At 34.6% G+C, this 72,089-nt stretch overlaps 1 protein-coding gene across 2 annotated transcripts; it reads right to left on the bottom strand.

Moving 5' to 3' along the window:
• Positions 1-13,908: 13,908 nt before the first annotated feature.
• LOC145666600 (uncharacterized) lies at positions 13,909-69,676 on the bottom strand. Of its 2 annotated transcripts, XM_081734004.1 has the most exons (5): positions 69,512-69,651; positions 44,518-44,663; positions 36,109-36,257; positions 28,941-29,138; positions 13,909-24,503 (listed from the first exon to the last, which is right to left on the bottom strand). In XM_081734004.1, exons 2-4 carry the CDS (start codon positions 44,630-44,632, stop codon positions 28,953-28,955), a joined length of 450 nt encoding a protein of 149 aa, XP_081590130.1. In that variant the 5' UTR covers positions 44,633-44,663; positions 69,512-69,651; the 3' UTR covers positions 13,909-24,503; positions 28,941-28,952. The 2 variants fall into 2 exon arrangements, with proteins under 2 accessions (XP_081590130.1, XP_081590131.1); XM_081734005.1 differs by lacking the exon at positions 44,518-44,663 and having other exon boundaries at positions 69,512-69,676.
• Positions 69,677-72,089: the final 2,413 nt, after the last annotated feature.

Genomic DNA, 72,089 nt, shown 5'->3' with positions numbered 1-72,089 from the left:
GTGACTATCATCGCGATGATTAGCGATCTACAGTTACTCGTGGTACCAATTTTCATAAATATCTAGCTTGCTATCGACAGCGGGACGCTCATCGAAACAAGAAAATTAAAACGTTTATTTTACTAGTTTTCCCAACCAATTCTAGTGAAAAAGGACATGAGTTGGCAACAGTGAAGTGGTGAATACTTTCATCGGGTGTGGCGAATACTTTCTGATATAGCTAATAATATATCTTAGAAACTTAGTACTTTAGTAGATAAATAGTGCATGTTTTTTTTTCTGAATAACAGAAATTGGGAAAAGAGTTATTATATTTTAAGTATAAATTAAATATAAGTATGGATAAAAGTAAAAATACCTTTTGTTTTCAAAAATGTAAATACAATGGAAAGGACAGTGGAGAGAAAATGGTTGCTTGTGATCTGTGTGGTAATTGGTTTCACCTACTTTGTATAGGGATAACAGCTGAGGAAACAGAAAGTAGAGACATAAAAATGAAGAAAGTAAAACGAAAAATAGACGAAAATGAAATAGAAGGCTTTTGGAGCTGTGAAAACTGCAAACGGGAATGGATAGACTTTAAAAAGGGGAAATATAGTAAAGCAGAAGACGTACAAAACCTATTAACTGTAATACAGCAACTTCAAACAGAAATAGACAAACTGAAGAAAGTGATACAAAAAAAGAGATGCACGTGCGGAGATGAAACCAGTCAAACAAATACAGGTATGAACTTAGAAGATAAGAATTCAGAGACAGTAGAGGATAAGAAACAAGACAAAACAGAAATGAAGAATCCAGCAATGGAGGTGCCCAAGCCAAGCAACAAGGAACAAAATTTCCAAGAAGCCACAGAAGGAAGAAGCTCCGAAGTATGTGAAAATGTAAGTGAAAGGAGACAACAGAGAGAGAGCATATCTGGAAAAGAAACAGGTAAAAGATTCAACACCAGACAGAGTAATCTTGAAGAAATAACATACATAAAGACAATTGGGGAAAAAAGCGAAATAGGAGAAAATGAAGTAAAAGAGCAGGGAAAAGAAGAAAAAACCAGGGAAGAAAAACAGCAAGTTACACAAAATCAGAAAGAACAGGCAATAAGTGAACAAGAAGAAAAATACTGGAAAATAGTAAAAAGAGGAAAAAGATCAAATGCAAATATAGAAAGTAAGCAACAAAATCGAAATATTAAAAATATCTTACAGGAAGAAGATGTATTGGTAATAGGAGATTCAATGTTGAAAGGTGCAGCGAAATTCTGCGAAAAATATGGAGTAAAGACCCAGGTTTTCCCAGGAATTAGGATAAATGAATTAGAGAAAATGATGGAGAAAAATAAAAAAGAATATAAAAATCCAAAAGTAATTGTAGTGCATGTAGGAACAAATAATATAGGGAAAAGAAACAGAAACGGAAAGCACCTAATCCAAGAAATGTGGGAGTTCCTAGAAAAAGGTAAGGAACTATATCCTGAAAGTAAATGGGTCGTAAATGGATTAATATATAGAAATGATGTTTATGAAGATACTATAGAAAAGCTAAATGATGGCATAAATTGGGTCTGTAAACAGTTAGAAACGGTTTATGTAGATGCAAATAGAAGACTAACCAAATATGAAGCAGCAAATGATGGAATACACCTTAACTGGAGGGGAGGGTGTTTCTTAGGACAACAAATCTTGGAAGAATGTGAAAAAATCCTTGAAATAAGAATTATGGAACGGAATTATTGACTGGAAGGGAAAGCAAGATGGAGTAAGGTTGCCAGAAATGAAAAAGCAAATAAAAATAATTCTGTAAATATAAAAATAGGTTGTTTAAATATTCAGGAAGGGGGAAATCAAACAGAAAAATGGAAGGAAATTATCGAAAATATGGAGGAACTAAATATAAACATAATGCTAATTACAGCAACAAACATGAGGGGTGAAATTGCTCCACCTTTGGAAGATACTAAGTACATGTGGGAAGGAAGAAATAGAAAAAATGGAGAAATTAAAGGAGGAGGAGTTGGAGTTCTAATAAATAAAAATATAAGTATCATAGAAAACAAATTAAGATGCAAAACCAAAGATGTAAAGGATCACTTATGGATAAAGGTAAAGCTGGGGGAAAAGGAATTATATGTAGGTGTAATATATTGGAGACCTGAAAAAAATCTAGAGTGGAACACGGAAATATATAATTGTGTAAATGAAGATTTAAATGAAATTAGAAAAGAAAATGTAGATTACATAATAGGAGGAGATTTAAATGCGCATTTGATAGAAACGGAAGGAAAGTAAACAAAAATGGGCAACTTTTATACTCACTAGTAGAGGATTTTAATTTAGAAATAGTGAACATAAGACAAACACCAGTTAAGAAGACATACTTCAAAAGAGAGATGGCTACTACTATTGATTACTTTCTTGTTAGTGAAAAAAGCAGGAAAATGGTTAAAGAATTTGATGTTGATGAAGAGGGAATTTACAGTGTAGGAAGTGATCATAGATTAATAAAAATGGAGCTATTTGATCAAGAGGGCAAGAGAAATTACCCAAAAAAAAATAAATAAAAGAGATCAAAACAAACCTACTATTAGAAGACTGAAAAAAGAAGAAGATATAAAGAAATATAAAGAGAAATTAGAAAAAGAATACACAAATGAACTAAGCTATGAATCTTTAGTAACAAAAATTAAAAGTGCTGCAGCTGAAGTTACAAATGCGAAAGAAGGGAAGAAAGGTTATAGAGAAAGTAGAAAATTCAATTGGACCAAAGAAACAGAAACAAAAATGAATATAGGAAAAGAAAAAAGCCGAACCCATAGACTAATACTAAAGAAATTCAAGAAAGGAGAAATCGGGAAAGAAGAAGTAATTCAAGCATGGAACGAATATATAAACAGCAAGAAAGATGCACACATAGCTAAAATGAAAGAAATTAGAAATTCAATGAAGAAATAGCAGAGGAAATTAAGTCAGGAGGGAGAGAAGCAGGGAAAAGATTCTGGAGATATGTTAGACAAAAGCAAAACGAAACAGAAAAAGAAATTATTCTTAGAAATGAAAAGGGACAAATAATGAAGGACAGGACGGAAATTGAGGCATACTTAACAGATTGGGCGATGAAACAAAATTGTGAAGAACCGAAAAATGAAACAAATAAATTAGCAAAAATGAGTAATGAGAGTGCAGAAGAAGAAAGTCAGGACTTAACTAATGATATTGAAAATATGGAAATAGAGAAGGCTAGGAAAAAGCTAAGAAGAGGAAAAGCAACAGGAACAGATGAGGTGTCAAATGAGATGTTAATAAACTTAGATAATAAATATTTGGAAAATTTAAAGAATATTATGAATAATATACTTGAGTCAAGAACCATTCCTCCAAGTTGGAAGCAAACGAAGATTAAGTTAATATATAAAGGAAAAGGTAGGGATAAACATGACATAAAAAATTATAGACCAATAGCGATTACCAGCTGCGTATATAAGTTTTTTGCAATTATTCTAAGAGATAGATTAATGAACTGGCTAGAGAAAAACAAAATTTTAAGTGAGTTACAAAATGGATTCAGAACAGATAGAAGAACAACAGATAACATCTACATTATAACACAACTGATAGAAATATGCAGAGAAAGAAAAGAAGATTTCATAGTAGCATTTATAGATATTGAAAAGGTGTATGATACAGTCAAGAGAAAGCTATTATGGGAAGTAATGGAAAACATAGGAATATCAAAGAAATTTATTATGCTTCTTAAGGAATTATATAAGAACAACAAATACAGATATGAAATGGGAAACGTAAAATCAAAATGGATAGAAAGTAATAAAGGTTTGAAACAAGGATGTCCTCTATCACCAGTTCTATTCCTGATATACATACATGAAGTGGAAGAAGCATTGATCAAAACAAACAGAGGGTTAGAATTAAGATTGCAAGGAAAAGAAAAAGTAAGAAAAATCCCTGGCACTCTATTTGCAGACGATGTGGCTCTGATGAGTAATAATATAGAAGATATTAAGGAAATGTTAGAAACAGTAGTTAGGAAAGGAGAAGAAATTGGTCTAAAAATAAATGAAGAAAAAAGCAAGTTCATGGTTTTTAGTGGAGACATAGAGGATAAAAATATACAAGCAGGAAACAGAAATAAGCAGGACTGAAAAAATAGAATTTTTAGGAATCACACTTGAAGAAGGAGAACAATACTTAGTTGAACATGAAAAAAAAACTGAAAAATAAAGTACAAAAATATACAGCAATTATAAAAAATAAAGCAATGTGGTCATACAATAGATATGAGGTATCAAGAATACTATGGAAACAAGTAGCAGTACCGGCGCTAACATATGCAAATGAAGTAATAACTTTAACGGAAAAAACCAGGAGTATTTTACAACAAGCACAAAATCAAATAGGAAGGTTTGCCTTAGGAGCAAATAAATTAAGTGCAAATGTAACAATAACAAGAGAAATGGGATGGAGTGATTTTGAAAAAAGAGAAAGTGTGAGTAAAGTAAAATATCTTGGAAGATTAAAATTTATGGAAGAAACAAGATTAGTAAAAGTGGTGCATGAGGCCACTAAACATATGAGAAAAGGGGAGAACACGGAATGGTTTAGGAGAGTTAGGAAATTAGAAAGAAAGTATGATCAAACTACCCGCTGGCATAGAGAAGAAAATTATAAAAATTGGGAAAAAATCACAGAAAAAACATTTAAAGAGAAAGCGCAGGAAAAGTGGTATGAAGAAGTTGTTAAGAAGAGCAGTTTAAAAGGAATATACACACATAAAAAGCGTTATGAGAAAATAAATTACATGAACAATGATTTAGGAAGCATTTTACTTTTCAAAGCCAGGTCAGGGAGCCTTGAAACAGGGGTAAGACTGAAAAAATTTAAAGAAGTGAATGAAAAATGTCAATTATGTTTTAAAGAAGATGAAACATTAGAACACATATTGTTAAAATGTGAAGAAACCCAAAAAATCAGGGAAAAATGGAAATGGATCGATGAAATGAAAGAGGAAGGAAATTTGGTTAAATTAGCTTGGAGGCTAGGCTTTAATGTAAATGGAAGGGAACTAAGTGAGAAAGAAATGGAAAAAACCAAAGAACTTCTTGAATTTTGGTGGAAAAAGAAAATGGAAAACGTTAAATGAAAAAAAAAAAAAAACAGTACTTACCTTTTTTTTTCCAGGATCCAAACTTCCGAAGAGAAGGAAGGAAAATACCTTGAACCTGAACCTTGAACCTGAACCATCAGTTTCGACTTAAAGACACCAAAATTAACTTTGTCTTTATATGTATGTGTGCGTAGAACAGTAACTCTTTGTTCGAAAAGTCGCTGAGAGATTCTTTCTACTTCAGTTCCCATGAGAACGAAAATTACCAAGTCACCCCAGTTGCCTAAGTGACATCTAAACTAATTTTTGATTGGACAATGTTTGGTCATCAACCAATAGTGGACAATGTTATATACAGTGAGTGGTTGCTAGTCATGTGCCCCACGGTGACCAGAAAAAGCGTAGCACCCGAAAACATATGAAACTCGTGATTTGTTTACATACAGCGCAAGGTCAGATAAGGAAACAGAATGTTCTTCGCGTAATTTTCAGCGTGAACCAGACTTCTTGAACGTACACAAGGACACAGTGTTACCGGTTCTCCCTAGTTCAAAAAACAACCCGCGTTTAGAATTGAGCAAAACACGCATAGATTTACTTTCCGCTTCCGCATCGTCTTGAATTTAAATCGAAAACTACTGGCGCAGACAAGTTAATAGTTCTTGAAAACACGTCGTTCAATTCTCAAGTGCATGAATCGGTTCTTGAAGCCGTAATCAAGCAATACTATTCTTTAAGTGATTCGAACCTGGGAAGTTCACTCCCTGAGATAGTAGCTAGCATCGCAACACCCCTTTTGCATAGATGTAAAGAAATGTCTGCGTTATGTATTTGCACTACCACTACGGAAAACAATTATGTAGTTAAATTATGGAATTTCTCGGATAATCAGAATATAGGATTTGATTCCGTGAACAAAGTTAGAATTTGGGATCCCACAGCTAAGACTTATAACACGTATATTTTCCTGGTCAAAAAGAACTCGTTCTAGAAACAGATTGTTAAATTAAAAGACATTCCTTATCATCAATAGACACATGAAAAATCGTTACCTTTGATTTTCTCGAAGTAGAAATTTCCAGTCAGCTTGAACAATTCAACGAAAATAGTTCAGAAACAATAACAAAACAGACTTGTGCTAAAGTACAACATTATGATCGTTTGGATTCCTTTCTGTATAAATTAGGAGATTTGTATATTACACACCATTGCAGAAATTCCACGGAATGGTCTGACGAGTGTCTCAAAGTTATAATAACGAATTTCTCTAGTGGATTACAGTTACTTCATTTAAAAAATCCCACCAATCCGTTTGATTAGGAACTTCTATTACAGCATATCTAAGACGACTCTCCGGCCAGCCGTATCCCAAATCACAACATGAGGTACGTAAACAATGTATATGTTTAATTAAATTATATTTCAGGATTACTCAGGACTGAGGATGTTTGGAAGGAGGAAAGGATCAAAAAGAAACAAATAAAAGTAACAAAAAGGTAAAAATGGTTTAAAATAGATCGCGAAATTTTTCAAAATTTTGAAATCTTATGACCCCTTGACCCATTTCGATTACAATCATGACTCTTTTAAATATGTGGACATCACCGCATTTATGTAGTTTCGAATTTCTGGCATGTTTATTGTGTTTATTTCAGGATAAAGAAGATGAGTAGCTGAATAAAAGCTAAACCCATGATATTACGTGTCGTTTTATTAAAATATTTAAATGTGTAAATTCTCAAACCCGTAATAACCTCATTTGAAGCTGTTTTAGGAACCTTAGAGATTGGTTAGGTACACTTAAAGAATTTATACTATATGCATGTATATATGTATGTATAGGATGTTCATAAATATGCTGTTTGCTTTGATTGTCAGAAAAAAGCAAAATCATATATTTTTTTAAAAAAAGAAAAGAAAGTTATAATAATGTTACTTTAGCAATCCACGAATCGGTTCGATATGTTAAAATCCATTGTCAATAATAAGTCGAAATTTTCACAGTACTTATAAAAATGCAAAACCATGTTAATTTTCATTTTTTTCTTGAGTCATTACATTTTATATTTGACGTCAATATTTTTCTGATGAGATATTATTATGAAATTATATGCAAGTAAAAGGAAATAAAATGTATAGTTACTCATTCTTTTGGTGCAAGAGTAATTCTGCATGTGCAAAGTTTGTTAAAAGGTCATGGCACACAATAAGTTAGTTTCACTTGTTATCATGTTATTACAAGATAAAAAGAAGAAAGTATATTATTAATATCATTGTAAGTTTAAGGAAAGAATGGATCAGAATTTGGGCGTCTCATCAGGTCCCAAGTCCATGGGGAGAATTTGGCTTTATAATTCAATCTAAATTATCTAAATTCTATAACAATTTTACCTTTTCGGCCACAATTATTTTTTTTGGCAAATATAAAGTAAACCTTTTTATATTAAAGAAGTTAATGGAAATGAATGAGATCATGAAAAAATGTTAAAATATGTATGTAGTACGAAGATAATTATGAAATGTATAGATAAATAGCGTAATGACGTAATAAATACTAGATTGAGACTAAACTACCGGCTTAGACATAAATGAACTCGAATGAGACTTATCAAGGAAAGACAATGTACATTTATAGACTAGTGTCCAATTTTATAGAGTTGCTATTGTTATAGTACAGTCGTGCAAAGACTCAATTGCGTCCGCACGTATGGACAAGTCGCTTTAGTTCTTTGTGAGAACATGGTTATTTTAAGAATGAACAATTATTAGCTTTGGAGCTGTTATCAATTATCCTCCATTTGAAAGTGTATTGCATACGTTTCAGGGGAAAATATCTTCATTTTTTATAACGTCCTCTTCTATTTTTTCTAATAATGTCATCGCCTAACGATGTTTTGTTAACAGCTTATATGGGAAGGTACTAATTTATGACTATAAGGGAAAGGGAATTCTAGGATTTTTTTATAAAAAGGCCTTGTGTCCATCTTAAACATAAATTAAACATAACTTTTTTACAAGGCTGTCTATATTCTTTATTATAAATTAACGAGAAATGGTAACTGTACCATTTCTCGTTAATTTATAATAAAGAATATAGACAGCCTTGTAAGAAAGTTATGTTTATTTTATGTCTAGGATTTTCTGTAGGAGTCACTCAAGTCCTATGAGCGTCAGTAAAGGTCAGCGCAAAACTCCAGCTATGGGTATTACGAGTCTATTGTTCCTATTGACTTTAGAGGTCAACACACTAGCCTATGTTTTATTTTTACCAGACTCGACTTTTGCTGTAAGATTGAAGAAAAATGTCAAACTCATAGTACAAAGCGGCACATTTGAAACGTGAAACGAATAAAAAGGAAATAAATTTTAATAAAAATGTATAATAATAGTATATGTAGATATTAATAAAAATTTATATAAATAATGACATGCCCATTAAGGAAAAATGTTGATAAATGAATGTGCATGTGATAGTTTAAGTAATAGCTGTTATATTTAAGAAACGTGTAATAAGTATTGTTTGCATAATTTAGAATTATTATATTTGTCACACCTATATATCTTGATAGTAATTTCGTATAGTTTTAATAAGATATAATATTTTTATTCTTATGTAGAATATATTGTCAATTTAAGAGCATTTATGACAACATATTTTACTTATACTAACATGTTTAGTTGGGGCCGAAATATATCCATATATTAAAACGTTAAAAGTTTAACGTTAGGAAATTAATAACGATATTTGTTGATAACATTTTTTTGCTACTATGTTATAGTTTAGGTATGAAATATAATCTTTTTCAGTCGATTTGTTTTCCTTGTCCATTTATAGCTTGATTTGTGTATAGTATTTTAGGTTTCAATGAATCTATAATTCTTTATCAGTTCGTATGACTTATGTCAGGGCGTATATATACACGTCGTTTTAAAAAAGAAAATTACGTTTTGCTTATTACATTTTGAAAACGAGTAGAGAGATATTCTTGTATAAACAAAAATTTTTGTTTTCTTCAGTAATCGATAACTTTATAACTCTTGTCACCACAGTTAACGATATATTATATTTCTAGTGTGCATTTTCGATTTTTCTACATATGTTAATGTTATTATTGAAGATTTTGTGAAAAAAATATATGTATGAGTTACTGAAAAAGGCGAATAGGAATGCCTGAAAATATTTCGTTTAAACAGTCATTGAAGTGTTGTCGATTTAGATGTTTCGTTTCTTTGAAACTTATATATTTTAATTTCATTAGTTTATTAGTTAGTTGTGTATTGAAAAAAGAAAATGAATATTAAGCACCTGTTTTCAATGAATCAAAAGATTTTATTTTGTATTAGTAATATTATTACGTACATGTTTAATTATTATTCCTACGTATATTCTTCATATAACTTTTAGTCTATAATAAATGTCGTTGAATATAATTATGTGAAAAGAATAATAAGTCAAGTTAAACAATATTAGTAATCAAGGATGAGGAAAGAAATAATAATAGGAAAATTTAGTTGAATTTCGTACGGATCATCATTTCATTTAATTTTCTATTTTGAGTTGATTTCTTTTGTTGGATGAAGGGAATGCGAACCCAAGATTGAAAAAAAAAATAAATAAATAAATAAATAAATAAAGAAGAAAGGTAATGGAGACTCTTAAGTACTTAAGTAAATATTTTAATTTTTTATTATTATTAACAATAAAGGAATTTTGGAATAAAACCGACCATTCGGTAACCATTTAATGCCTATTAGCAAAATGCTAGTACGTTACGGAGGTTCTCCTTCAGAGGACAACATGGCCAGAGATATATGAATATGAATCTCTAGGTTTCAGCCATAACATATGAAGCACAGGATTTCTTTCGGTAATCAACATGGCCCACAGTCAGTGAGGTTTCAGCTGTTTCTAAGACAGATTATCAAGGCAAATTAATTTTTTGGAATAAAGTTGTAGTTTTTTTAAAAAAAAATTAAAAAGCTAGAAGGGAAAAATAAATAAATAAAATAAGCTAAGTGAGCAGTCATTACAACGAGTCAAATAACGAAATGAGTTTCATTTCATAGCATATTAATTAATTGATGATAGTAAGAACTTTTGATAAGTGTCGAAAATTTGAAAATTTAAGTCCTTTCAGTTTTTTAATGGCCATCTGATCTAGTTAGAAGAAACATAGTCATGTGTTGTAAATCAATGTCAGTAACCGAGATTTATGATTTGTGTAACAGCAATAAAGAAAGAAAATGAATGTTTTTGTGAAAAGGAAAAGTTAAGAAAACAGATCATATAAGGCAAAAAGGCGCTTGAATGATATGTATTCATGAATGGGTTAAAAGGAATATTGTGTATATACCCCGTTGACGATGCATGTCCGGAATGAATGTGTTGAGAAATGGTTAATGATATTAAGCTATGCTCAGATAGCAGTAGTGAACAAATGTCTTTGTGAAGACAATGAATTCCGAGGTAGCTGTTGTGCCCTCGATGTAGTTAGACGAATTCCGAGGTAGACGTTGTGCCCTCGATGTAATTGTATGTGCTAATGGTATAAAGGTTTTTAAGAGAAAAGTATTTGTTGCGAATAATATTTTCTGGATACACATATGAATGATGATGATGTTTATGAAACCATGTGTAGATGCTGTTGAATAATTTAAAACAATTGTGTTTCAGATTAATCTCGAGGTAACTAAATCACATGACAATAAAAATGAAATTATGCTGTAGTATGAAAGGAGAAGTAATTTGTGGAATTATGAGTTTCATTGAAAGTAGTAATAATTGAAATGTTTGAAGATGAATAGTTTCAAAACTTTGGAAAAACGAGATCTGTTTGGTAAAATGCTCGTGATGACTCTTGTTTTAATTATGTTGGTTATCTAAAACAAAAGGATAAATGAAAAAAGGTTTTCTTGTCTTATGAGATGTATTATATGAAATTTATTTTGAATATTTAATGTAAAATTTATGCTATTATCGTACAGTAATGCACAAATCTTGCGATTCCGTTCCGTTTCCGATCCGAACAAAAAAGGAATACTTATATCCGTCCGTTTACGTGTAGTTTTTTGTGAATTCTAAAAAAGTTTGATTTTTCGTTCGTTAATTACTTGCCCCAACAAGGTTACTTACATATATCTAACAGTACTTGGTAATATTATTGTAAACTTTATTATCATCATTAATTTGAAAAATTTGAAGATCGTGTAAATCATGGGAAACCATACACAATAATACTAAGTGAGAAACAGTGAAAAAACGAAACACATATATAAATAAAAGAATTAATATAAATGAAAGGACATTTTAGAGACAGAAGAACAATATTTTTATATATAGAAGTGGCTTAACATACGGGTGAAAAGACCAGCTGGCTGTGAAAAAAAAGAAAACCATGAATAAGGCGTGCATAAATAGTGAATGATGGCATCAATAGTATTTTTTTATAAAAAGTGCAAAGTGAATAATTTCCCTCACCTATACGTATATATCTATATATATTTTCAATGCTTCGAATTCATTATTTTTTCTCAAAAGTGTTGCAGTGGCGTATCCTCCAACAAGTTAGTGTTGCATCCCAATCTTCATCAACGTGATCGAAGTGAACTATATACAGGATGTGCTCGAATTCATGGATATCCAGTAACGGTCCAGGATCCTTTGACAATATCGCCAGTGCAATATTGCCAATTCTCTGTGCGCACCATTTGCTATCGACAGCAGGACACTCATCGAAACAAGAAAATTAAAACGTTTATTTTACGTTTTCCCAACCAATTCTAGTGAAAAGGACACGAGTTGGTAACACTGAAGTCAATCTTATCATCAGTTTCGACTTAAAGACACCAAAATTAACTTTGTCTTTATATGTATGTGTGCGTAGAACAACTCTTTGTTCGAAAAGTCGCTGAGAGAGACTTTCTGCTTCAGTTCCCATGAGAACGAAAATTACCAAGTCACTCCAGTTGCCTAACTGACATCTAAACTAATTTTTGATTCGACAATGTTTGGTCATCAACTAATAGTGGACAATGTTATATTCAGTGAGTGGTTGCTAGTCATGTGACCCACGGTGACCAGAAAAAACACAAATCAGTCGGACGACGAACATCGAAACCTCCATCACGGGAGGGAAGTCGGGCAGCGAACTTCAAATCCTCCATCACAGAGAAAAATTCGGACTACGACTACGAATCGTGCGTGTGAAGTCACCCACCCCGACAGAGGGCTCGAAGAAGTAGTTATCCGCCAATAGGCCTAGTGTACGAAATTCAAGCCAAAGACCATTTCATATATTCTTGCTCGTGAATTTGTGTAGTTAATCACAATTAGCTCCCGAACACAGTTTTAATTGCTTAGTTATTTGATGAAGTTTGCGAACATTAATTGACCAGACTTAGTGTGCAGTCATTTTTACGCAACGCCGAAGGGATTGTTCCAAGAACTTCTCATAGCAGCGGAAGAGGATAAGTCTTGCCACAGATCGCAACACGGAAGAAAACTGTAAGTAGTTACAAAATTGCATTCTCGATAGCAGACGAAGAATCCAGTGTTAGGATCGCCAGAGGAGCGTCGTCTGAAAACAAATAGTAGTGAAACGATAATATAATATGTTCAACTAGGACGCCAGCTAGTAAAGTGCCATTGTAAAAATTAAAAAAGAAGTTACAGCGCGCAATTGCCTACGCATAACTCATTCTTAACAAGCCACTTACATATAAATAAACGTGCACAATTTATTGTTAATATAAAAGAGAAGTAGTTAGTTAGTTAAAATTGTCAAAAGTTAATATCTGATATTCTTATTTTAACGGCCGTATATTGTGTAAGTGTTGTAAACATTATTCTTTTCTTACGTAGTGTTCTTACATATTTTGAAGATTATTAAGTTGTGATAACCAAAGTGTAATATTAGATGTAGTAACAATCTTAAAGTGAGAATATGAATAGTTAAACGTAATTACTATTTGAGTAATCATTTTGTTTTATAAATTCTATTCCTTCATTAACGCGAGGTTGTAGGTTACGGGATATGCTTCGCATCCAACGTCGAAGTAGTGAGCTATCCCTCGCAATAGGTGTAAATAGTAGAAATGAGAAAAAGAATAATTAAACCAATTTTGATACTTTGATAGCTCGTACGTAACCGACCACGTTGCCTATCAATTTGTTATTTAAATCTTCCAAAGTTTAAATAATTGACAAAGCATGATATGTGTTCAGGTGGAAGAGATGATTGGGAACTTTACATTTTTCGATACCTCTCAGCTGTGAGTGCAAGGATAGAGAGACGTGACCTCCAACACCAGCGATAACAAGCTGTCATGGTCCGCATACGTCCCTTGTAAGTTGTAAAAGTCGCTCCGATAGCTGGGCATATCTTCTAAAATGGGCTATGATAAAAGTGCAAAGTAGTACAACACTAAACGTACAGTTCATGTGATAGTAGGTGTAAGGACAAGAAAAATTATTATTGTACGCTATTAACAGTGAGTGAAGAAATAACCTTCAACCATTAAAGGATGGTTACAACATACTGAAGTTCGTAGTAACCCAAGTATCTCATGGCACAGTTCAATGCAGCCTTGTTCGTTAAAATGTACTTGTAAGTTTTCCTTTCTGTTTTGAAATTTATTCGAGAAACTAACATTTGGATTGATGATACAAATATTATTGCCAATCAGAGTAACTAAAATATATTTTTTCTTAATTATACTAGAATGGAACTAAATCAGTGATCTCTTAGTGAATGGAGGTTTATGTCAAATAATGCATAATGAATAAACAAACAATTTGTACATTCTCGTAACTTTATTTTAAAAGATGTTTTGAAACAATTTCAATAATATGATACATCACTTTTCACACAAATAAACGTCAAATTTTCTTTGATTTCGCAAACAAGAAGCAAAGGCACATCATTTTCTCCAAATTGCAAAATAAATAAATACAAAAATAATTAAGCGTCTTTAGGCACTTTTCTTTTGTTTCAACTTTAGAAACTTGACTTTTAGATGAGTGTAACTTCTTCATTTTCAACAGTTTTATCAAAATTACATTAGTTGCAGAGAATCTTGAAATAAAATTCATTCAACCTTCTTACTTTAATAACCTAGAAACCACCTGATCTTTTATAATGAATAATAAATTATTCTTTTCACCCATTACTTGCCAATTGTGCAACACATAGGAAGAGCCGAAGTAGGATTCGCTAATATAAGTTAACCAAACACTGAGCAAACAAACAGGATAGGAAGCACAATTTTACTCTAGTAAAGATTACATATATATTGATACAGATTGTTCTATATTTAAAATACTGACTGTATTATCTACTGTTAATAGCTACAAAGGCAGTGATGTTATAAAATTCATTGTACTCAAGTGAGTTGCTATATTCTTCTAGCAATGAAGATTAATGGACTAATTAATGCTTCCTTTCTTTTCACTACAGAAGTGAACTTTTTTTTTTAAACGTACTCACTGCTATTGTAAATTAACATTATTGACATTTTTTAAAAAAATTATTTATTTGGTTTTTAGACTACGTTCCATGAACATCTATAACAATTGGACCAAGGTGACAAATACATGTTAAATAAAATAAACTATTAGATATAAATTTATTTTATAGTGTACAAAAATATTACAACAGCAAATAAAAACATGCTATTACATACAAAAGCAAATAAAAAATAAATACAAATATGAATGTCTCATCTGAGTATTACAAAAATAAAATAAATGAACAGCCTAAAAATATGTAAAAGTCAAATCAATCTTGAACGCATGCTCACTAACATAATACACACACACACACACACACTGACCTGCCACTGAATTCGGCACATCAACCTAGTATCGCGTCAGCCCCCCTCTGGCCGTAAGAACTGCAGCGGCACGGAGAGGTAACGACTCCACCAGGTTTTGAAGGTATTGCAAGCCATGTGTCCTCCACAGCTAGTACATGTTCGCTGGCCACGACCATCTGATCCGTACAGTCGTTTCCACGAAATCCTACCAATGTTCCACTGGGTTAAAAAATTGGAATGCCGAGGGTCCATTGGATTAACTTGAGGTTGATATAGTGTTCCTCGAACCACTCTGAAGTTGTTCAGGACCTATGGGCTGGACAGCTGTCTTGCTGGAAAATGGCCGTCCCGTTGGCGTGAACCATGGTTATGAATTGTTGTACATGGTCTCCCGGGATGTCCACACGCCGGTTGGCATTCAGGGATTCTTTTACGCGGACTAATGGTTTCAATGATGTCCAACTGAAGGCACATCAGGCCATAATAGACCACCGACCACTTTATATTCTACAAACTGACAAGTGATTCATAGCTTCATGCTGTACTTACCAGATTCGGACTCTACCATAGACGCGATGGAATCAGAACTCATCATTCTACGGTAGACTACCCGTTTCTACTCTTCCATTGCCCTATCCCTGTGTCTTCATGCCCATGCAAGACGTTCAGTTCGATGGTGGCCTTGAATTGGTTTGAGGATCCTGAAGCCAAGATGATAAGGAACGTTCAACTGTCTATGCACTAACACTTTGGATGGAACCCTCATTCACCTGGGATGTGAATTGGGACAGAGTCTAGACCTTATTGGTTCGTACGATATGGCTGAGCTGGCACAGTCCACGTTCATTGAAAGCACACTGAGCTTTGCAGTGTGACCGGATCCTGTATGTCTTCCCAACATTTGCATAATCTCGACACACCCTTGCAACTGTGGTATGCGAAACCTCAGTTGATTCACAATCTCTGCAATGGTGTGCCCCATCCGTCGAGCACCAACAATATGCCCTTAGTCGAACAAGTCTAAGTCCTGTGCTTTTCCCATTCCGCTTGTCACAACTACTGTGCCTTGCAGCTACATACAGGTCCTGCCTGTTTACACTCCCAATGTGAGTAATCGTGGCAACGTATATGTTGGCGTGGCAATTCGAGAGCTTCAGTCAGGTGTGTCTAATTTGGTGGCACGTCAGTGTATTTTACAACAATATATTTTCCTAAATTTAGTCAGTTGTATGAATGGAATAAATTTACCTAGATATCAATAATAAGCGTCCAACAAAACAGGAAAATGTCGGCAACCACATGTATAACAAACATTGAATTTTTAATTTATTCTCCAGAGGAAAATAACAACTTTAAATTTAACAGGTTAACGCCCTAATATTTTAATTAAATTTTAGATCGAATGTACAATAAAATTATAATTAATTCGTATTTAAATCATTAACTTCGGTTTCTTTAGGTTAAAGATAATTTCTGTTACATTTGCCCAAAACTCTTCTATTTGTTTGTTTGTATCAAACCTAATCATGTTTACTTTGCTACAAGAAATCAAAGCTTTAATATTACTCTCCAGTTGGAAACTCTCCACTTGTTTGTAAAAGCAGTATAACATATAACCAAATTACTAAACTACGCTTCATTGCAATAATAACCAAAAAGGTTACGAAAATTAAAAATACAATGGCACAAATCGAAAAATATAATATGACTAGGATACTTGATATGGCACATTTCACGGGGAATTTTGAAAACATGCGACAAAAATAGTATTAATGACGTTCCAATATTCTCTCTCCTATCTTATTTAATATTTGTACACAAGATTTAGAAAAAAAGTGAAATTATGTATTTTTTAACAATTATCCACACACAAATTGAATGATCAAAATTTGTGTATGAGCGAAACTAACGCGACCAAAAATGTCACAAAAAATTGAAAGATTAATGATTTCACAACACAATACATATATATGAAAATGGTCAACAGTATTAACACTCAAATCTTAAGTGCAAATTTTTCATGACGTTTACTTAATGCATTATTTAACTTCTAAACTATCTTTCTAATGTTACATAATATAACAAGTTTAACATTAGGAAAAAGTTATATATATAAAGGGTAATTGACAGAATTTGAGAAACGTACATGCAAGGACATCAGGATCAATTTTCTTTCTATTTGTGACATTAATTTTCAATACAAACTAGTTTTAAAGGTTAATAATTACAATATAACAGTGTTTCACTAATACAAATCTTATTATCCAGTTGAGTGAAATACATACTGAACTAAAATTTCTTTTTCCTCTCTCTCTCTCTCTCTCTATATATATATATATATATATATATATATATAAAAGGAGTTAATGAACTATACCGACAAACCGTAAGATATGATTCCTCACATCAAAATAAGAAAAAAGGTCATACGGACCTGAGGAAAATTGCATAGTTTTAGAGTTAGGACTATCCAAAATCGTCGAAAAACTAAATTTCAACACGCGCTATTGAAATCATCGAATATATTTAATTAATGATTAACCTTTATCAAGAGTCATGGTAAGTATGCAGTTATAAATATTCTTAATAATTGGATGCTATGACTTTTTACCATATCTTATATTATTATATTGTAATAAGCAAAATTCGACAGACTGGAGAAACTTCAGATTCAGTACAATTAATATAAACTGAAAAGTGTCCAACACATGTAAAAACTACGTAACAAAAATGTAGGTTTTCTACCTATCAAACAAAACGAAGTCGGGGAAAAAACCGCGTCCAAATAAAAGGTACAATTGAACCAAAAACTAAAAAGTTCATATTTATTGTAGAAAGTATGAATATTTCTGTTAATATTTTCTGTCACGTATTCTACAAATTAAACTATTAAACGAACATGAAATCAGAAATTTTAACCATAAAATGATGAACCCAAAAATTTTTCGCATTACGAATACTTATTTACGCATGATCAGCCACAAAAGAGTACGACTCTTTGTTCATAATTTGGTTAGTTAGTCCTGATGTCCTAACAAAACAACCAGAAATATCACATTATAGTAAGATGTAAATATATAACAACAACTACATACTATTAATTCTATAGAACTATCGATAAATATATAGAAAAAACACTCGAATTTGCAAAAATTGTTATCGTGTTATATTTCATGCAGTAAAATTTAAATACTATGTGTATTCACCTATAATAGTTGATTTAAAAACAAAAAGACCGTAAGAAATCATTATTTCAAATCTGAATCAATAGTTGATTATAGAAAGATGTTATGAATATAAATACGGAACAAGACAATCGTATCGAAATTGAATATCCTGCCTGCGATGATATAAAAACGGAAGATCCTCTAATATTTATAATGAAAGAATTCGAATATGTTAACCTGTTACTTGGCACTTTTATCAATCAATAAATGTAAGTAGATATTTGTTAGATTACTCATCAATGTATTTTAGATGAATAACGGAAGTCGTAAACTAAGAAAGAATTCGGCAAGAAGGAAATAACAAATGAAGAAAGGAAACACATGGTAAAGAATTTTTTACGAGTACAGAAGCATTTTATATAGCGAGCTGCAATTTTAAAATTTCCTCTGGAACAGCCACTTGAATAAAACTGTCAACTTTCGTAAAGTTTCATCTATAAGAATTTTCATGAACAATTTACTTCTGTCATATAAAATAACTTTATAATTAACTCTAAGAATAAAAACACACCTCATGATTAGAACCTCTTTCTGAAACGATATTTCGAAGGTACTGTTGCCATAAATGCATGCGATTTTTTTCAGTAATTATCATTATAACCACTTCTATTACTGAAGAACTTCTTAGTTCTAATATGTCTCTACTACACCCCACAGTTTATTTTGGTCACCAGTAAATATAACTAGATTCCTAAAGGGCAGTTCATTAATATTCTACTTTGTCTTTGGAATAAGGAAATGTTGCCTAACGGTGAGCACACTAGAGATACAAAAGGAACATTCATTCAATACAGCATTATTCATTCAATAACTAAGTAAAATAAACGGGAGAAAATACATAGCCAATAGCGCAAATCAAACGGGAAATCTAGATTATTGCACTATGTTAAAGCAATCCGTTGACTGCATTTCACTGTGTTTTTTCACATGAATTGTATTGATCTTACTTTTAAAAAATGTTCAACGGCAGTTATTTGAATTTCCCACAGGAAACAAAATATTTTTCAAAATAATACACTTCACATTTCTGTAAAGCCTCGATTATGAATTCTTTCCTGATTTACACAGACTTCCACATAATTTCGAAAACTCCAAATTACTTGTGGGCTCCAATATTCAATTAAGGTTTCACTCCTTACAAATGATTATTGACTTCAACATCTACATTTAAGCCTATAGATACTTAAGCATACATGCACAGGACGCTGAAACACCAGCACACATGGCATAGGATGTTCACGAGGATCACCAGAGCCATCTGGTAGTTTATACCGTATTTTTCTGCTATGAGTCACGTCTGCAGGTCCTTGGTAGTCACTCCAGTAGAAGAGACTCGTCAGTGAACGTCAAATCGTGTGCGTAGAGAGGTATAATGGGGGACATATCCAACTTTAAAAGAGGGAGATCATAGGGACGCGTCTAACAGGTGCATCTGTATCCAAAACTGCAACATTCTGTGGCTTCTTTCAAGCTGCAGTATCCAGGGTGATGCGTACATATGAACAAGAAGGACGAACCGCATCTAGGAGCAGCAACTGAAGGGGAAAACGAAAGTTATCTGAAAGTGACGTCAGGACACTGACTAGGATTGTTAGACAAAAATGAAAGACCACCGCAGAAGTAAACACACACCTCAAAGAACCTGTGTGCATGAAAATAATTTGAATAAGGTTAGCATCCATGGCAGGGTTGCGATACCGAAACTTTTCATCAGTAGCACAAATGCCACAAAGTGGGTTCAGTGGTACCAGAAGCATAAAACCTGGTCGATAGATTACCTAAAACGTGTCACATTCTCGTTTGAGCCCAGCGACACTGTTTTCTAAACTGCAGGGTGAGCGTTCGTTTGGAGAAGCCCCTCTGATACACTCAAACCAGATTGCCTGGTACCCACAGGCAAACATGGAGGCGAATCCATTATGATTTGGGGTGCAATATCGTGATAGACTTTGGGCCCTCCTCATTGTTCTAGAAGGTCATGTCACGGCCAAGGGCTATAGAACCATTCTGGAGGACCATTTACACTCTATGGTTCGAACACTCTTGCCGGACGATGGTGCAGTGTTCCAGAATGATAACTGCCTTATTCACACTGCTAAACAAGTCACAGATTGGTTCGATGAACGTAATAGTGAGCTGGAACATCTGCCATGGCAGTTAGTATTAAGATCACTCACTACCTAGATAAAATACCACACAAAAAAAGACAAATCTCTGAGAGTGGACCATTCGAAAACGAATGAAAATATTGTACTCGAGTTTTCATTTACTGCTTTATAAGACGTTCTTCCACAACGTTTCGCACACTTATACCATACTCACTGACACACTTATACCATAAAAATAGTGCGAAAAAGAATGAACAAACAGTGGAAGTTATGTAAGTGTTTAACAAAACAGAGGGGGTGCTATCATTAGAGATAAGAAAAAATTGTAAAGTTACTAGAGGTGTTTTTATTTAGTAATTTGTATTTTCTTTCATTATCTTAATTTTAATTACTAACGGGAGAAAAGGAACTATTTCTAACCAAATTTTGTACATTTATTTATTCTTTAAGTTCTTTCCGTTGTTAGGGTTGACATACTGAACATAAGCAGTAAGGTTTCACGACTTTTACTCCCAAGCGGCTGTAATATTTACTCGGTGTTAAATTCCAATATATATACGTACTTATATGATTCTTTTGTTTGTTCAATCTTTGATCATGCCACTTCATGTGAATGCCGTTGTTCTCTATAATCGTCTTGTTTTTTAAAAGAAATTTGGTCACTTATCTAAATTTTACAGAAATAATAGTGGCTGGTTTTCATTATCTTGTTTATTATAACAGATTATTCATAAAACTAAACTTAGTACTACAAAAGTTCACTCGAAGAGCTGTGCACGATCAGATGATGCACGTTCGACTGAGTGATGCGTTGTTAGCGCTTCGGTTCCCGATACTATTATTTCTGATTTTCTAGACCGAAGTCCCAACCTTCTATTCAAGTAATATTCTGCAAAGGCTCGCAATGCTGAATCAAGACAAGAAAATTCTGTGATTCCGTCGAATGTATGTCCAAGTGTGAATATTTAATGTTCTTTGATGTTAATGTACAATATGTTAAAAAAAAAAAATAGAAAATAAAGATCCCTACATTTTAAATTTCCATGAGTTATCTGCAGCCCAGTAACAGGAACAAAGTCGATTTCTTTCCAGAAAACAAAATTATATTTAGCATTATATACATCATTACACTCAAACATTTTTCTACTACAACTAATATATCGAAAGTTAACTAAATGGTTCAGATTTTAAATACAGTGTTTACTTTTTTTAGTCTTTTTTTTTTGCTTTAACCTTAACGGTAACTTGAAAGTTTATAGTTAATATTATGTTTAATTTCGTATGCAACCACCAATATATATATATATACACACACATATATATATCACAGTTCATGGGCATAATAACAACAATCGTAAAACACGTAATGGAACAGGTATTTATATTTATATATTGTTCGGAAAAGCTTTCAAATTAATCTACATTTCTTTTACCTCGAGTGTAAGACCTGTCCAAAAGTACGCTGAAACAAATTCGGTTGTACTCAAAATGGTAGTATTACATAGAAGTACCAATTTACAGAAGATTAGGTATATCACAAAGAGATTTTCTGGTAGTCTGAATTTATATTTTAACCATCTTACACGCACTTTTCTATATACTTTATCTGTGACTTAAGCCCTTTTATGGTTGTAAGAGGGCGAACCAACCAACCAAGCTGGGGGGGGGGGCGGGGAACCAAGCAACTTCCTTCACTAAAAGAAACAATTTCTTTCGTCACAGTGTACTTTCTTCAATGTAACGTAACTAATCAAGCTTTATATAGTTTTCAATAATATTGTATATATATTAATCTCCTATTTCCTATCAACTATAAATCTCCTTTGTTTTGAAATTTCTGTATTTTATTTTTATATATGGGATTTTATGATAAATATATTCCTTCATCGGCTTGCAATAAGCCACGCCAGTGTTGTAACAATCCACCTTCGTTACATATATGAATACAATGCGTGTTAAAGTGAAGAATTATCTTTCTTAAAACTTTCATCTATCATTAGATTCTTACCTACGATAGATAGAGTATAACATCTAACATATAAACGTACTAAATACGTGTACAATATAACGAACACTGTGATATAATAATAATACACAGAATATTTTCACTAAAAATTGAAAAAAATTCATAAGCCAAGAACCTAGCATTGTCATTTTTGATGCCCCAAAGATTCTTCTCTATAAAGATTCTTTTGACAATTAACTTCATCCGTAACTGACTTCGAAAGTTAATATTTGATGAGCATATGCATAACTCTGAACAATTTACTTGCACAACTTTTTGAGTTTTCTTAACAATAAAAGACAATCTATGTTACCACAAACCAACAGGGGAAAAAATGCAGTCCTTTTCATTGTTTCTCAACTGCTTTTATATTCCTTATAATATTACTTACATCTCTTTTGTTGAATTTTCATTTTTTTCCCCCATAGCTTTAACAATAGATTGTCCCCTGTACTAACAAGTATTTTTAAAAACACACACTACAAAATAGACAGAAAACAGTGATGAGCAAGGTTTTCAGAAAACGAGCATTTCTACACTCATCTATATATATTACACAAATATAAGCACTATTGAGACTTCGCACAAACAAATACGTATAAAAGACAAACCTTGTCATAAGCTACTATTATGTTCCTAAAATCTTTCTTGTTACGAAAAAAGGTTGCGAAGGCCACCATTGGTGATACTTAAAAAAACAGAAATAGAGACAAATCTATAATAAAAGACTGTTGTCTAATGCTATGCAAACTAAATTACTGAAGAAATTATAATTTCTGATAGTACTATGAATTACGACAGAATCACAATAAAGTTCTTTTACATTGAAAATATAAATTATCTTCGTAATTGAAATTTCATTACCCAACAACGTATTATCGAATTTCAAGTGTTAAATAAATAGTTCAGTACAAATAATAATAATAAAATATAATTTTCAATACTGTTATGCTTCATAATAATATGTTGTACTAATCTCTGATATACTCGAATTCTGATTATGGTGCCAACTAGTTTCACAGACATTCAGAATATGATCTTCAAATTCTGGTTCTCTTTTTAGCGTCATGATTTGTAATATTATTCATTTTATATATATTTACCCGTCAAAAATTATTACATATCGAACATAGTTTCCAGATCACTGTAAATAGTGTCAAACTGCAGCGGCTCCATTTCAGTACCTTGCCCACTGGTTGAATCACTTTAACTAGTGTTTTCATCTGTTATATTTCCACGTAATGATCTACGAACTTTCTGTGAAAAAGTAAATTGTATTTGAAACACAAGAACGTTTCCGCATTAAAAACAAAGTTGACAGACACATTACATTTTAATCACATAATTATGTAAACGGAATTGCTTTTTGATACTCCTAAATTGTCTTGTACTATTGTAAATAACCTGGAGGAAGACTTCATAATTTATTTAGAATAACAGATATCTTTTTAACAGTTAGCAGCAATATCTCTACGAGAAAATATACGAAGTTAATGCATTTCCATTGGATACATTTAAAAAATGAGTATTTTTAAAACACGAGTAAAATAAAATGTTAATGATTACCTTGTTCTCATTTTCAAAGTAATTTTCGTGGATGATTTGCATCTCTAAGTGATTTAAAAAATAAAATAATAGCTCAAACGTAGAATCTTACACGATACTGCTAGTTTTGACATACATTCTTAATTATATAATTTGTAATATCACAATCTACACTATTCTCTTACAGAAGGTCCTAACAAGTTACTACCACTCTATGGCACAAGAAAAGTAATAACAATAAAAAGGCAAATACGCATTACATTGTAAGTAATCGCATGAAGATAATTCCAAAACTATACTCTGAGTCATAAAAGAACTGCTTATGCCTATAACGTTACTATAACTTATTTACTATAACGTTAAATGTACATTTAAAGAAATAGTAAAGGAACTCTAAAAGATACAAAGTGTTTTGAAACATACAACTGCAGCACAGAATAAAGGAAACTGAGAGCGTTTAAATGCCAAAATTGTTACATAACTATATTCCTAATAAATAATGGCCTACTTGCATTAACGCGCAGCGTTTACACACAGTAAAGAATTCTTGTTTCAAACACTTCACTAACTAGCAGGTGCTCTTCGGTGAAGCAGCATCTGAATTTGGCTAACGCGGTCAACTTATCTCGTACGTATGATTCCAGTTTAATACGTATTGTGATCGTCCTCTTGCCAACTGCACAGACAATGCTGTCAAATGAAACAACACAATTACAAATTAATATATAGCATACAAAAACTAAAAATAAATTTGTGTAAATATTGAAACTATACAATCAGATGTCTACCAAATTCACCAATCTAACTCAGTCTATTTGCTTTTACGTATTTGGTCTAGGAATTAATTCGTGCAGTTGGTACGCACACATTGAAGCTGTAGTACAAACACAAAATACATAAATACCTTAAGAAAAATATTGTCCATCGCTAGCCACCACTTTCGCCCATCTGTCAGGCAATGTACGGATTCCGTGGCGAAAGAAGTCCTCATCCTTGGAAGCGATCCAGTCAGAGACCCATGTTTCGATATCTTCTGAAGAAGTAAACCGCTGTCCAATCAAATCGTTGTTCATGCAATCGAACAAGTAGTAGTCCGAAGGAGCAACGTCTGGTGAATACGGCGGGTGGGGTAAAACTTCCCATCCGACATTTTCTAAATAGGTTTTGACCGGTTTTGCGACATGTGGGCGAGCGTTATCATGTTGAACAATAAGTTTATCATGTCTGTTCTCCCATTCTGGTCGTGTTCTGGCCAGAGCTTGCTTCAAACGCATTAATTGTCGTCGATAACGTTCTCCATTTATAGTTTCACCCGGTTGCAGCAGCTCATAGTACACCACACCTTTCATATCCCACCATATGCACAGCATAACCTTTGCACAGTGAATATCTCGTTTTGGTTGTGATGGGCCTGGTTCACCTGGTTTCACCCAGGCCTTTTTTCGTTTAGGGTTCTCGTAATGGATCCACTTCTCATCACCCGTAATAATTCGATGCAGAAACCCCTTTCTGCTCTGTCGTTGAAGCAGCAATTCGCAAATGGTTTTTCGTCTTTCAACGTCTCTGTCTTTCAATTCATGAGGAACTCAATGTGACATCTTTTGAATCATTCCCATGGCTTTCAAGCGTTTGGAGACTGTTGTTTGATCAACGCCTAATGCTGCTGCAAGTTGTTCCTGCGTTTGACACGAATCCTGCTCGAGCAATGCTGTCAATTCTTCGTCTTGAAATTTTTTGGCTGTCCAGCTCGCTCTTGGTCTGCCAAGCCGAAATCACCACTTCTAAACCGTGCAAACCACTTCTGACACGTTCGCTCAGCTAGAGCATGGTCACCATACACTTCCACCAAAATACGATGACTTTCAGTCGCACTTTTCTGCATGTTAAAGTAATGCAGCAGGACACCCCGCAAAAACACTTTATCAGGCACAAATTGCGCCATGTTCACTTAACTACAAACTGGTGTTGTTGACGCTTTAATCCACTGCCCTATACTACGAACGATACGCGATGACAGGGGTTTGCAACACATGTGTGGATACACGAAACTGCGGGACGCTCCGTTCGTTGCGCCATCTCTTGTCCACCCGCACGAATTAATTCCTAGACCAAATATTAATTCACCAACCGATGATTTTCCAATTTGCGTGCGGGAGCTAAAAAATAGAAATACCGGAGAAAAAAGCACTCTATGTTACACATTCATATAACAGGCACTTGAATGTTAATTACTGTTGCTGTATGTTATGAGAGAGAGTATAGATTAGGTAGGTACAGTAACAGAACACATGCGTCTAATATGACATAATGTAAGTTCAAAGTCGTCATTATACTGACGTCATTATACTGAAGTTCAAAGTCGTTCCATAGGAGGAGGATAGGAGGCCAATATCAAGATGGATCTTGCAGAAATAGGAATATAAAGTAGAAACAGGATCCAGTTGGCTAAGGACAGAAGTCAAGGAGAGCTTCTGTAAACGCATCGAACAGCCAGCTTCCATAGACCATAGAGTGAGTTAGTTATAATTATTTCATTGACAAAAGGAGATACGGATGGGACTAGTCTTATTAGCACTATTTTTTTTTATTGTTGCCAAGTTGCGCAGCGCTACCTGGTTTTTCTTTTAACTGAAATAGGAAATATAAGGCTTTTAGTTTAATCTACAGATTTTCTTTACGTTTGTTTAACTAGAGCCTTTCTAGTTCAACTGTGCCCTTGCTGGCGCTGCTATCGATATGTGATTTCCCTTACCCCTCTCGAAAGAAAAAAATGAAATGAAATATTTAAGTTTTACGTCCCACGTTTATGCCGGTTAGGCTAAAGGAGACGGTGATGATGAGAAATGAATGAAATGGTGGAATGAAGAAAGCGGAAGGAAACGGGAGAACCCCGGGAAAATCTACGAGCACGGTGTTTGTCCACCACAAAGCCCTCTCGAAAGAGGAAGGATAAGTTGCTGCGGCCGAGATCTTTCAATTGTTGGATGCGGAACCGTTGCCACAATGAATTATTTCATGGACTTCGCTGTGCTTCGTCTTGTTAGCCATTCTAAGTAGCCTACGGTCTTCACTCGTCAAGATCAAACAACTGAGTGACAAATTGGCAACACAGCTGAGGTCATTCACTTCTTTTCCCTAACCAAAGGTAGGGTTTCGTCCGCCAAAGGGTGTCGAGGGTGGGGCCGAAGTTTAGTTCGCATAGTTTCCGAAGGCACAGGTAGAATAGACAGGCTCTAGAAAGAAGGAAGCACAATTTATTTTTCAGCATATACACCAAACACGTATCTTCAAAATATTTTTGAAGAAAGTTCCAAAATATTTTTCTTCTATCAAACCTAACCGTCTAATAACCAAAATTTTTACGAAATAATCTAAAGATGTAATTTAGCAGCCTAAATCAAAGTCATAATCAAAAAATTCGTAGGGAAATATTGACTTAAAAAAAAAAGAAAGAAAAGAATAAAAACTCAAAATCCCACTTTATTATAGCGTAAAATTTAAGTTTCAGGAGATGCTCTGCAAAAATCATCCTAAGTACAATCTTGATCTAGACATTAAATGATACTTACTTACACTTACTCGAAGTCATGAATTGGGGACAAAACAACAATCTGTTATTGTAAAGCTCCCTGGTTACGTTAAAACTGAACTTTTCAGAGTCAAAGTGAGGTACTTTTTTTTATAGTTTTAAATGCTTTAGCGTTTCTCACTAAATATATCAGTTTCAGGAGTCGTTCCATTGGTTTAATATATATATATGCGGGAAATCTGCACGGTGTTATTGACCGTACTGAGATTTTAGACATCGATATCAACCACGGCTATAACGATGGAGAACACTGAAGGTCCGACTTTCATCCCCATAAAGTTTACATAGAATAAAATAGCATTGCACGTTACTTTTACATAACTCTTAACTCTATCTCTCATATATAACTCTTAAAGGAATCAGGATGACTATAGGGAATTCAGAGATGGAACAACTCAGATTATGTAACGAAGTGAAACGAATGAATGAGAAGGATTTATTCTATGTACTGAGATAGGTAGAATCAGACAAATTCTAATGGATTTTGCACAGCATCGAGAAACATTGGGACCTTCTGTGCATGTCTAGAAAACGACAATCCTCTCTCTTTCAGTTTTCCTCTTTCCCTTTCTAGCCCTTAATCCAATAATATCTCCTATAGTCTCGATGTTGAAAAGGGACGTCGATAAAAATTGAAATGTCTATATTCCACAAAGAAAGCAACTGAATTTGAGAAACACGTTGGAACTCAGGGGAATCAAAGGATTCGATCCAGATTAACAAATCTCTCAGTGGAGAACCACTAAGAATTTGGAATTATTCAACTCGGGGAATCAAGAGATTCGATTAAGACTCACTTGATAGACGGTATAGGCGGTTTTCATAACTAATTACTGCTGTATTACTGTTAATTACTGCTCAAGATCAAAATCAACATTGTATCAACACACAATTGTGTTCGCAAACAAGGCATTTCATTTTCATGATTTAACTTGTGAATAACGTATCAGAGACCTACTTACATATTACTTAACTTCAGGATGTCGTAAAAGAAAAATTTATAACCTTACAATTAAACAGCAAGTACACTTAATGATTTTTTTTATGATAATAAATGAAATCACACTGTCCTATAATTGACACTTGAAGTACAAGGAACAGATATAACAAACATAAATAATAGATTAGTGAAAAGGCAGGCAGGAAAAAACACATTCAATCAACTCACATGGACTCGAGAAAGCTATACTGCAGAAACTATTGAATAGTATTTAACATTACCGTACGTCTAAATAAAAAAAGTAAACAGTACAGACTGAGTATTCTTTACTAGTTGCTACTATTTGTGTTTGGTTTGTAACAATAGACGAATTTGCTCATTATCTACAGTACCAAAGTTCAATTTCCTTGCTTTAGAAGACCAAATATTCTGTAAATAATGAATGGTTACAAGATCATTATTTGTAGTGCGTAATAACTATCAGTGTAAAATGATATTGATTTTACTTCTCGATTCAAAAATATAACAATACTATCAAGGTTATCAATATAGTTTATGATTGATATTTTATATATAAAAACGAAGTAAAATACAGTACCTTCTAGCAATATCACTGGCCGAGAACAAGGATAAAAACAAGGCACGTAAGGGCAATAAGAACAGGTGATGTTAGTATGACTCCAAATGAACCACTATCAATAGTGACCAAGGTGCCGTTAATCATTATAACAGTTTCGTTCGTCTCAACACAAGAAAACTCACAACATCTTGTACCAACAATCCATTTCTTGCAGTGCTGGAAAAGTACATCTATCATTAGAAACATGAAAAAGAAATCCCGACTTTAAAATAAATAAATAAATAAATAAATAAATAAATAATAATAATAATAATAATGATAAAAAACCTGATTAAGGCAAAATATATCAACACATCTTACATTTTCAATAAAGGTAATTCAGAAAGTAACTGCAGTTGTGGCGCGGCGTACAGCAGTATTGGGCGGAGCGGTATTACTGTTACATCAGGCAATCTGTGAATAGTAAGCACCCAGTTGTGCTAATAAAAACATCGTGTTGCCGCGAGTACAGTATGCTGATTATAACGTCACAAAAGGTGTATTGCCATAGAAAATCCTGCCAAATGTGAGGTACATGGAGTGATAAGATTTCTTTAGGTAACATTACGAGTGAGGGTGTTGTGGGTTAGTGGATGTTTTTTTCAAAGAAGGAAAAGCAACGCTCGCTCTCACACTGTTCGGAACACAAGACCTTTTGTGTCAATTCAAATGAGGCATGTTTGATTATCTTCCGTACAGCCCGTGGCTCCTTCTGATTTTTATCTGTTTATTCATATCAAAAAGTGGCTTGAACCACAGCATTTCGCTGATAATGAGGAATATTCAAAATGCTGTTGTCAGGTTAGTTGAATTATCAGGAGGCTGAGTTTTATACGGAAGAAATTTGTAAGTTGGTACGATAAATGCTTGATTTTACATAGCGACTATCTTGAAAAATAGAGGATAAATGTATTTTTCCTGTTATTTATTTATTTATTAAATATCTAGTGTGAGTTTTATTTACAGCAGAACTAAGATTAATTTCCGAATTACTCTTGTACATCTTCAACAACGTATTCCCAACAATATCTTACAAATATCCGAGCAATTATATCCAAGATCTTTGAGTGTATTCCAGGTCCAGGATTCATAATCCACACTGAATCTATTCTACTTTAAAGGATTGCGAAATCTCGTCCGACTTCTTACATAATCATCTACATATCAAATAATACAATCTTCTTTACTAACTTTTACAATTCTTTGTTCTATCATCTTGCTCATTTTTGTGTGTTCTTAAAAACGATGGCCACATTTTTTGTGCAACAAGAAAGGAGGGAAACAACACACACTAATTAATAAATAAATGCAGATACTTACAATTTAATGGAAACGCCTAAAAATAATTTAAAAAGTAGACTTTATCATATTAGTATGGCGTTAGACCATCTTTCGCCCTTACAAAAGCTCCGACGTGGCGTGAAATGAAGTCACAGAGGTCATGATCGGAAAAAGTAATGGCTGTTTGCCCAAGAAATTTTGAGCTTTTTTGAACATTTCAACTTCAGTGAAGAAATAACAGTACACTCAAATTTCTTTTCGCATTATAACATGAAAGAACATTTAATAATTGCGAAAGACATGGTTCACTAGCATGATGGCTGCCCAGTCTACTTCAATCAAGGCGTGCGGCAGTTGTTGGACAATAATTATCCACTCAGATGGATCGGTCGAGGTGGCTCCATAACATGGTTGGTGTAAATTTTGGATTTAACGTCATGTGACTTCTACATTTGGGATCACAAGAAAGATCTTGTACACCCCATACCAGAAACATATATAGAGGAGTTGAGAGAGAAGAATTGGAAGCCGCCCAACACATAAATGACATGCTCTCAACGCGAGTGACAATGATTTTAAGTACATCGTAAGCTGTATCCTTGCATACGCAATCAAGGGAGACAAACAAGATATGTAATTTGTGTATTTTAGATTTATTTCATTAAACTTGATTATTCTGTACTTTTGAAATTTATTTCTCTACACTGACAACTTTCTCACACTCAAGTAAATTTACGAATCAAATTACACATTAGTGCTACAGCGCGTTGTGTGTTGTTTTATGTTCTACCTTGTTCAAAATTTGACATCTGTACCTTCGTGGAAAGCTTATGAACTGAGGTCGTCATTTTAGCAATTTGTATGCCAATTGTCATACTTTTTTTTTCAGTTATTCGCTTCGATATGAAGTTTTTTGTTTGTTTGTTTGTTTAATACTACCATTTATGAGGCGTTCATGTCTGAGTTTATTGTAATTTTGAGCATGTTCTCTGTTTACGATAGTACTTAATTCGTCAGCTATGAGAAAATAGTATATTTAGTGATCAGTTTCTCTTTTTTCTAAACAATTTGTAGTTTTTGGTTGTAAATCAGCACATAAAAAAAAATCATAAAGCTGCAAATTACGCCGAAACCACTGATTTGATATCCCTGGTTCATAGAGAGAAACTTGTTCCAAATTAACCAAACGGGAGAAGTTTAAGATACTATACCCATGTTTCCAAATTCAAATGTATTGACACGATATAACGCTAAAGAAAGAATAAATTCTGTATGTTCTTTTCCTACCGTTAAACTAATATCATAAATAAAATGGCCGTTTATGACTAATTCTATAAACTGAATTTATATTAGGTTTTAATAGAATATCTGAAGCTTTCAAAAAGCGTTTCACGGACAGAGAACGAGATGTAAGCAAATTCTATACCAAAACAAAAATGGATTTTTATCTCTTCCTTGGTTTATGTTACTTTTCTTGTTACCTAAGAGTTTGAGTTTAGGCAACCTGTAAAACACTTATCAAATGTAAAACTTTCAGGAAAACTGTATGATGGTTAGGCAAACAACACGACCATTCTGGTATGTTAGGTTGCATAATTTACACTTGCAAAATGCCAATGAGATGCCAGTTCGAAAATCAATAAAGATAGCCAGTCCCGAACTGAACATTGAACATGATGAGTGTTGTAAAGGTAATTTTTGAATTGTAGAATCCACTACAGGAAAGCAAAATTGGTACTTGAATAAATAAATAAAAAAAAGTCAAAATAGCGAAAATTTTGTTTTTTGCATCTCTAGTAGAAAGTGGAATATTACAGCATTCCGCGTGCAGTGCATCACTCAGTTCTGTGAGAGAAAAAGAAGAAATCTACGCCAAATTCGTATCTCCAAAACAGGCTAAAGACGTTCCACTATGTTCAGGTTCGGAAATTGGGCGGTTCAACTTCATCCCGACGTTCCTCAAACCCTGCCGCTCCAGCTATGTCAATGGGGGCATTATCGTCGTAAAATATGGCGTAACTACTCGGACACAACACCTGGACCATAGGACGCTACTTCTAAAATGGTAACATAATCACGGGCAGTAACGCGGCCGGCAAGTGTTAGCACAGAACCCACTGAAAACCAGGATATTGTGGTCCACAGTATCAAAGTCGTCACTATGTTTCAAAGTTGGACGAAGACACTGCCGATCATACGCTTCTTTGGATGTTCGTCACACACAAACACGACCCTGAGTTGAAATAACGTGAACAATGAAGCATTGGACCATATCACATGTTTCCAATCACCAGCGTCCCATATTACATGTTCGCGGCACCCTTAGCTTGAGTTGAGTTGATTTTGAGTTTCTCGTGTTAAAGCGTTATAGATTATAACACCTCCATCAACCTGAGAAACTATATCAAATACGACAATGGGTTCCACATGAGGTGATGGCGCTCAGAAAGCGACACAAATAAATGGCAATATTTCTTGTCTCTTCAAGACTATTCCGTCTCTCATGTCTAATCCTGTATTAATGATTTTTAACTTGCGTTAAAAGCTACAGGACAACGGGTTCTTATTAAACAACTTTTGAACGAAACACACGAAGTTTTTACTTTACTAAATACATAAATGAACTTCATATAAATCTAAACACTGACAGAATGTATTCGGCTGCGCATCAGCGCCTAGGCTGAGTAGCCAAGAGCCTACAGCGGCATATTTGGCTTTCTCCTCCCACAGCATAATTTAATCTGTGTACTAGAAACTCCCCTATTCTATTATTAATATGTATACCTCTACTATCAATATATTTCCACAAAAGTCAGTACCTATCATTAATTATCTTTTCTTTGCCAATTATCAACAGAACTACTTCTATTACCAATCTCTAGTTTTAAATACATAAAAATACACAAAATCATCTCATTACCTTATCTTCAACATATACATAGTAATTATAAATCAAAAACAGAATATTCACCAGCCTATGAAAAAGCATATCTGACAATGGACAATATTTTTAACGTTCCCAACATTTGATTCCGATAATTCTGACAGCAATGTGCACAACTTATAATTTCCGCCAATTACCTTCCATTCCTCCCAACAATGTCACCAATAAATAAATATTATATATTAGTACATATTAACAGTTTTAAGACACTACAAGTCGATACTGGAATTAACATAAAAGCCCAGAAAAAGCCTACATTTGAGAAATATATTGGCAAACTGTTTCGCAGTTTCGGTATTGTAAAAGTCTTCACCACCACATATTATGACTCACATCCATCTTCGCCTGGTAATAAAATACTATTAGTTAGGAGCAATCCCTCCTCCCTCCAAAAGTAGTCGGATTTTGACTCTACATATGCAAGGATGATAACATGAATTATGACATGTCTAAAACTCAGAAATATTTTTCATAATCTGTTTCCAGTCGACTATGGATCCACGATAGTAGATCACAGCGGAACGTGGTCCAAAGAAATTGTCCAGTCACTTTGGCGATGACTGGGAATGTCACCCTTGCAGGTTGTGTAACAAATGTATCAAATGGAAATCCGACTGTGCCATAGTAGGGAAAAATCAGCCACATGTGGTTTTGCTTAATCGTGATGCACATTAACATCTCTGTGCTTTACAAGCAGTACTTCCATAGTTTTCAGTTACTCAGGCATACGTTACAATTGCTTAAAGTACATTGATCGTCTGGGCAGGTGAGAGCAGTCTGTAATGCGTGAGCAGTCCACCACACACACACACACAACACATCCTTCCGTTGCTGCAATAGTTGTTTTATTTTGGAAAGGGTTCATTATGGAATTTCGTAACAAGCTACTTTTCAGCGCACCTAAGCACTCTGTTCAGAAAGGATGTTTTCCTTCACAAAACCTTGAAAAACAACAACAGCAGCAAAAAAGGAATTTGCTTAAACTTATTTTTCTGAGTTGCGGTCAACTCATACGAAACTATCCCAAGTTGCTGAAACGTAACTGAGATAAACAGCCTCGCTTCTGATGCCCCCATTAAACCGTAATCATTCACTCATTCAAATTGGTGAAGTTATTGGCGAACGATTTCCTAACAGCAACTGAATGCTTCTTCAAATGTCTCACATGTCCGCAATATTTCAGAGATGTCCTAACTAGCAAACCCAGTTCCCAGGTTCTATCGCCCTCGAATTTAATAAATGACCGCAAAACCGCGTGAGCACGAGATTTATTACTGGATAGTGATCCAAAGCCTGGGTTCGAATGAGCGCGAATGCGAGCAGCATTGAGACAAGCGAGCTCGAGCCCAATGATGTTAATCAGCCTGAGTTTGCAGCAATCCTGTCAAAACGACAGTACCCTGCAACTCTCGAGTGGTTACGGAGTATATGCTTAGTATTAAAGGATAGTTTAAAATTACAATTGAAGGGATCAATTTCAACAAGAATGAACATTTTATTATAATAATGATGCAAACAAATAGTAACTAACAGCTCCTAACGAACTGAAATGATTCCACAATTTAAGTGGTTTCGTATAATTCACAATTTCTGATGCCGGATTCTGACCATTGATAAAGTTGCAAAATAACATTTAAATTCCAATTCAATTTCTTTTAATAATTTATTATAAACACCAAATAGGTTATATTAAAAATTTTGACCAAATATAACACTAAGATGAATACATGAAGGGCTATGGCTCATATCAAAGTAAGGTGTCCAATACTACGTAACTACATGTTAGACCTAGAAAATAATTACATAAATAACCAACTGAGAATGCCCCAAGAGCATTGCCACAATGAATTTAAAAAGAATGGGGAATATAATTGTGATTGTTCCTACATGTAAAAATAAATCTTTTATCCGCGCCTTGTTCTGTTCCTCGCAAAAAGATTCGCAAAATATAATCTCTTTATGACTTACAGTTCCCGAGATATGGCTCCTTAAATCTCCCGAAATTCGAACATTTTTGGCCAATATCTGAGGAACAGTGGCCAGTTGGACAATGGCAACCGGTTACTGTTTGGTACCAAAATATTTACCATCCTCTTAAATATTGATCAACACCAATATCATCTCTCTATAACTTATGATCCCCGCGATATGGCTCCTTAAATCTCTGGAAATCGGTCATTTTTTGGTCAATATCTCGGGAACGGTAAGAGTGACACAAAAAATTCCACCACTTTCTCAGGTAGTTTTTGATGCTCTATCGAATGGAGGGCTCAAAATTGAAAAAAATCGCAAATAATAGACAGACGGATAGACACAGACATAGAGAATTCTTGTCTTAAGTTCGTTGAAAATAAAAATCATAAAGGTTTAAATTTAGTATATGTGTATTAAACACTTATTTAGATATGTTTCTAAGTCCTTATATACAAACCCTACACATTCACTTATTCAATCATCTTCACGACACACAAACCGAAACACTTTTTTTTTATTATTTATTTATTTATTTATTTTAATAAGTTCTATTTTACAGTATAGACATGTTGTTGGTCACTATTACCTGAGTAAAATGCCAGAAGCGATAGGTCGTCACAAGCCAGGAATTTGTTATGGGTGGTAGTACTACTTAAGAAACAAGTCTAGCTACCACACGGATTTCAACTTTAAGTAGCAGAATCAATATATTTTTGTCTTCTTTCTTTTCAAAGTACGAGATCGAGTTAGCATAAGCCTCATTACGCTTAGTGAGGTCGATTCCACAAAGGAGAGTTCGTCTGAGCCCGAGTGAATCCCCATTACAAAAGGCCATCTCTACCATACTTTTGCTCGTAATTACAGACATCTAAAAAATCATGCAATATATTTTGTTGTTACACGTTTTATACACTAACTTTTCCGTCTTTGTTCTAACTACATACTTACATATGGTGGTGTACAATACATCATTTTACACCACTCGGGTCCACCATGGTAACATGTACACTGGGAGCATACGTTTGGTCCTGGTACATAATATAAACCATGTTCTACCTCATTTCCTTCGAAGTCTTCACATGGTTCATTCTCCGCACCTTAAATATGAAAAATAAATTAATAAATATTTCCAGGAAACATTTAAAAACACATGTGAACATACTTGATAATTGAGTCTTAAATCTGATTATTACATCCTTATGCTAACACAGATTGTGAGAATTAAGATGCGAAAAATGAATGGAGAAAGATAATAAACACACTTATGTTTTAAGCGGGACTCGAACCCAAGATTGAGCTCCCTCATGGCCATTACGAAAGAGTAAATGCCTTTGGCGCGGGAGACCCGAGTTTGATTCCCTGCGGGAGCATATGGTTCGGATCCCACGTTAAGTTGTAAGTCCACATCTCATACAGCCTCACTGCTGAAAAGTGCGCTAAACTTAAATCCAAAATCAAATCCACTGATCCATCTTATAGTTGTCAGTCGGTGTTTATCTTATTGTTTCATTTAACATATTACTGACATGACCATTAGTGACCTGATTACCACAGTTGAAAGATGCTTCAGATATAAATGAAGAACAGTGTTTATTTACGAACATATATTATCTTATAATTCCTCTCTAGATAACATTTCGCGTGCAGTACAATGTCACTTAAAAAAAAAAAAAAAAAAAAAAAAAAAATCCTGTCCTAGTGAATTTTTGCCATTAATGTTCTTTGGAAAAATAATGAGACTTTTCCTGAAAAGGTTTTCTTCTACCTTCCGTGATTTTCTTTCTTTTTCTAGTGCTGAATTTCAGATTTTAGTTTTTCCACAAAGATCAGTAGTTCATGCTTTTCTCTACGTTTCTCTTGTCTTTCTCTAAATTTTACTAACAACATTAAGACAAGCAAAATGTTACATTACTACGCGCACAAATTTCAAAGGTTGTCAGTTATTAAAAAAAAAAAAATGCATTTGCAGTCAGGAGGAAAAAAAAAATCAATTATCTTTCCTTTTATAGTATTATGTAATGAAATGCTACTTTCAGCAACTGTTATATTAACCCTTCTTTTTTTTTTTTAACGTTAATCTTTAACAATTAGACCCATAAGTTAGAGAAGATGAAAGACAAAAGTTGTGAATGATGATGAAATAGTTGATAAAATGTAGAGTGGAAGAAACGAAGTGCATTGAGTTCATCCACAAGAACAGGATTTCGTCCACCACAAACACATTTAATTTTATCTATTAACTTTTTTTTATTATTATTTACAATACATAAGTAAATACTGTGAAACAGGTTGACTATCCCTCTGAATTACCAGCTTTTCACAAACATAATTATATTCCCTATGCAATGAAAGTACTGACCTCACTTATTAACAAAATCTACTTGAGTGGAGAATGGCCAAAGGATTTTCTTGGTGTTACAATGATTGCATTGCCCAAGAAAAATCAAGCAAAGAAATGCAGCGATCACACAACCATTAGCCTGATTCCCCAAACTGGAAAAATCATTGAACGCGTACTGAACAGGCGGCTGGAAAGCAAGATAGATGAGAGGTTAGAAGATCAATTTGGATTCCGGAAAAGAAAATGCACCAGAGATGCTATTAGATTCATGAGAATTATATCAGAAAGAATTCTTGATGTAAAGGAAGAGTTGTGTTTGTGCTTCATCGACTGGCGAAAAGCTTTTGACCGAGTCAATTGGACGAAACTTCCGAAAATACTTAAAGAAATCGGAGTCAATTGGAGAGATCGACGACTCATTCAAAACCTGTACATAGGACAACGAGTGAAGATGTGGTTGAATGAAGGAGAAACCAATAGTGTGAAGATTGGACGAGGAGTCAGACAAGGATGTAGTTTGTCGCCCCAATTATTCAACATTTACAGTGAATGATTAATGAAGGAAGCATTAATGGGAACTGGAGACTTCAAGATTGGAGGACAGATCATTAACAAGATCAGGTATGCAGATGATACGGTTATAATAGCTAAAACCGAAGGAGGACTACTAGTCCAGACATTTTAGGAAAAAGTTGAGAAAAAATTCCCATAAAGCTGAATTTTTCAGAATAATTTCCTTTATTAATATACTTTGACATACCAAAAGTCCCCTATCCTCCGACGCGTGCTTCCTCTCAAAATGGCGGATAAAATTCAACTTGACGACTTTAGGCGACAATAACTTTTTTTCTTTATAATAATTTGGATACATATCAAGTATATATGCATACAGAAAAGACTGAAATTAAGTTTTTATGATACTTATCTTGTCAAACTTCAACTTTGATAGCTTTAAATTGGTTATATCTATAAAAAATGTCAAACCAAATATCACCTTTTTATGTTTGGAGGCAATTATATTAGAAGACAAATTAGAAATGATATATTTACTTTTTCTTTACGTAGCTTGATGTAGATTCCATATAAGATTTATTACATACCTTATTATGTACCTTATGTATAAATCATTAAGAAACGGAAATGTTTTCTATATTTTTAATTTCTTTCTCAGATTCATAAACAATTTATGTATTTTCACTCAATCCCGAGGCAGGTTTTACACATTTGAGAACATTGCAGACTAGCAGAACGACTTTCACATTCAGTTGAAGAGTTGCTGTTTGCAATAATGTTGCAAGTACATATGATCAAAGAAGTTCAGATGGTGCAGCTTCTAGATTAGTTGGAATGGGACGTAATTGTCCTCGTTTCAGAGTCCATCCCCTGTGGATCAAGACGATTCATTAGCCACTGTAGTACTTGACCCTCAGCGAGTGCTGACAAACAACAGCCTCTGTTGGAGGTAGCGTTGCTAGCTGGAAATTCTCTTAAATCGATTGCCGAGACACTAGTTCTGAAGGGAGAACACGACAAAGTTTGTTTAGGCCATCACAAGTTTCCTCCGTACAGGCCCGTATCCACGGGGAGGCTAGGGTGGGCCGAGGCCCCCTAAATTTTCACTGGTCCCCTTAAAATTTTCACGGTATGCTTGCAAATGAACTATAATATGGTTGGGTCGGGCAGCCCTAACTTCGCGCCCCCTCCCTCTACATTTTTGAGCTGGCTATCGGTCTGCCTCCATATAAGCTTACAAGGAACCTTTCCAAAACTTTGATTATGGTTTCAGACTGTGTGTTGGGTTCATTAAACGCTTTTACCAATTCCAAAAGTTTAGAGTTTTTCTGAAGTAGTTTAAATGGACTTTTCTTTCCTTTTTTGTACAGAGCTGATGTGCATCACAGCCTGTCATGGCGTGGAAGAAGTGAATGCCGTCCTTCAGTGTCACAAGTTTATTCTGAATCGCTGAAATGTCAAAACATTTATTTGGTCTGGAGCTGGAGCTTGGCATAAAGAAGAAACCTGGAATTTCATATGCTGTCCTGGCCATCAGGATATCAAGTAAATCTACGTCTGTGCCTACAACAGTGATAAATTTCTGGTATTTGTGGGAAATCTCATACTTAGCTGACACTATTAAGAGATCGGCATCACCTGCTTGTTTTACTTCAACTCCTGTCTTGATCATATAGTCTGTCAATTGAAATAGATGTGTTCTTGCTTTTGGAATTTCTTAGAAATTCCTCCTGTTTTACGGTTACTTTCAATTCTGATAGACAAGCAATGGACGCCGATGTCTTTTTCATGATCGATGTTCTCTTTCTAGTGTTTTTGTGCTTGTGGAATCATTTCTAACAAAAACAATAATTGTTGCTGATGAGATGTGCTTTTGCACATATTCGATGTGTCTCTCGCATAGGTTGCCGTACGTAATAGCGGCTGCTGGTATTGATGAAGGCCAAATCACACGATGCAGTAAAAATCCACCATCAATGACAATCTTTGACTTAGTAGAACAGTCTACATAGGGCATGATGTCTTCAATTACATCGAACAACTTTGACTTTTTGTGTTTTTCTCATTGAGAATTCATCGAAGAGAGATGGCGGAAAAGTTTCTAATTCATACGACAAATACTTTGAAAGATCAGCTTGAGATTTCAAAACTCACACTATGCGACTGAACAACTAAAGAGGGTTGATCTCCAGCACATCTTCAACAACTTTATTGGTATTTCTCGATGCCAAAATTGGAGTGGCATGATCTTTACGCCGCAGCTTTAAATCACCAAAATTCTTGCGACACATTTTATTTATTATGCTAGTTCCTACTTCCTTTGCTCGATCACAGTTTGTTGCTTCATTTGATTCACGACCATTAGCTACACATATGAGAGGTTTTCAGGGCCATCTGGTGCTGCAAACGGTGAATGAGCGTCAAGCTGTTGTTGAAAGGTGTTAATGTCCTGTCTATCATGATTTTGTCGAGACTCACGAAGTTCAATATGTTGTTCTGTCGAAGAGGAGTATATACCACAAAACTATTCAACTTCTTCATGTACATCCACATAAACTGTCGTTGTCAGTATCCACCATGCTAGAGTACTCTCTGCCCTGTTTTAGTCATCCTCATATCTTCATTGGGCGCATAAAACATTGCTCAATTACCATACAAGTCCACACTCTACTCCCAAAAGAGTCACTTCTGTGGATTGTAAAGAAACCACATAAATTTCTTGAACTCAATTGGATCCATTCTTGTTTCTAAGTCCTCCATTTGTTGGACATATAAATGTGCACACTTGACAGAATTTATGCGACCCGCTGCATGCCAGTAAGGCAGTATGAGCTTTATGGCAAGTAAATGAAATTGTCAGTTTCCAATCTTTTCAGATATAATAAACAGTAACATAATTTTCACTTGCCCAAAATACTGTAACCAGAATCTAGCTGTACGCCCAACTTCTTCAGCCTTCATACATGAAGCAGCTATTACTTCTTGGAACGATGTCATTTCACTACTGCTAAGCAAACATTCCTCTGTTGTTGCTAGACCATTCATAAAGAGTGAAAGTTTAGTTTTTAGGTTGTCGACAATACTTTCATCTATTTGGCTGAAAGCTGCCACATATGTTTCATCAGACCAATAAACGTTCATCAGACCAATAAACGAATGTGAGCTCTCACTGCTCGTGAAAATGCACGACCATTCATCATGTGCACAACCGTGAATTTGGTGCATAAACCGTAGCCCACAAATCTTCCAGGCCATTTCCTGACATCGTAATGACCTACTGCTCTAAGGTATGACATAATAGTGTCAAATCCACCTACCCTAACTACACTTTCAAGATCACTGTCGCGTCCTGATGATTCGACGATCTTTACAACTTTGATATAGAGTGGTTGGTGAAATATCACAATACAACTTTTTGGTTATGTTTTGAACACTCGTCTCTTGCCATTTTCAGGGCTGTATCAATTGTATATACATTGGAAGCATTCAAATTTATGAAAGGCGGAGTTTTCACTTAGATAGTTTGGAACGAGCCGTTCGTTTGTGCAGTTACTTTGCGGTTAAAATCTGAGAACGAAATTGAAGATGCAGAAAAACTTTTTCGATTCTTAATAATGCATACATAAACTACATAATAAGGTATAAAATAAATCTTATATGGTAATTGTGGGTGATTAGGGTCACTTTAAAAAAAAAATACCTGCTGCTCCTTCATTATTTATTATATTTTCCGAATTTCTAGTAAATAAATTTCCTACATCCATTAGTCATTGATTCGATCCAGAAATGTTGAAACATCCTCTAAGGTGGAGAGGAAATTAAAAAAAGACAAAGCATTATGAGTGGCCCTATTCACCATAGTTGATTGGGTGAATAGGGCCACCCAAAGGATGAATAGGGCTACTGACTTCACTTATCACTGAATGAATATATTTTGAAAATACATTTATTTATCAAGACAGCAAAATATATGTTATCAATAGTCCGAAAAAAAGTACAATAATGCGAAAAAGGTTTTTTTTTTTTTTTTTTCATGAATAATGAAAGAACAAAAATATTGTTACTCTCACTGTGATACATTGGATTAGAAAGTATTCATGAAATAATGAATTATCAAAGAACAATATTGTAAAAAACCCTCAGAATTCAGAGTAAGCATAAAACATTAGTATAGAAAATTCCAAAACATGTGAGCCTTCTCTCACACCACTACCAAAAGGGCAACCCACCCCTTGTTAGGACGAGGGTTGGTGGTTGTTGCCAGATGTCCGATGTCATTAGGCTGAAGAAGAAACAAGAAAGAAAAAAGGAAGGAAAACAAGTGAAAAATAAAGACATAATGTTATTACTTTCTGTGATAGATTTAACATAGCATTATTATTGTAATTATTATTATTATTCAGAACTGTCCACAGGCGGGTTTTAGGTGCTGGTTGTATCCATAAGATTATTATTATTATTATTATTATTATTATTATTATTATTATTATTATTATTATTATTATTATTATTATTATTATTGAAAGACAAAGTATTTCATTGAAAGTAGCATAGTCGGTTTAATTATGCCTTAATGATTCCTTTAAGAACGTTACCTATAAAGGAGAACTTAGCATTTTAAAATAGTTAATTGTCATAGCCAAGAATGCATCTCTTTTAATTGAAAGAGCCAAATTGTGGAGGGAGGCATAAGGAAATCTAGATTGATTTTGTATAGATAGAAATTAGCACTGGCTACCACGTTAAATAACCTCCTATTATTTGGGATGTAAATTAGTATGGGTACTTTTATCCTTATTTTTCCTTGCCCCCCGCAATGTAGAATAACAGTTCTAATACCTTTATTCCCAGGACTCGTTATAGCACAATTGTCTGAATCGTCTGATCCAGTTCTTCATCCGACAGGAGTTAATATCAAACCACGTTTCGTCGAAGTACACAACTGCATAACCCTGAGCACGAAGATTATTGATACTATGCAGGCAAGGTCGCCCATGTTGTGGTTTCCAGGGGGGGAGCAAATACAAGCGGCGACGTTTCAAATATAGTTTCAAATTTTGCTGTAACTAATGTAAAAATTCTATTGGGTTTTCGATATTCCGAAGTACAATTTCCTCTTAGGAGAGGGGCAAGCACCCCACCTTGCCCCCCCCCCCGATGGGCGCCCTTGTATGCAGGTATCTATATCGCCATGCAATTACATGTGGTGATTCACTACGAATACATTTTTTCACCGAGGTTTTATATTTAAAACCCATACTTCGTAGCAGGCGATAAACTGTAGTGCGTTGGTATGGAAACTTGTATTCGGTGTCAGCTGTCTTAAGCCTCATTGCTTCAATTAGCGCTTCCGTTATGGAAGATTTGTCTTCCTTATAAAATTCAAAAACTGTGCGGCCCAATAAATCACGAGTGAAATCGTCAATTTTGTCGAATTGAAGCTTTTGTTTTACAACTTTCTTTTCGTTGATGTCGAATAGTTTTTCAGATCAATTTTCACACAAATTCTTTTTATGGTACTAATGCTAACACCAGTCGCCTGCGTTAATAACTTATTTTAAGTTTTTCGAAGTTAAGACACCACCATTATCGATGACACTTCGTAAAAAAAAAAAAAAAAAAAAATCACATTTTTCACTAACATCATCGTTTGCTTACGCAACTTAGCTCCCCTCCCAACTACAACATTATCTTCTTTCGTCGGAGTTCTTGGCGAAGAAGGCCCGGGCTCCGGATTTTTGTCCAAATATTGCTCGTTACGAGTGTTATTGTTTAATCAAGGTTGGAAAAACATTGGCATTGTAGCGAATTATAACCGAGCACACTAACAAAAAAAGAGTGACTCAAGACTGAAAGAAATCTTGAGAAAAGTGGACATTTGGCAATCTCTTTTTCTGTCTCTCGCCTCTTGTTTTCTTAGATTTATGGCCAGTTGACAAGGGTCAGAGCCGTGTGGGTGATCTGTGAATTCCTGGAACCAGGGTTCTCTTGATCTGAAACCATCTATAGCTTAATCGGAATACACTAGATTACAGAATAATATCATATGAAATTAAATTGCTCGTATGAAATAATAAAAATAATAAAATCACTCGAAACTCAATAGTAACACTAGAGTCTGAAGTTACACTTGTATTTAGGAAGTAGAGACAATCAAGGATCGTCTGTCTGTGAACATCTTCTCTGCAATACGCATCGTGCGTGGAACCAAGCTTTACATTTCACACAAGATATCCAATCGGAGAAGGATGAAGAATTGGGGTGGTAATATGAAATACCACAAAATTCACAAATATTTTCATCAACTTTATGTTCTTTGTTTTCTCCTTTCCTTTCGATTTTTCAGTAGAAGATCCAGGTCCTATAACACAGCATGGTTGATGATTGGTTTTGAAAACCACATTCTGACATTTTTACTACTCGTTGTTCCAACTCCTGCTCTTGGTCATTTGTAAAATGTGTTTGTCCTCCTCTTTTTTCAACGGATTTGAAACTTGCTTTACCTTTAATTCTTCTCTGGAAGCACGTTCTGGGAGCCCCATAAATCCTCGCTGCTTGTCTTTGACTCATATAGTCTCTAACTTCCTGGAGTGTCGCCTGAACAACTTCTTCAGTCATTTGACTTCATTTTTCTTTTGTATCTGGTCATCTGAAATTAAACAGTAACAAAAAAATTAATATTTTTTTAAAGCCCTCTTAATATGTGAAGACATCTTCGAAACAACATTACTACAGGCATTTAGAGTATAAAAATCTACATAATATGTTACAAGTATGGTGGTCCTATTCGCCCCAAATGGCTAGGCCCTATTCGCCTAATTTACACATATTTTCATATCATTGGATGGCAACTCTACTTCAATGCACTGACTGACCTTGAACAAGTAACTATTTGTTGCCCCATAACTATCGCTCTTACATAAAGAAATGTTTCATTGTTAGGAAAAATATTTTCAACACTGAATTTTAACTTGTAGTAAAATTCTAACAACTTACCTTCAAGGAAGTAACTTCAATTCTTCATACAATGGAAACTGTACAACCAATACGCATCCACCTGTTCCACTAACACTCCTCACGTACTAAGCTCTCCTTCCATGAGGGATTTTATATAGGGTTATAGCTGTCCAGCGTTGCCCGATTGAATTTTCTTAGAGTCGACCCATTCAAACGGTAGCCCTAATCGTCCACACTTACCATATAGAATTTACATGAAGTTACGTAAAGGCGAAATAAATACCTCATTTTAAAGCTTATAAAATTATCTCCAACTTTTATTCACACAATTTTACTTATTTCTAATTTCTCTTCTAATATAATTGCCTCCAAACATAAAGTGATATTTGGTTTGACATTTTTTATACATATAACCAATTTAAAGCTATCAAAGTTGAAGTTTGACAAGATAAGTATCATAAAAACTTAATTTTAGTCTTTCTTGTATGCATATATACTTGATAAGCATCCAAAATATCATAAAGAAAAAACATATTGTCGGCTAAAGTCAAGTTGAAATTTCATGACCGCCATCTTTGTTCGCCATTTTGAGAGGAAGCACGCGTCGGAGAGTAGAGGGCTTTTGGTATGTCAAAGTACATTAATAAAAGAAATTATTCTGAAAAATTCAGCTTTATGGGAATTTTTTCCAACTTCAAGGTATTTTAGGTACAAAATCCCTGTACTATACAGGAGATGATTGACAAAATAGTTGACACTGGAAAACTGTATGGGATGGAAATTAACATCGAAAATTCGAAAGTCATGAGAATATTCCGTGGAAACACGCCCTTATGGATCAGAGTAGAACAAAGAGAACTTGAAGAGGTCGATAATTTCAAGTATCTGGAAAGTATTTTGATGAGAGATGCTTACTGCACCAATAAGATCAGGTCAAGAATGCCATAGCTAAAGAAGCATTCAACAAGAAAAGATCACTCTTAACTAGCAGGCTCAATATTGGACTTAAGATGCTGGTCAAGTGCTATATATAGAGCATTGGACTGTATGATTCAGAGACTTGGACATTACGGAAGTTAGAGAAGAAATATTTAGAGAGTTTCGAAATGTGGTGTTGGAGGAAGATTAAGAAGATAAAATGGACAGAGAGAGCAACACACGAAGATGTTTTAAAACGGTTAGGAGAGAAGAGGACACTTCTAGCCACCATTCTTCGTAGAAAGGCCAATTGGATTGGACACATCTTGAGAAGAAATTGTCTTCTTCACACCGCCATAGAAGAAAAGATGGAAGGGAAGCGAGGAATAGGAAGAAGAAGAGCAAGCTGATCGATGATTTGAAAGATAGGAGAAACTATTGGGAGTTAAAAGAGGAAGCTGAAAATCGACAAAAGTGGAAGAAACATTTCCAGGCTAAATCTAAAATTTTTTTAAAAAAAAAAAGAAAAATAATAATTCTCATTAGTCCCAGGACCTGCCGAAAGGCAGAATACCTAATAATAATAATCATAATTATAATGCTAATGTAATAGAACCCACACTACTCTGGTTTGATATATTTTGCTGAGAAAAAAAGACTTACATCCGACCTCTGCTCACTTGTGATAATCATTTCACAAGTATAATTGTCAGGTTATATATTCATAGTGTTAAAAGGAGTAGCAAAGTAAGATTAGCGTTTGAAGCTAATGGAGAGAATTCCATAAAATAGTTTGCATAAGAAACCTCCTCTCATCTAAGCACGAATATATCGATGCATCCTAGGCAGTATCTCAAGATGATCTCACTCTGGTTTTGATAAGCTACATTCTTTTTTACAAAATAAAATGACTGAAACTTCGTGATATACAACCCTTTTATTGAGCCAAGAAAGCAATTTTAAAAAAAAGTCAAATAGGGATAAAACCGAAAAAGAGCCACACCACTTCGAAAGTTACCCGAGGATATATACATTTAGTCTTCCAATCCTACACGTGACACCAACCGATGGGAATCGTCATTTGCAGTGAGCTAGCAACACCACAGCCAATATATTTTCTTCCTTTTTACCATAGAAAAATTCACAATTTGTTCGTATCTCCTATTGCAATGTCTCCTTCATTTTTACTTTTCTTTTAAATTGTTGTTACTTACACACAAATATTTTTGTTTAACTGCTTTTTCTTTCTTTTGCGCAACATGTTTCTGTGAAATTTTCTTACAATGTACCTGGATGCATGCATGCCATTCCAGCAGTTATCAGAAAGTTGTTGAAGCCCAAAAATCAACCAAACACAGAGTACATTTTCTGTCTTTTTTTCTTTTCTTTCTTTCTTTCTTTTTTTTTTTTTTAATTTGTCAGTTCGCCAAAAGCGAAAGGCAAATGTCTTCATATTCCCACGTCTTTATACACATATCCATATGACTAGTATTTATTGCATTTTTTTTCTCTTCTAGTAATTCTGCATGACAAAGGAAAATGTGAAGAGTAAATAAAAGTTACCAAATGCTTCAACTGCAGCCAACCGGATACAATTTATACTGGTTGCATGCGTAAGTTGAGAGCTAAAAGAATAGAATATGACGTAATATAAACTTATTTCAAAAAGAGAGAGAGAGGTGGTACTGATAGATTACACCATTTATTTTTATGTTCTTGTTTTGGAGTTTTAAAATTAGATTAGAAAGTCCTTGGTAAATCAATGAATTCTCCTTCACAAAGACCATCTCTAGACGGACAGCTTTTAGTTAAAATATCACGTGACTGGTTTAATAAGCTTTTACTTTATAGGATGACTACTAAATCTTATTTTTTTAAACTCGCTTTTTTCCCCGAGGTTTTTCCAGGTCTCTCTCTCACTATATATATATAATAGGGTAGTTGTTATTGCTAATGACTTCTACCACAAAATCAGTTGAGAAAAATGTAGAGTACAAAGCAATCAGAGTTCACACCTTAACTGTTGTCAGTAGTATTTTTTTTTTTTAAACATTTGGTTTTACTACATGAGGAAGTTCTAAAAATTATTAATTTAAATTCTAAGCATATGTTAATTTATATGATTGCATATTACTACACATTATTCTTGAATGGGGAGTGGCCAGTTAATATTCATACAATGGATCACCATTTTTAATTCACTGAAAGTAGATTATAGATACAGGATGTTAATATAACTACTAGCTGAACCTGCGCTCTCTACACAGCGCATCATTCACATATGAGCATGAATCTCCTTGTTATTCCTCACAACATCTGTACACGTCCCTTTAAAACACAAGTGAAAGACTTCTTGATAAAAATCGGCAAGGGGTAACATAAAAAGGACATTTTTTCAATACCCCGCACAGTTTGCAAGATTGAGTCTACTTCTGGTTGGAGTTCCTCATTCATGTATGATTAGTGTTTTCTTTCTTCTTGCATGCAGCATGTAATACGCAAATACATTACATGCACAATTAATCATAATCTCAGTGATATATGGTATTCATTGGGTAAAACACTATAAACAATAAAGATTGATCTTAGCCTAGGGAAATGGTTATCCTTCGTTTTTCATTATCATTTATCCATGAAACAAATGCCTGAGATATACAACCCCTGTATACAATTGTGTTGGAATATATAACTCACAGGACGTGGTTTTAAAAATTTAAATACTTGCAGTGTACCCCCCCAAAAAATGTAGTAAAGAAATAACGGCCTCGTTTCTTTAAATATTCAATTAGAACTGGACAATTCACACCAAATTTGGAATCGACCAGCGTAAACGCCACGTTCCTAATACTTGTGATTTTTCGAGATCTCATTGTCGAAAGGATTGGAGACAAACATATAAATCTAGCATTTTAATATATAGATACTGACACTATGAAAGAGATGATTCTCACTTTAAAATAAGAAAAAAGACCATATGGACCTGCGGGAAAAAGTGCATAGTCTAGGAGTTACAGCAGTCCATAACCGTTAAAATAATAATTTCAACACGTGCTTATTTTGAACTCGAAAAACCTGTTGAGGAGCGGTCCATATCAACGTAAAGACGGCATCGAAAAATGCATATTTCAGCACGTACAGTGACGTGATTTCCTACAGAGAATAATTACCAGACATGATCTCACCAGAATTCTCAGATATGTTTTGATTTCAAGGTGGTTCAAAAGTAAACAAAGCATAAAACTTGACGTAATGCACACTGCGATGAATTTTCTCATAGTATATTTTATGTTTTTTCATGTATAAGCGTGAAACATCGCAGCACGTTTTATTCCGAACACGAGAGAATATGATGGTTACGGTCCCTAACACCGACTTCCCGCCGAAGCATTTCGTGTTCATTGCTCTCAAGGAGTGGTGATCAACTTTTTCCTACTTCGGACCCACACTGAAGTCAGAGCATATTTGAAAATTCTGTTGGGAGCATGCCAAGGAATTGTGGTCTACAGCTAATCCTTTGCGCATCCACTGCACACTGCTGAAGGTTGTATTTTTGGATAGCGTATGTGACTTCCTTTACGCTGATATGGGCTGCCACTTCACTGTTTTTCGAATTCGAGATAACACCTGTTAATGCGGCTTTTCTTCGATTTTGGTAAACTTTCCTTTTATTTTGATGTGAGAAATGATCGCTTACAGTTTGTCGGTATAGTTCATTATAACTCTGTATATATTTGCAACAAAGAAGTAACAACTAGCAAAACAGAAATAGAGAAGTTACGAATTGCAGAATAAAAATCAGATTCACAATTAAGGTTTTTAGTACAAACAGGCTAGGCCTGGTTCAAAGGTACTGTTCAGAAGTTCTTGAATTGAAAGAAACAATCCTAACTACCCATGTTACTCTTATACTTTGCACTTGTACAACACTGTAAGCATCAAAAATAATGTGTTAAGATTGGGATTTTCAAAGTACATTTTTAAGGTTTCTTACTGATTAAAAGTAATTTTCTTCTTGCAATTTCTTTAAAATCTATCAAAAATAATTACATAAAATGGTAATATTGAGAAATCCAGATTTCTGACTAAATTCCAGGCTTTTTCCAGGTCAGTAGACATCCTGTTTATGTACATAAATAGATGCCTTAATAAGTGTACAATAGCATATTTTAATAATTACTACATAATATTTGTATTTCTATCGCAATTATCGATATTGCATGCAGTGAGCAACGTCACGAAATGTCCTTTTTTGTGTGACCGCATTAGAAAAATTAACTTACCACAGTCTTGTTGGGTAGTCGTCATATGTAACATTGTTCTAACAAATTTGTAAATAAGTTTAAAAGAAGTTTCATTTTGAGAATTTTGTGACTTGAACACCGATGTAACAGTAAAAGAACTTTCAATAACAGGAAAACATATATAGGATGAATTTTTTATACATGTATATACATACACACACACACAATGTAAATCTGCTTAACTCAAATATTGTGAACTACCTATAGAGATCAAGGTATTAAAAAATTTTAACAAAACCTCCATGTTTCAATTCTTGAGATCTTTGCATTTATTTCAATTGCTAACACTGCATTTTTCTTCAGGAGCGAAGTAGGAATGAGTTAAGTAAAATTGTACTATGATCTTCTATTGACAAAAAGAACACACACCTCCACTTCATACGATTATACTTCAATTTATCAATTTTCTCTTTCAAGAATTTTGATTGAGACTAAGTAATTTAAAATTATTTTCTTCTATCAACAGCACACCTGCGGTTGCAACGTATCTTCAAATTCTTCAATGCTGTTGTCTCGTAAATGGAAATAATGTGGCACAGACTATAAAACTAAATGTAGCTCTTTCAGTGAAAACAATTATACTTATCATTCCACGTCACACCATCCAGGTGCCTCCATCTCAATCATCTGATTTTTGTACAGTATAAGAACTAGGAATAGCCAATTCTGAAATCCAAAAAATAAATTTTCCGGAATCCGGGAAATTTTGGCCATCTCTAATAGAAACCATAGGGAAAGATAAGAATTTGTATCTTTAACAAAGCCCCATATTATTAGGCTGGTGCGGCTGAAATGTCCTTCCTGTTTCGTTTGGGTACCTTCTAGTTTAGGGTCTGTATGCTATCAAAATCGATTAAGCATCCACTTTGGAGAGACGTTTCATGGGTTAGGAAACAATTCAAGTTTTTATACCACATTTTCCTTCAATCGGAGTCTCGTACTGCTTAATTGATGTCAGATATTTCGTTCCATCCTTTTAGACATCGTCCTCAAAATCTTCGAGCGCAGTAATCTTTCGAGAATTGTAAAAAAATCACCTGAGGTAATATAGGAAAAATAAAACTATATGGATTCCCATTTTCCAATAGCTCCTACATGTCAAATTTCATAGAAATCTACATGACTGGATGAGCAATTGTACTTGATGTGAATGATTCGGTGTAGAATAACCTGACTGTGAAATTACAACTTGCAAAGATTAATTAGAAGCATGGAAGGTTTGTTAAATTTCTATGAAGTTCAATATATTTTCTTGCATTCGAGGATCACCAATTGTATTGAAAAGTAGTTCTATGTATTCCAGTATCAACACCAGCGCCTTCTGGAGTTTAAAAGTAGATGCACGTGACATAATTTAAAAACTGAAGAACGATATAAACTTTCTTTCTATTTTCGTTGGTCAGTCTTTGTAACGAATTTTATCATTAATACTCTCTCTCTCTCACATACAACCTGATCTCAAATACTCAAATACTACTTTCTGTTTTAGTTTTCACGTTTGTTTTTGTGTATATATCACACTTACAAAATCACTGAATCTGTTTTATGCTATTTATACAGTTATTACGAATTTAACGGTGACATATTCGAGATAATTTATTCGCAATGGACAATACTAAAGGTGTTCAATCTCATGTCCTTTTTCTTATTCTTAAAACACTTTGTACTTGGGTTCTCGCGTTTTCTTATTTCGCCATTTAATTCACTGTCATCACCACAGTCTCGTTTAGTCTACTCGGCATAACCGTGGGACGTAAAACTGAACTTTCATTTCGCCTTATTTTCATTTCTTTCTTTAAAGTTTTCGAAATATTACGAGTATCAAAGAATACTAAAATTTCTCTTTATATTATGTACAAAATATCGTTATCTATCGCAGTGAGAAAGTTTCTGCTACCGTTATGTTCCCCATCCTCTATAGAATCCGCTAAGTACTAGCCGTGTTACCATCCACTCCATGTGGAATCAGATAGTTCTAATGTTGTCTCTGTTACGTACACATCTATATACTAACTTCTTGCGAACCAATCCTTTACATAACAACACTGTGTCGCTATTGTTGATTGACAGCAAGCGAAATATTATTTATCAGATTTTGTAATTTTGACGAATGCTACAACTGAATGTCAGTGAGTTGAAAGAAAGAATTAACAACATTAAATCTATTTTAAACCCATTTCACTCAAAACTTTCCCCATTTTAATTAAATTAGAATTCCCTTATTTGATCTGCTGAATTTGTAACTTTGTATTCCGTGAACGATTGGATTCTTTAACGAATTGATAGTTGTTGACGGCAACGACCCTACGCGGGAAGATAATTCGAGGGGACTAGTCTTTGGTTGTGAAAAACAAATACTTTTGATTACATAACGAACTGAACATGAATGAAGAACAACTCAAAAACATTAACTATTTTAGTGAGAAGTCCTTCGCACTTGCTAGGAAATTCTCGGAGAGAAATTGTATTTTTCTTCGTCTGTGATATTGGAGAAAATGGGGGAGGAAAACTGACAAATATCTTTAACTCCAAAGACAATACGAAGAGATTAGCTGAAGACCATAGTGTGTGGTGGCTTCTAATCTGCGGCAAGTGATCAGACACTAATGAGAGAATACTACACGATATTGATGATTTTACATGATCTATCCGAAGAAAGTCATCATATTTATCTAATATATAACATGAAAGTGATTATGTTTGTGACTTCATAACTCTTGAAGCACTTGACCGATCTCGATAAAATTTTCAACATGGATGAAGTTCGGACCTAGAATGGTTTCTATCATTCACTTTGACGGTACAACTTAGGGGAGAGGGGAGACGATATTTAAAACTCATGATAAAAAAAAAAAAAAAAATGACCGATATTGGTGTTCAATCTACAGTTTTCAGGGTCGTTGAGATGAACAGTAACAAGTTTAAATCCAAATTCAACCTCCTAACTTGGGGGAGGAGGAGAGATAAAAATGATCGAAAATGACCAACATTAGTGTCGAACCCATAGTTTTCGGGGGTCTCTAAGACGAAAAGTAATACTTCTGATGCCGTTTAAATCCAAATTCAGCCTCCATTGTTCTTTATGTCCAAAATGAAACGTAAGAAGAACGGGCAATCTGCTAGTACTTTATAATTATAAAAATAAAATACCCTCGCTGCATAGCTCTCCACACACTAAAAGAAAGAAGAAACCTCAGGCGGATGGAACTCCTCTTTCATCGAATCCCATAAACTTATTCATGATAAGTAAAATATTTTTCTACTGTAATGTATTGTATTACATGTGTTCTTTGCCTCTATTATTATAAGATTTAAAATAAAACTTGGCTTAAAGCTTGCTCCTGTAAATTAGCTCTTTTGGGGGCGAGATAGTGATGTGGAGGAAGACCTATAGTGTGAGGGGTTGATCTTGCATCAACCATGTGCACCGAATCCAAGCTCCAGTCGTGGTTAATAGTAGTGGTGGGCACAAAAACCGGTTTCGCTTTTCTCCAAAACCGGTTGTTTTTCACCAAATCCAGTTTCCGTTTTCTTCAAAACTGGTTGTTTTTCATCGAAACCGGTTTGTTTTTCCGTAACTGGTTCTATTTCTGAAAAGAATAATGTTTTGTTGTTCTCCGGAAACCGATTCCGTTTCCAAAGAAATAGTTTTGTGTGTTTTCCAAAACAGTTTTGGGTTTTTAGTTTCAGTGAAAACCAAAATGTCGGTTTTACTAGAAACCGGTTTCCGGTTTTTATAAAAACCGACTAGTTAATAGTAGATCCCATTTGTTATAAGAATACGAAATTCAAAAACTCACCAACTTAAATGACATAAATAAAAATTGACTAAAGCGTAAAGTTGAGAAATGATCCTTTTGCTGTCATAAATTTTCGAGAAATTATCTTTTATACAAGTAAGGGACACTCCTACTACAGATTGGAATACTTGTCTCTATACACACAAACACTAGTAGCAAAGATGTAATGTTTGACACTCCAAGTAACCATCCCAACTATACACTTTTTACAGTAATTTTCTGTTGTTTCCCGAACTTGTTACTTTCAATTTGAATTTGCTTTTTCTATTTTAAACTCCAGAAATACGCTATACTAAATCATAATCTTCAAAAGTCGCTCTGTTAATGCAGTATCTCCCCCCCTTCTCTATTCATTACCATATCATTTAGACATGTAATAACGACATACACAATAACGAGTATACAGCAAGTACTTAAAACATTTAAGGCAGTTGCGTGCTTAATAAGTCAATATGAAGCATCCACGCTGATCAAGCTAAATGTTACTGTAACATCTACAACGAACGGCATGCGATTCGACTACACATCTACACTGACTACCTACTGCTTCTTTTTGCACACAAAAGTTAAGTATCATTCAGCAGTTTGACTTTTCCATTCAGTGTACACTGAATTTGCAGGAATGAACTTTCACAATTATAGGCTGCAATGGAAGAAGAGATAAGTAATTCGATCAGAAAGGAATTTTAAGGAACACTGGACATGAAAATGAACATGATAATTACAGGAGACAATTATTCGAATAATTTGTTTAGAACATAACACTTCTTTGTTTTCCAAAATTGTGTAGTATACGATACAAGGTTGGTCTTGTAACCCAGTTCTCCTGGAGAAAAGGTGGTATAGCGGGAAACGCCCTATACTGTGAGAGCTGATCTTGTATCAGTTCTGTACATTCTAACTGTGACGGATTCAAGCTCGGCGACGTGGTTCGAAGCCCTCGATAATAGAGGTTCTATCCATCATAACCTCGGAGTTGATAAGGACATAGAACACAAAGACTCTACTCTACTCTAATATACACGATGTTTGAAGACGGACGTACTAAGTCCACTTAGAAGATGTATAAAATCAAATTACAAGGAAAGTTAATAATTTATTTTCTTTATCTATGAAAACAATAATAGCATACTAAATGAACACCAAAGATAATACCAAAAATTTGAGAATAATCACCTTACTTCAGCTTCAAAACTGCCGCACGTGTGTATATTTTTCCCTAGTGTCAAATCATTTAATAACATTTATTAAGAGAAATCCAGACTATGTTTAATATTACAGCATAGAATTGTTTATGATACAATAAATTGCAATCAAGAAATACAGAATATAAAAAAACAAATTAAAAATATTTGAAGTGAATTATATCCTGTATCTTTATTAATGTTCCTTTGCTAACATTTCTTTGTATAACTTTTAAGAAAGTTTGTTTAATTATACCATATTACTATTACCTTGATTCAAACAAGTGATTAGAAGCTATTGTGAAGTTAAATTTAACTACTAAAACGACATACCGGTACAGCTTGAAAAGGGTGGGTAGAGCTTAGCTCACGAATCTCTGCCGCGATTGTAATTCTTTTTTTGTTGTCATCCGTGGCAGAGATTCATGAGCTAAGCTATATATATTTTTTTGATCGTGATCGGATAGATTATAAGTCACGAACACATATGTTCTTTACGTGCTTACTTACTATAGCAAGTAGATCACTCCAGTACTCCTCATTGGTTTAGTGGCTAGTGCGTGTTCCTTTGGTGCACACGGTCCTGGATTCGATTCTCTGTAAGTGAGCACAAAGTGTAATCTCACAATCGTTCACTTTCATTAATCACCCTCTCCTTTGGCTAAAGGGCATAACTATGGGATCTAAATAAAGAAAACTCCAAAATTAAACTGAAAGCTGAAGGGGGAAAAAAAAAAAGAAAGAAAAACCTAATACTCCTTAATTTAGTTTTGAACCTTGTCCTTGTGGTTCCTTGATTCCCGCATTAATATTCTTACCAGCTATTACCACATTATTTCTATATTTAAGTAACTAAAGAACTTATTTGGACATTATTTATTCTAACCACACTGTTGCCTACTTCCACCGGCCTTATTCAGTTAGACGTTGATATTTTACTTAACTCTATATAACATGAAACGTAAGATTTGTGCAAGCGTTTACTTCAAGAAATCCTGAGAAGTAAGCAAAATATTCTATTAACAAAAATAGCTGCCTATAAATATTTATATTTTTACCTTTTCACCTAAACTTAAAACTAAGTTCTGTCTAACAATTAAGAAAGATTTTATCAGTAAATTTTTAATCTTGTATATATATAACTTGAAGTTAATATTTATTTTCTATACTAGTATTTTACATATACACTAACAACAGTTAAAAATAATTTTTATCTAAAGTCTATTCTAACATGTTTGACAACATGGTATATGTAAACCCATATCCAGAGAACGTCATTCTGTGCAACTGAGCATTTGACAAATATATTACATATTCTATTCCTAGTTTTTTCGTTGCCATTTTGATTGTAACTACCAATTAAGAACGGTACCTACTCTTAAAAATTACCTTTTGTCTAGACATTCGCAATTTTCCAATAAAACATTTCAGTTTGGGATTTAAAGTCCCGTTAAGCAGTCAGGCGATATGAGACGTCGATCTACAAGCTCCCACCAAGAGTCGGACCCGGGTCTTCAGCGCGCACACTAACCATGTAGCCACGAGGTTAACTCCATGATTGAGGCATTAAAACTTTTGATGTGTATTGTTTTGCGCTCGGTTTGTTCTAAGACCAGCTCAAGGACGAAACATACGGTAACTCAACACACTACAGCTAATACGTATATGTTTCTAGTATGAATAACTTTCCTATTTTTACCTGCGATGAGAAATATAAAAGTGTTTATTTAAATCATGGTTATAGAGATCAATGTTTAAGCTTTGTCGCAGGATCTGCTTGAATTTCGGTCACTATTAATTAACAATCAACTATTCACTAAGTGTACCACGTCAATCACCCACTAAGTATAGTATGTAAGTTGTAAATCTACTTCAGAAACGTGTACAGGCATGTTCTTGTTGCTTATGCTATATTTTAAGCATACTTTTTTTTCTTTCTTTTTTAAATTTTTACTGATGTTTATGTTTTGCTTCGCTCCTTCCCTATCGATCTTTAACTCTGTCTGCAGTACAGAAGTTGTAGATTCATAATCAATCAACACTAACTAATTTTTGAAACGAAACACGAAAATAGAAACCAATATTTTCAAGAAAATTTAAATAAAACACTACCTCTTAAATTTGGTTGCCTTTACTATCGCCGCTTTCAGAAGTCAACAAATTTACGACCAAAGTAATGTTTGATGTCCTTAAATGATGTGAACAGATTTTTATAATGGACCGGAAGTACAGAAACTGTTTTTATATTAAAAATTTAATATTTGTTAGGTATATTTTGAACTTGGCGTCTCAAATTTAGGATTATAGAGTCGCACACTCGCAGATTTTTAGGTTCCCTTTATGCGTTCTCAACTAACTCAACTATAATGCTGCACTAACTAAAGATAGCAGATGTGCATCAAGAAGATCAGGCATAATGGTATGGGAACTGATGAGGAAAGAAACATCAATTAGTTTGAGGCTCGTTATCGAACTAGTCACATCCTTGTCAGGTCGCAGTACAATAGTTTTTATTAAAATGTAGTAATTAATGTGTTAATAGATTCTGAGTGGCAAATTAAATGGATAGTAATGCTATTTGCATATTCATCTGAATACATTTGTTTTCACATCATCTATACGCCATTGTTAATTTTCTTTCTACAGGAATGAATTATCTCAAAAATTAACTAAAGTTCTCTTGCGGTTTCCGAAAATTATACGTGCAAGCAGCCTTTCTTTATCTCGTGTTGCATAGTGAAAATATTTTTACTGAAGATTAAAGAAGAGAATGGTACACACTTTTTTTTTCTTTCAGATGTTCTCAAACAAATATTTCCTTAAAAACAGTTACAGCTTCACCCATTCTTTTGTCATTAACAGTTTGATAAACATCCTGACAAAATTATAGTAACCTGAAATTCCGAATCATTATATACTGAACAGAACGTTTGTGAAAGAAACACGCATTAAATTTTAGGGCACAGTTTAACTTAACGATACAATAGGATGCATATTTTAATTACGAAAAAAAAAGAAAAAAATCCTTACATGCAAGTATCCTGTAAAAGATATTCCGGCGCGCAGATGAAGGATTGTGTAGGGTTTCAAAATAGTATGCAGGAACACATTTTACCAAATGCTTGAAGGTAGGATTTTTCTTTCACACATAATTTTGAAATGAAATTTTTGAGTTGAGTTGATTTTGAGTTTCACGTCCCGTTCAGCAGCGAGGCTATATGAGACGTGGACCTACTGATTAACGTGGACTCCGAACCAGTTGAGCTCCCGCCCGGAATCGAACCCAGGTCTCTCGCGCCAAGGACGCGTACGCTAACCGCTTAGCCACGAAGGAGCTCCAACTTCACCGTGAAAAATTCCTCCGTCAACGGAATTTGAAATTCTATATATAATTCTTTTTCATGTTTCATGTACTATGAACTATAAAATTACCATTTTATAACGGACTATTCTTAATCACTACCATATTTTGTCCTATAATTCATGGAAGACATAATAAACACTTCGTGCAGTTTAGGAGAATCAGACATATACAGGGTGTTTCAAAACAACACCGACATTTGGAAGGTGATTCCTGACACCAAGATAAGACAAAAAGTATAGACCAACCTGGGTGCACAAATGCTTCCTTTCGGAGTTATAGGCTGTCGAAAACGTTAAATATAGATTTTTGGATAGGGCACATATTAGTTCCTAAGTGAAGTCTTGATCTCACTGTGGTAGGTCCCATAGTTTTTAAGGTATTTACCCTTAAAGTTCATTTTTTCATGTTTTCAGCAGCCTATAATTCCGAAAGGAAGTATTTGTGCACTCAGGTTGGTTTATACTATTCGACTTATCTTGTCTCAAGAATCACCTCCCAAATGTTGTCCGTGTTATTTTGAAACACCTTGTATATAATGATAGTAAGATATAATATTTTCTGAGAATTATGACCTTCTAACTCTTTATACTATTACCAAATCTATATTTTTGCTAGATATGCCTACATGAGGTAATTTCTTTTGTAACCCCTGGCGAGTACAGATCCATAGGCAGCCATGTTTCAGAGTAGGCAGGAGATTGGGACACTAAAGCCACTATTCGGAATCACTGACACAGTAAAGTAGATACATGCAAATAGTATTAATTCATTGCAAGAGAATTAATGAGGGCGAAGCTATTTATTTCAGTCATGAAGAAAGGGGAAATCATAGCATTCTTTTACAAACTAATTTGCACTGTGTACCACATGAAACGCCTCCACTACGACGAACTACATATAATTCTGCTTAAATTGTATTGTTAGTGCATTTCAATCAAGTATTGTTAACTTGGTACACTATTGTTTCATTTGAAAAATGCTCCTATAAAATAGCAAATTAAATGTAATAAGACTGTCTTCCACTTATATCGCCATAAGTCACGTTATGTTCAACCTACCTAGAACGCTTGCAGACATCAAAATTACGACCACCAAATAACTATGAACATGATTCTTTTTATTCATAAGAGTAACTTTCAATTTGATGGCGATAGGTAACAAATTGGAAGAGTCAACGGTAAAATCTGTAGTTTTATAATAGAAGATTAGGGTAATGTGTAAGGAATTTGTTTACATACCTTTTACCTACAACAATAAGGTACAAAACGAAATAATGTACGTATCATTGCTATGCAATCCATGGCTCAGTCTACATACTACTCCAACAAAACCTAAATGCAATTCAAGGCATTTTAAATTGCGATAACTTCAAATAGCATCTTATTTCTTTGTGTTAATCATCTATGTACACTCCCTAACACATCTGGGTTACAAAACATACTCTTGAGAAAGCGCATTAGTAGCATTTTGTAAATACGGAAAGTAGTTAATATACATCTGAAAGCATTAGAATCGATTTCGTCCAGATGAGAATGGAGAGACATACTACACCTACGAACATTGTTTTGTAACGAACCTTTTTTTTTTTTTTTTTTTTTTTTTTTTTAGTGTCTTCAATATTGTTCTATTATGTAGCCTCTCTCTGTTAAAAGATGGGAATTTCTATGCAGACTTACTTTTGGCACTACACTCGAAATAATTGTTGAAAAAGAAATATAATTTTTTCCACTAATTTCCTTCTTATTGTTCCCCAAAAGATTTACGCTGGGAGATATGAAATTATTTCTCTTTGCATAAAATTCAAGGGAGCCACTACAAATAATTGTTGAAAACTTCCAACTCTATTACGATTTGCGGATAAATACGCTCCCAGATGCACGGCTTAAAACCTATAATGCAAAAAAACACAAACCAACCTATGCTTGATCAATAAAAGCACGAATGCGATCTAACCGAGTCAGGGCATGGTGAAAGTCATGGGCCCATGAGGTAGTGTCCGAAGGACGCAGGCGCGTAAGTGACGATGTGCAAGGTTCTAGAACACAGGGCCACATCCAGAGGCTAAGTTAGGTGAGTTACAACAAAGTAAACTATTTCAAATTATTAATCAACCAAAATACCACTTATATAAAAGGATTTCTTCCAACAATCTATCTTATAAAATAACAGTGGGGACAGAACCCCCACACACTACCCGTACGTGCATTAGGGTTCACTCGAGCATACGGTTCTACCAAATTGGAAATTTATAGGTAAAATACGATGTAAAACATTCTTCGTAATAGAATGAGAGTGTGAATAGGACCTACAAGTAATTACCGTCAGTGCACAGCATACTGAAATGAATTTTGAGAGATAGCGAAAGTATTGCATGTGTAAGTGTGCTCTTCCATTATATCTTCGTTTATGCATATCACCCCGTCGCTGTCGTGCCTGCTTCCTACGGACGCACTCCCTTGCTACCGCTCGGGCAATCCTACCCTGACTCGGTTAGATAGCATTCGTGCCTTTTTAGTGACCACCTAGTAGAAGTTGGTTCGTGTTTTATACACTGTAGTTTCTATGCCATACGTCCACACTATATTAATACTGAGCCCTCCTGAAGTCAATCTGTAAATAGTAATGGAGCTCCCTATGTACTGTGTGCTCCGCTAAGAGAAAAATAAAGCTCTAACCTAATCTAAAAGTGTAAGAAATGTGTCAAAATTTAGTAGAACCATCTGCTCGAGTAATGCTGTATATTATTTTAGAACATACGTTATTAGAAGAAATCCCTCAGTGCAAGTGGAATTTCCAGTGATTTATTTTGTCGTAATTCACCAAACTTGTCCTTAAACACATACAAAACAATCAAGAAATAGAACATTCATGGTGATGGACTGTTCAAAGACTGAAGTTTAGTGTTTTCAGTTTCGGTAATATTATACTTCAACCGTTTTATATTTCAACGATAAAAAAGTCCAAAAACTGGAAGAACAGAAATTTGAAAAAAAAAAAAAAAAAAAAAAAAAAAACCGAAAAGGAACAAAAACAAGGTAGGGTGGATGTGCCAGTCTTCAACCACCCCCCTAGTTGCCGACCTTTTCACTTTAAAACCGTATATTAGGCTTATTTTCCGATTAAAAAAAAAAAAGCATGATTCTCCGTTATAATTTAATTGCAACTTATTCTGAACCAAAATCCCAAAGATACTGCCAAAATATATTGCACGTGCATTCCGTAATAGCCAATCAACTGAATGCTTACGGAAGAAGCACTGACTTTTCGACAGCTTTAATCTGTTGCAAATGGGATAAGTGTAAGATTTGAAGAATAAATCGATAAAATCTAGTGGTCGGACAATGACTTACGAAATATTCTTCGTTAATTAGTGCTCGACCACAGGTTGGTCGAGAGCTGAAAAATTGTAGGAACGTCAATAACGACTAACTTTCGATTTATCTGCATGAAATGAGTTCCTAGTTACCAATTCTGAAGTTCACAATGGTGGACAAAAAAATTTACTACTGTTCGACCACTTATTTTCGTAATACATCTGTACTGGTCGAGGATTGACTTTGTTTTCAGTGTCCTCCCATGCTTTGCGTTTGTATTTTCTCGCAGAATTCCTTGATTCAAGCATTAATTAAGCGATTAATTTACATCTGTAATCATATGTTGAATCTTATTATTAAAGTCTTTCTATTTCAGGTGTGCCCTTGAAAAATATGCGAAACATACTTCGGCCCCGCCACCCTCTGACGGAGGAAATCCCACTCTGCTTAGAGAAAAGAAGTGAATGACCTCAACTATGTTGCCAATTTGTCATTCAGTCGTTTGGTCTTGACGAGTGAAGAGCGTAGGCTACTTAGAATGGCTAACAAGACAGAGTACAGCGAAATCTGTGAAGTAATTCATTCTGGCAAGCTTCCGCATCCAACAATATCAATTGAAAGATCACTGGCCTTAATATTTCTGTGTTCGTGTCCCTGTCATGATTGGATTACGCCAAATTGGCGCAAGGAGCCTTAAAGCTGAATTACTCGGTTGAGATAAACTAAAAAATGGTAGAGCGTTGGCTTAGCTTTTGGGAGGTTCTGGGTTCGATCCCAGCGACCGACCATCCTGACTGAGGTTTTCCAGGGGTTTTCCTGTCACACCAGGCAAATTCTGGGATGGTACTTACAAAATAAGCCATGGCCGTCTACCTTCCAACATCCTCTTCTCACTCTATCCCTGCCGGAACCTTATATGCCTAAAGGCCATAAAATAAATTAACATTCAAGTAACTGAATATTCTTGCAGTTTCCCAAGATTTTCATGCACAATTAACGGCACTGTTAGGGTTTGACATTTCACTTGAGTAATGTGTTTATATTTGGTCTAATTCGTTTAATACTGAACTACATCATTCTCGCTTCCTCGTGGAACTGCTTTCAAATATTATCAGTAGAATAGCTACTATCAGCTTACGTCTGAAATACGCCTGTTTTCCTTGCATATCCGTAAGAATTTTCCTGTTTCTTTCAGAAATAATGAGTCTGAGTACATCTCTTTATTCAAACGAGGATCTACAAAAAGCTCTGGAGGATTCTCGCAAATAAGAGCTTTCCATACTAAAGGCATCAGCAATCTACGGAATTCCTCCGGTAATGATGATGGATAAACTTCATGGTTGCAGTCCCAAAGAGCGGAGAATGGGTCCAGAACCATATCTAACACAGAAAAAAGAAGAGGGATTAGCAAACTGCCTTATTAATATGAGCAAAATGGACTTCCCATAGAAGAAACACGATCTTCTGAAGTATTGTCGATGCAGAAAATCTTAAAAGGCCGTTCAAGACAATCGACCTGGTGAAGCCTGGTACCACACTTACATGAAAAAACACCCGCAAATCGTGTCCCGAACTCTCGAAATTTCGAACAAGGTGTGATACGCTGTCGTGGAAAACATTCGCTTGTGATTTCAGGACACTGAGAAATACTTGGAAGAAACGGAGCAATCTGATATTCTGAATGATTCTGAGTGAATATTTAATGCTGATGAATCCAGTTTTCAACTGTGAATCTCTAAAGCTAAAGGGTTTTTATTTATAGAATGGCTAAGTTAGGACCAGCCATCTACGTCACGGGCAGTGTTGAATTCAGATTTTTGTACAAGGAGGGGCAATGAAAATTGAAGGGAGGCTCTGTTTTAGATTGCAATAGAGCAGCAGGAATCTGTCGCAACAAAACAGGAGACTTGTTATTGCCTTGTCGGTTGCAATAACCCACATATTGCCATTTTTCCTTAACATTTGTGTGTGATATACGAAAACTCGGTTTGCTAATTAAAACAATTAGGTTGGGCAAAAGAAGAAACTAATTTTCTTTAAAAAAGACTTTTATTACCGAAAAAATTACACAGAAAAAAGCAAATATTTTAATGCATCTGTATAGATATTCTAGGGGACGCATATATATTCTAGGGAGGCCCAGCCCCCTTGAACATGCCTGAATTCAACCCTGGTCACGGGGCCTATGGTTTAACATTCTATCCGAGAAGACAAAGTCTGTTTAGTGCTGCATTCCACTGAACCTTAAATGAATTTGGTGATTTTTTTCTTGACAAACTATAACAAAATTACTTATTCTCAACGACTATTGTGCAAAACTGCGATGTGATACCTGAAAAAACTAATGATGTAACATCTACAGATGCTATTAGTTAGGTAAAGTTATGCTTTAGCCTTCATACTGTAATTAAAAGCACCACTGTTGCCACACTTGGTACAATTGTACCAAATTCAGCCCTTTTTGTCATTCATCAGCCCGTTGGTACCACGCTGGCATTTTCAGCCCCTTTTGTGAAAAAGTTGGTACAATTCTATCAAATTCAGCACCATTTAACAAATACTTGTCTCACTTTCAAAAGTGTCAGTAAGACTTTTCCTACATCTCACGTTACTCATACTGTGTATTGGACTCTTAAAAAATGCTGTTGAATATTCATTCTGTGACGTTGCACTGCGTAACGCTTCAAACTATACCGGGAAACAAATTACGCTAAATCAGTTCATCCATTGTGACCTAAAATTAATAATATTGTGTTATGATGTCTTTCAGGGAAGATTCTAGGATCCTGGACCGGTTTTACATTGTTTACAAATGTCAATTTAGTAGCCTTCTTTGGTCATGAAATAAGCCTGAATAAAGTGCAATAACTTATATTTTAATATTTTATTATAACGTAGTTTACACACTAACTCGGAGCAGTGTTAAATTCAGACATTTTCACCCGGGGAGAACGTGAACTCCTCGGGGAGCAGTTTTTTTTTTTTTTTTTTTTTTTTTTTTTGCAAGAAAGCAGCATATTTAACAATTCCATTCACATGCACATCTTACCTAATATTGAGACTACTTGCTGATAAATATTCAATGTGAGATTATAATTTTAAAAAAATCGTTTAATTTTACCTAAAACATTAAATAAAGACTGGCAAAAATATTTTAGACTAAACTTTAACTGCTATTTACAGTAGCTATTTTTGTTACTATTTCTTATATTCAGTAGTTACTGTTTGTTACTAATTTAGAAGTTTATAAAAAAAGATTTAAATTAACTCAAATATTTTTTTGTCCTAAAACAAACATACATAGGAATATCTTAACAAAATATTATCATTCTTTCTCACACTTCTGATTCTAAATAAAGCATATTAACCTTGGTTTCTTCATTGCATACACATCAATAGTTTAGAGTACGGAATCTTCAATAGGATTAGTGCCGTGTCGTGGAAAATCAGCGCTTGGTGCGAGAGTATGCGACGGCAGCCCATACATGTGAATAAGGTCGACACCCCAGCCGCGAAAGGTGAGAAAATTTTAAAAAGTAAACCCTGCTTTTTCTTGATTTCGAGCACTTTTTATTACTTTTTTTCCTTTCATTTTATATATGTGCACATGCCCACATGTGCATATGTGTTTCATTGCTCTCTTTTTTCTTTCCTTCTTTTCTTTTTCCCTCCCGAATTTTGCGCCCCTTACTTCGGCGCCCGGGGCCATTGCCCCGCTTGCCCCTCCCCCATGGCACGGCACTGAGCAGGATCTTCATCATCTTCAATAGCAATCTTTCACTTATATACTACTATTATATTGATAAATTCTATATAAATCTCTAACCCAAGAGGGATAACTGTTTCTCCCTGATCCCTCTGAATCTCACCCTTTAACTGACTTATTTTTAGTTAAAGAAGGGTGTGTTTACTTTAACAATCGTAAAACACATTTACGTCTGTTAATTCCGATGCGAAAAATGGGATTTAGGCGCTCTATTTCAAATAATGCAAGAACTGTACATTTTCAAGAACTGAAGTCTGCTGACATCAGAGATCATATGGAATGATCGAAAGATCTTCCCTATCTTTCCTTTCCTTTCCAATCTGTGTTAGTGCTACCTACTAATATATAATATAGGGCGAGAGTATAGTACCTACTAAAATACAAACCTTTCTTCAACAGTTGACAATTTCATGTTCTGTCAAACTCGGTCATAGCGTTAAGAAATACAGGTCTTATTGACTATTTTGGTATTCTATCTTAGATGTTGCATATTTAATATTTATATAGAATGGGTCTGCGTCATTTATATGAATATTGAGAGATCGGATTTCGTCTGCACGTGCACGGAAAGAAATGCAAATAATTGGGTGAAGTAATTTCTACATTTTGTGACTGAAATTTTGAGAGTTTCTCCGAGGGGATGAATTTTCTTCGGGGGGAGATTCCCCCGGGCTACCCCTTGAACTCATCCCTGACTCGGAGATTATTGATTTGTTCCTCGTTTTATGTATTTTTTTCCATAATACCGTTTTGGTTTACTGGTCACTTTGAAACAGAGGCGCGTTTGAGTACATACCGAAGATGATAACTGTTTCTCCTTTTAATTTCCGGCCTATGTTATACTTCCTACGTGTGAGAAAAGTTTTATCTACTTCCATCAGTGGTGCCCCCCTTATGTCCATGACGCACCCCCCTATTGTCTATCCGTAGGTGTTCTTCCATGAAAAAATCTTTTCGATTAATTTTTACACTCCCTCAAACATATTTATATAGATTTTTAACCCCCCTAAATATTTCAATGACGCAGTTTGCGTCATAGCCCCCCCCCCTCTGTGGGCACCCCTGGAACTTCCATGGTTGTTCGAGGTCCTATTTGTATGTTTCTAAAAAATAATTTTTAAAAGGCCACTTTCTTGATTTGGACTCTTGGAAGAGGGAGGGAGTGTTCTAGAACTTTACCTCTTTTAGTTTCGTATTATAGAACCATGTATTACACTGGTATAAAATTAATGAATTCAGCCCGTTTTGTTTCAATTTGGTACTATTTTTCAGCCCACTCCAGAGCTAGGACTGTGGCAACACTGAAAAGCACATTAACCGAGTAGTGGTCGATGACTAAACAGTAGGCGGTCGAATATTAACGAAACGCGGTCGAACACTAAAAGAGATCAGTCATTGGTGTTTCTCCGATTAATATTAAATAAATAGTCTAAGTTATCACAGTTTTGGATAAAATATAGCTTTAGGAACACGTGTGAGCTAGTTGCATCCTCCAAAGTTGTTTCATTCAGTGAACAACGATTAAGGACCATACGAAAATTAGCTAGGTGGTCGAGGACTGGCACATTTACTGTACGTAAAATATACTTCATTAGTTTTATAAAAGGGATCTGTGTTCTAGAACCTCACAATAGTGTGTATACGCGTGAGCGAGGGTAATGAAAAAAAAAATATTTTTGGCAATCATACGAGTTTTAATAGCAGTTGTCATGGTTTCGTATTAGTAACGTCCTACTTATAATCATAAAACACACCTTCTGCACACTGCAGAAATATACCATCGGTGAAGCATTTAATAGAGTTATCTTTCATCAACCTGCACCATCAATTTTATTAAAGATTATATATTTATACTCATTGTGTAGCCCTATTACTTATCTATAGGGTAACCTTTCATCTGGAGAAATGCCGGACATATAAAAAATTGAAGTCAATTTAAAGGATCGACATGCAAAAAATTACATAAATCGTGAACAAGATGTACTAATAGGCTTACTGCTGTTCACTGAAAGACGTATACCTAACTGGAAGGCCAAATTTCAACAGTAGTTGCACTGAAGCAATTTTACTATCAGGATACACATTTAAAACAAACAATAGTTAAAAACTAGTCTTCCATCTTTTGTTAACACTTTCCGTCGTACTTTACACATACTCATGAACACCCGAACAAACTCAGGGTGTCTACTAAAATTCCAAAATGAAATTTTGTGACCTTTTCCTTCCCAAACCATAAAATTTAGTAACATTCTCAAGAGCGAATTTTCATGCATGCGATAGAAGAGTGATTTGTTTGATTTGGTAGAATCTTAAGCCGACCAGAGGCATTTTTGGTGGTGAATTTTGACGTTTTATAGAACAAAATTTTCCTTTTTATACTTCTATTTGCACAGATATAAAAAATCGTGACCCAAAAGCAAAATTTCTTGACTTTTATGACCGTTTTCTAATTTCATGACTTTCGTGACCGATAGACACCCTGAAACTATCCATCTCAAATGAAATGAAATTTTTCAATTTTACGCCCACGTTTATGCCTGTTAGGTTAAAGGAGACGATGATGATGAGAAATTAATTAAATGGTGGAATGAAGAGTGGGAGGAAACGGGAGAACCCCGAGAAAACCCACGAGCACGGTGTTTTTTTTACCACAAAGTCCACACGGTACGAGCTAGTATCGAACCAGGGACCCCAAGCACCGGAGTGAACGCTCTACCACTGAACCACGCGTCCCCAGACTACCCATTTCGGTTATAGTTAAGGAGCCGTAATTCCCATTTAGGGAAGGACGAGAAACGCCATACTTTCAGGAATTATTCATTGACTATCTAGGATGTTAAAAAGTAGGTAACAGACTGAGTTCTTGCCCTTGTACTTAGGGTGTTTAGGTAGTGCAACAGTAAGATGTATCCTCGTGCACGGGAGATGAGAAGTAGCTGTTCTTAACTATTACCCCCATCTCAGTCGATCACACTCAGGCTATGCAAGTCACTTCAAACGTTACATGAGTAACTATATTTTCTTAAAATTACTGGTTTATTTTAATAGCTTAATAGTGACGTCACTCGTTCAAAGGTATTCCGTGTCCAGAAAAATAATGACAAACATTGCAGCTTTATTGTTTCTGTTAATTACAATCAATAATGAAAAGTAGGTTTTGTTGTGGCACAAAATGGAAAGGAAATTAACTTATTTCGAACTAGCGTTAGTGGTGTCAACCACATAATAAACCTCCAAATAAAGTACAAAACAGTTCATTAATTATAAAATAGCTAGTGGTATTTAAATTTCTGAAGCAGAAAATTAATGGACAAGAAATATGAAAATACTCGGTAGTGCTTGCTTGAACCACTACGGCTTACGTATTATGATAGATATAAAACGTAATTTGTTATAAATTTTCATATTCCCGGACATTTGGCGACCGGAGTAGATGTTGCTCCAGACGAATTGTTTAATTCCTGGAATGTCCGGGTGAAACCCGGACGGGTGGTAACCCTACTTATCTATGAAATTTATTCAAGAATCTTACCAAATATTTGAATATATTACTCCTTGACCTTACTTCGGTCAACTTTACCAACTTACATCTATTTACATATTAGGAGAAACGGACGAGCAATATACATGCAACGTATTTTGATCTGCATGTAGGTCTCTATATACATATCACAAACAATATATGTATTCTTTGTAATACATATACTGTCATGCATGACATATATTGCTTCTCTATCTGACCCAAATAACGCGCTCAATACAGTGCATCTATTATTGCTTAACATAGCGTCTGCAGATAAGAATTCAACCAATCACTTCAGGCGGTCAATTGCAAATCTGTCTGCTACAAAATGGACTTCTCTCACTTCCGTACATTGATGTTGAATACGTACCGATAATGCAAAACAAAGAACATGTGGCGAAGAGCAACTTTAAGGAAAACATTATGCAAAGAAAAATAAAGCAAACACTACAACATTTAGTCTACACCAACAAGTCACGACAAACAAGCCATAGATCATGAAACACTGCGCACTGCATACAAGCTGCGCTTCGCCTAGGGTTGCCACACCAGAGACTCGCTATGTTGCCAGATTGTAAAACGATCTTTGATCTTTCCGCACTAATTTTAAAGATGTTTTCTAATTACGTTCATGCATTACAGAGAATTACTCATTTACTCAAAGAACTCACATGATTATGTCACAAACGATAATGAAATAAATTGATAGATAGCGCATTTTATATGTTCAATTGGAGTTCAAGAACATTTGAATGTGACTTACATTTCTATTTGTACGTTCGTAATTCGAATATATATACAGTGTTGGGTAAGTTACTTGTAAAAATGTAACGCGTTACAAGTTACTTTACTTTCTCTTAAAATGTAACGCGTTAGTAACGCGTTACTTGCCCCCAAAAAGTAACTGTTACTTTACTTCGAAAGTAACGCGTTACTAACGCGTTACTTTTAGGTCCGAAACTTAAAAAAAAAAATATGACTTCAATTTTCCGTACTACTATTGCTACCGCTATTATTATTATTATTATTATTATTATTATTATTATTATTATTATTATTATTATTATTATTATTATTATTATTATTATTATTAGTACTATTATTATTATTATTATTATTATTATTAATAATAATAATAATAATAATAATAATAAATATTATTATTATTGCACGTTCTGAATCGCTTTATGTAAATGCAGGGGCAAATTTTTACTTGATATATGAACATTTTCATATAATGTAACATTGATAAAATGCCATACTGCGTTACTCGTAGGGATGGACACTAGCGAGTTCGAGCGAGTTTTCTTTGACACTCGATTCGACTAGCAACAGACATCTTTGAGCTCGACCCGAGAACTCGACTCGAAAAATATCCTCCAACTCGACTCGAATTGGGGTCTAGTTCCGAGTCGACTCGAGTCAAATCCGGTGTGTAGTTTCAAGTACATTCTTCAAGTATATTATATAGACAGTATAATTATTATCAATGCCACTACTAGTACTACAACTTATATAATCATTATTATTATTATTATTATTATTATTATTATTATTATTATTATTATTATTATTATTATTATTATTATTATTATTATTATTATTATTATTAATAATAATTATTATTATAACAACACTGTATATAAAAAGAAAGGTAGGCGGTTTGTATTTGAATACTAAAAAACTAGTTGATTGCCAACGTAGGTAGTCGTGAAGTCTCGGAGTCAAGAACATTGTTCACGAGCTTCTGAATTTGGGTTGAGGGTCTAGGTTGAGTATTCGAGCTCGTGCCAAACACTGTTAAAAGTTATAGGGCACTGGCCAAATATCTTCAAAACTGCTCGGCTCGGGTTTAGGATTGTCAACGACTCGAGCAGCTTGGCTCACAGCTCATTCGCTATCGACCCGAACCGAGAAGTCAGCCGAGCCAACAGCTCACCCAACCGACTCGGCTAGAGCCCTCGGCTCAGTTGAACTGAACCGAGCAAATGGCTCATCCGTACCAAGCCAGCTCGAGCCGGTGGTTCACTTCAAGTGAGCCGGCTCGAGCCATCTTCTCAGTTGAGCCGAGCCGATCTGAGCTCGTTATAAAAAATATCTTGTGGTCTCATTATCGAGATGAGACGAGATGGGAGCAGTGTCCCCTCTCGTGAGCAACACTAAAAGTATTCCATGGCTTTCGTTTTCCAGTGTAATCAGGCCATGATTTCAAGACGACTTAAAACGAACGAGCCATTTATCAAACTCGACTGGACTCGAAACTCGACGCGAAAAACTGAATCGGCTCGGAACTCGATTCGAGGATATTACCCTTGAGGATATTACTACGACTTGAATTCGAGCCGAGTCGAGTTTTAGCTTGACTCGTGTTCATCCCTATGAGTTAAAAAAAAAGTTGCTTATTATTATTCTGCTAAAGTAATTATATAATAATAACAATGTTATTATGTAAAATTAAAAATAAAGAATATAGAGAAACATTACACTACTCTATAATCAACGGGACTCTAGGATAAGCAAACTGATCTGAAAGAACTCCAATATTACATACAATCAGCAAACTATTTTCTAGTAATAAAGTAGGCCTGCTCATCAGAGCACAGTTTATTCGTATTAACCCCTTATTGTAAATCGTTAATTATGACACCCTAGTTGTTGATAAATATTTTCCGCCGGGGTACTTCAGACACTTTACTTTTAAATTCTGTCCATCATCCTCAACTCGTAAGAAAAAAGTATTCTTTCAAATGTTCGAAGGGTAAAATGTTTTCGTTCTCCATCTTTATAAAAACAAAACCAAAGTAAAATAGACTAGCGGTATCATTGCACTCCTAGTTCACTCACTGAATATATTGATTTGGAGCTGTCAAAATCTACGACAAAATCTTCCAGATGCTTGCAATCAGTACACGTGATTTCCCTAAGGCTGTCCTCATCTTCAAAAAACA

This window comes from Thermobia domestica, chromosome 12 (genome assembly GCF_964235325.1).
Source record: "Thermobia domestica chromosome 12, izTheDome1.hap1.1, whole genome shotgun sequence".
NCBI lineage: Eukaryota > Metazoa > Arthropoda > Insecta > Zygentoma > Lepismatidae > Thermobia > Thermobia domestica.
This window is presented reverse-complemented; position numbering and strand designations above follow the sequence as displayed.

Coding starts and splice junctions, on each gene's coding strand:
- LOC145666600 (XM_081734004.1), bottom strand. CDS start 44,632: ATGACTGAAGAAGTTGTTCAGGCGACACTCCAGGAAGTTAGAGACTAT. Junction 36,258..44,517: donor CTTCCAGAGAAGAATTAAAG/GTAAAGCAAGTT, acceptor TTCATATTTAAG/GTGCGGAGAATGAACCATGT. Junction 29,139..36,108: donor TGTATTGTACACCACCATAT/GTAAGTATGTAG, acceptor GTACTTTTCCAG/CACTGCAAGAAATGGATTGT.